The sequence below is a fragment of the Anoplopoma fimbria genome, chromosome 6, assembly GCF_027596085.1.
Source record: "Anoplopoma fimbria isolate UVic2021 breed Golden Eagle Sablefish chromosome 6, Afim_UVic_2022, whole genome shotgun sequence".
NCBI lineage: Eukaryota > Metazoa > Chordata > Actinopteri > Perciformes > Anoplopomatidae > Anoplopoma > Anoplopoma fimbria.
This window is the reverse complement of record NC_072454.1, coordinates 8,300,905-8,372,993: the sequence shown is the minus strand read 5'-3', so window position 1 is coordinate 8,372,993 and position 72,089 is coordinate 8,300,905. Positions and strand designations below refer to the sequence as shown.

The 72,089-nt window shown below is 41.2% G+C and overlaps 1 protein-coding gene across 1 annotated transcript; it reads left to right on the top strand.

Annotated features, from left to right (window-relative positions):
• Positions 1-24,732: 24,732 nt before the first annotated feature.
• On the top strand, positions 24,733-68,302 carry akt3a (v-akt murine thymoma viral oncogene homolog 3a). Its single transcript, XM_054599735.1, has 13 exons — positions 24,733-24,830; positions 47,131-47,256; positions 51,126-51,237; positions 54,602-54,746; positions 55,638-55,769; positions 56,001-56,066; positions 56,925-56,993; positions 59,197-59,319; positions 59,976-60,104; positions 65,540-65,754; positions 65,953-66,040; positions 67,247-67,349; positions 68,216-68,302. The coding sequence occupies exons 1-13, from the start codon at positions 24,785-24,787 to the stop codon at positions 68,299-68,301; spliced, it is 1,440 nt and encodes a 479-aa protein (XP_054455710.1). The 5' UTR covers positions 24,733-24,784; the 3' UTR covers position 68,302.
• Positions 68,303-72,089: the final 3,787 nt, after the last annotated feature.

Genomic DNA, 72,089 nt, shown 5'->3' with positions numbered 1-72,089 from the left:
TAATAGATGGCTGGATGAACTGCAGCCCTGTGTGGCAATGAATTCACACGATCCGGTGTCATAGCTGAAGGACTTGTTTCAAAATGCAAATGAATGATGACCCTGTTATGTGTCCGTCAATTTGGAGATCCATGTTACCAGAGCGTCACAATGAGCCCCTTGTTCTTGCAGGAAAAATACAATTAGGGCCCCCTCGGGCAGGAAAACGTATAACAGAAAAAATGTATTTAGAGGCAGACTTTCCTAAATATTAGCTAATTCAAGCAATACATGTAAAGTATTCCAACGTATCTTGAGGTAATTGCAGATTTCTTTAAACATCAGGCTCTGCTTTAGAGTAATGTTTTATAAGCTTGCAGGAAAGATTCATCTCGCTGTCAGATGGTCTCTTTTGTAGCTCCTATGTATAGACAATACTGTAAAGAGAAAGATGCTCCTCAGATAACCTTGAACGCATTAAAATCTGGCCCTGTGTGTGTGTGTGTGTGTGTGTGTGTGTGTGTGTGTGTGTGTGTGTGTGTGTGTGTGTGTGTGTGTGTGTGTGTGTGTGTGTGTGTGTGTGTGTGTGTGTGAATGAATGAATGCCTCAAGAGATTCCTCTGCAATTTTCTAAACTTCTTCTTCTACCACGTGTTCCCCTCTCTGATCCACATATTGTTTTGCCACTGACAGATGCCAGAATACAGCCGTGTGTGTGTGTGTGTGTGTGTGTGTGTGTGTGTGTGTGTGTGTGTGTGTGTGTGTGTGTGTGTGTGTGTGTGTGTGTGTGTGTGTGTGTGTGTGTGTGTGCCAAATAAGCACAGCCTGCCTGATGTTTGAAACTGCTATTCCCTCCCTATACTGAAAACTAAAGACAAAGCAGAAAGCAGAAATAAAAAAAAAAAAACATAAAAAGTCCAATATGCAAAGCAGAGCATGTATTCACACGTCCACTGCAAAGGAAGGTCTAGTTCTCTTTTTCTACTTAAAACTGAGACGGAATTAAATGCACAAATAGTCTAATTTATTTAAAGGTTATCAGTAAGACCTCCCTCACATCCTCAAACTGTTGAATCAATCTTTTGTTTCTTATAAATATAAATTATACAGCACACTTTTCAGAGAGCTACATAGAGTCTGTGTAGTTTGTGTTTTGTTTCATTCTAAATACAGCATTTTATTTAACTTTCCTTCTACTTCCCACCTCTGGAGGTCGCTGTAGATCCCATCTTTTACACTCTAATTCTCTCCATTCAGCTCAATGAAGCTTTGTTGGCATGACATTTTGATTAAAAGATATGCTGCCAAAGCACATGCATAGAGGAAAATGAATAATACATGCATGGAAGACATGAAACAGTAGTTATGTACGTTTATTTTAATCAAACAATGCTCTGAAACAGATACATTTAAATGATATGTAATCATACGAAAGTAAAGAAAAACGTATTTACAGTCGCTGCCTTTTGTGCCACAGTTTACCTGTTTGTTGTGTCTCTTGCTGTATTCCTGATGCCTTTTTCAAAGAGAAAGAAAAGTGCAAGACAGTAATATTCATCTTTTTCTTTCAGTCCCCCTGAAGCAGGGAAACCTGAGTGCAGGTTTATCTCTTTGTCTGAAGCAAAGAAAAAGCATTTTACAGATCTGGCAGGAGAAGCATTTCAGAGAAAACCCCTGGCCATCCTGAGACACTACGACTGTTTGCGCTTGACAGACTCTGCCTTGCTTTGCCAGCATTAATTATATTTCACTTGAAAACGGCTTTTTATATTTCAAAGGTGTTTAACACAGACAGATGTTTGAAAGCAATAGGGATTCTGATGAGGAGCCTTATTTTTCTCAGTAAAAAAATACAACGTAAATGGTGTCTCACTGTGCTTTATGGGGGATTTCTTTCTTGAAAATTAATTTAATGAAACATTTTGAATACACAACAGTCTCTTTTCATGTCATATTTCATCCTCCAGACATAGTAATATTGTTCCATCAGGCCTTGAATATACTGGTACATTCTGGGATGGAGTCCAAGCTCATTTGCACCACATTTAACTAGCTCTGAATGTATGTAAGCTAAATTTCCAGATTTGATTTGCAAGAAGAACATAAACCCAATTGGTTGTAAAATTGGAGTATCGCTTTTGAAACAAGACTCTGAAAAAAGAAGAAGTAAAATCTATAATCCAAAGTATTTCAGGAAGGAGTATCTCCAGTTTGTGTTTGGCTAAATTCTCCTGTTCTGTCCTGGTGGTTTGAGCGACACTGAGACCATCTATCCATCCATCCAAGAGCCTCTTGAATCCTCCACAGCACGTCCCACAGCTGCCCTCATCATGCCCGTAATAGAGGCCAGCAAGAGGGGAGACGATCTGGGAGACACTGGCTGGCGGACAGAGGGAGAGGGAGAGGGAGAGGGAGAGGGAGAGGGAGAGGGAGAGGGAGGGAGGGGGGGAGATGAGACAGATGTTTGACTCTCAGCTCTGGGGCGATGAGATCAATCCATCCTCCGAGGCAGACTCAGAGAGATGGAAAGATTGAAGCGACGTCTAATAGTACAGTTGGCTGCTCTCTTTCCTTTCTGAATCCCAGACGTCAAATTATAGATCCAAACAGCCTGACTACACCTGGAACGAGCAGCCACTGTGAGAAAGAGGAAGATGAAGAAGAAAGTCTGTCAGCTTGAAAGAGGTTAGATAACACAAATTGTGCATATTATATATGTATAGTGTGAGTACAGTTATAATGTGGGGATGTTTAGGTTGTAATAAGACAGAGAAACAAGCAGGCCTGCATCATTTTGGTTTCACCAATGGAACCGCAGATAATGATCATATGAAGGGCAGGGTTCTTCTGACTCTTTTGAAAGTAATTTTATGCTTCCCTAAAATTTGTAGCGTCACATTTTGATTGTATGAGTCAAATGTCAAATTGATGTGGTCAAACTGGAGTTTCTCTGCAGGATTTTCAAGATTCAAAATCAACCATAGTACACACCCGATCAATATACGGAAGAATCAAGAGACATTCAAAGAGAAGAACATGCTGTCTTTAAAACACAAAGGAACACACAACAATTCAACTCAAACCACAAACACAAAGTAGACTCTTAACAGACACTCAACACAAACTTTTTGCCTAAGTCAAAACCTCCAAGAAATAATTTAGCAATTTTTCTTTTTTTCCAGGCTGATGGTGGGAGGTAATCGGTCCATATAGTTTAATGATTTGATCATCTGGACCAGTGTGGCTGCAGTTGAAGGAGCCTGGAATTCAGCCATTTTGACTGAGTGTAAAATATTCATGAAGTACCAATGGTGGCCCATCTGACTGGCTGGGGAACAGCTGATGGGTCTCTGTGCCTCTAGAGGTGCAGCATCTGTCCATTTGGGGAAAGTGAATATGCGAAGTGCATGCTCCAGTTTACATGTGCGTTTTTGTGTGAATGCTCGTCTTTCTAGACATGCATGTGTGTATGAGAGCACACATCCTGATGCATGTGTGTGTGTGTGTGTGTGTGTGTCATGATGTCTCATTGGGGAGCTAGACATCAAGAGAAACTGTGTATTTAACTTGCTTATCTCCAGACGGTGGAGGATCATTTAAGAAATTATCAAAAAGCAAATCCCAGTTTTATCAGGATCTGTCCTTGTCAATCAAATATCACACTCAAACACACACACACACACACACACACACACACACACACACACACACACACACACACACACACACACACACACACACACACACACACACACGGTGAACATCACTAGTGCAGTCAGCTCTGCTGTGTGTGATGTGTTAAAGTGAGTGCGTCTTTTTGAATCTGAAGTCTCAGCTATTCTATATGTATCTGTTTGTGTCCCGGCATCAGCACATCACAGCTCAGCAGTGTGTGTACATGTGTGTGTGTGTGTGTGTGTGTGTGTGTGTGTGTGTGTGTGTGTGTGTGTGTGTGTGTGTGTGTGTGTGTGTGTGTGTGTGTGTGTGTGTGTGTGGTGTCTGTGTGTGTGTGTGGGCTGTTCGCACCCGTGCGTGTGAAGCTCGCAGAGAGCTCTGCAGCTTTGGCTGTGGCTGTATGATGGACATCTGGAAGCTAAATTGGTTAATGGCGCCTCCAAGCCAACAGCCAGCCGGCCATCCCCGTCACTGAGCTGAGAGAGGGTGTGTGTGTGTGTGTGTGTGTGTGTGTGTGTGTGTGTGGCGGGGGTGGACTGAAGTGGTGAGGGGACTCTACATCTGGCCAGCCGTCCTGTCACAGACAAACACCCCTGCTGGACATTTAGGGGCCTTTCCCTTCCAAATAATTTCGTTTTTGTATTATCTTCAATACGTTTCAAACAAAATCTCATTTGTTGTGTTCACACAAACAAACTGCTGCAGTTAAGACCATAAAGCAGCAGCACATTTGGCTTTGATCGCTACACCACAATGCATTGTTGCATGTGACTCAGTTAACCTTAATGCAGCTCGATATTTAAAGTACTTCTTATTTTGAGGGACCCACGTCAGGTTTCACTGTGACTCAGAATCCCACAACATTCTGACAACCTTTTTTAATTAATTCTATTAATATGTATAAACACCATAAAAACAAATAACAGAATAAAAAAAAAAAGAAAAACATAAATAAACATAAATAAATTAAATAAACACATATTTAAGCAGGTGTGTGGTGAATGCTAACATCAGCATGCGTACATGCTCACAATGATAATGCTAACATGCTGATGTTTAGTAGGATTAATGTTACCATGTTCACCATCTTTGTTTAGTGTGTAAGCATATTTGATAATTAAGCCAGACACAAAGCACAGCTCAGGAAGATAGAAGTGCCATTAATCCTGTATTTTTTTTTAAGTAAAATTTAATCCGATGATCCGGCTAGAGGAGAAGTCATATGATCATCAGAGTGTTTACATTTCATCTTGAATGCTTGCACCAAATTTAATGGTAATCCATCGGGTAGATGTCGAGATATTTCACTGGAATAGCGCAACCTTTGACCAGCTGGTAGTGCCAGAGGAAATGTTGAGGGTTCATCAAAGTCAGTGGGCTTCATCCTCTGTGGACCATGAATGTATATATGTAATTACATGACAATCCACTTGACAGTTGGTGAGATATTTCATTCTGGAACTAAATGATGGATCGCCAAACAGACACACCCTGTCACTAAAAATGAAACATTAACTGATAGATTGCAATTAAAAAACATGCATGCATATAAAAATCAAAAACGATATATATATGTAAATAAATACACCGATAGCAGTGTGTCTGTTGAGCGCTCCATCATTTAAGTCCATGCTTTTATATATATATATATATAAAAGGACTTAAATGGTATATATATATATATATATATACATATATACAGTACATCCACACATCCATATATATATATATATATATATATATATATATGGATGTGTGGATGGAGACTGATAATAACAGAAGGACAAGAGAGGAGCCAGTCATCACTGTAAAGAAAGAGATGAAGAGGCCCAGGGAAAATAAAAGGTATAACTAATGAGAGTCCAGGGTTGTGATGTGGACGACAAAGGACCCATGTCTTCCTTCATTCACTACAGCAATTAGTGAATGAAGAGTGCAGTTTATTTTGTTGTGACTGTGATGTAACAAGTTTAGCACCCATAATCACTTGTAAAGGGAGTATTGGGAGGTATTATGGTATTTTACCTCAGCTTGGGTATTATAAGAAACAATTATTTCTATATGTATCTGAATAACCCAAACGCTGCCATAGCAACCAGTGTAACATGGCTAGTTGTTCATGGGAGCAGAAACTGCCTCAGACTGAAATGTTTCACAGCTCTCTCATACGAGGAGCTCCTTGATGATTTCTTGTTCTGTTAGAACACATAACAATAACCAGACCTCCAGAAGCCAGATATACTGTTGGGTTTGCTGCAGCTGCTTGATCTGTCCAATCAGAATACACATGCAAACAAAGAGAGAGGGAGAGACGGGGAAACACCAACATGGGCAGAGCTTTAAATAAATACTGCAGATGCAGAATAGCCGAATCCAGGCCAAGAGGGCACAACCAGCGGAGTGATCTCCTCAAATCTTTACTCTGAGATCTCAGAGATCATGTTGAAAAAGAAAAGCGCCACTGTAGCCTCTGTTCTGCTCTGACTGTCTGCCTGCCTGTCTGTCTCTCTTCAGTCCAGATGTCAGAGGAACTAGCCAACAGCTGCAGCAGGAAATGAGCCCCCAGGCAGTGAAAAGGCTAATACACTTCCACACAGAGACCAAAACAAAACGTGCACACACACACTAATGTCACATAAAAAGTTTCTTGGGACTAAATCAAATTAATTGTATCTGTGTTTGTTTGTAACCCAGAACATAGGGCTGTACATGTGCACATTAGGATACTCTCTGTAAACATACCCATGCAATACAGTACTTTCAAACCTCTGTCAGTATCCATGTGTCTTTTTTTCTACTGGATTCATCCATTTTGCGGAAAAAGAGTGTGCCAGCCTGCCAGCCTGCCTGCCACATCGCCAGCCCCGAGCCAGCGGGAACATTTGCCTTGTGGCTCCAATTCCCAGGAATGCCTAACCTGCGCCAGCTGTTGAGAACATGTTACCTGTGCCAACAATGCGCCGGCTCTGCCCACCACATCAGCTGCCGCTCTGTCTCCATCTGGGCGTGAGATTGGATTTGTGTGTGTATTTGTTTGTTTGCAGCTTACTGTATCTTACTCTTCACACATCTGTATTTACGCTTGCATCTGTGTGCACGAATGCACAGCGTCTCTCATGTGAGTAGTGTGCACAAGTGTGTGTGTATATGCATGTATGGCAGTGCGCACTGTGCATTGTGTGTGTGTGTGTGTGTGTGTGTGTGTGTGTGTGTGTGTGTGTGTGTGTGTGTGTGTGTGTGTGTGTGTGTGTGTGTGTATGTGTCTCCATCTGTGTGTGTGCTGGGCCTCTCTTGCCTGCATCTGGAGCAGCATTGAAGAGGCTTTCCAACAAGGCCAATGGTGGCCAGCCTGCCAAACAGCCCAGATGTTAGTTCTGTAAGCCTCAGGCTAAATCGAGGGAGCCACACTCTCATTATTCAGGAATAGGAAATTGCAACCACTTTTTTTTATAGCAGAAAAGGGAGACACCATGAAAGAAAAAAAGGGGGGAAGTAAGAGAAAGAGGCAGAGGTGTGAAAAGAGAAACGGATAAGATGTAATTTGATGTGATGGCTACTAAAAGACCTCCTCACAAAGCATATAGAACAATTATAAATAAATCTGACCAAATGACAGGATCATGGTCATCAAGGTGTTATATTCTTTTTATTTTCTTCAACATCATTTCTATTTAACTGTCTGCATGTCGAAGTGCCCTTGAGCGACACAGTTAACTCAGACTGTGCTCCCAAGCGTTTTACGAGGTAAACTTTCATGTATGTACATGACAATTGTAAATAAGTTCAACTTGACCTGAAAAAGCATGCATACTTTATACCAAGCCTTTCAAAATACGATGAAGATTTAAGTCAAAAACTCAGAGTTGACCATTGTGTTAGGCATGATCCCAAACCTTGCAAAGACTTTGGTGAGTACAATTCCCAACTGATAGATATGATCGCCCAAATTAACAAATACAAGATCCAACTTGTATTATGCCGCACTCCTTCTTTATGTATATGCAATTTGTAAGTACTGAAAACAGCCGAAACACGCCACACCACAAGTATGCTTAGACCTGCATAATTCATTCTCTTCAACAATCTGTGATCACAACATTAACAGATCATCTCCTTATAAAGTTGATAATACAAACGGGCTCGCACACATTTGATTATTTAAACATCCATTCAAACATAATTTGTTTCTGGCCACCTGAAGTCCAATATTCACCCCAACAACTCATTAGGAAAATATCTGTCTCTTCAGCTGCTAGATTATCGAGCTATAGTTACTAACTTTGTTTGTCTCTTTGAGCAGGTAGTGATCAGTGGGGTTTTTGTGGCTCTTTTTACTGAAAACAGCTGCCTGATGCGGATGAGCATGTCGCTGATGAGAACGGTGAGAGTGAGCAAAAATAGAGTGTTAGTTGTGGCCACAAAAAACAAAGTGAAAGATGCTAAAAGGCTTCAATGAGCTGAGAGGAACTGTGGACACACACATACACTTAAGTATGCATTTGAAATTTCTGAATGTTTGCACGTTTACAGTACTAAAGTAACCAGACATTAAAATGAAAGAAAATGACATCACAATGTCCTCTCTGTCCTTCCTGTGAGCTTTTAAAGTCACTGTTTTCTAGACACACAGAAAGCCAACATCCCTCCAAAATATTCCTTTTTGTAAACAGGACAGCAGTTTTGAAGCAAAAACACAATATGTTCATTCACCATCAAACAGTCGGACTCAATTAGCTTGATCATCTGGACGTGTAGCTGTTATGTTGGGGCAGATTTGGCTGTGTGTGTGTGTGTGTGTGTGTGTGTGTGTGTGTGTGTGTGTGTGTGTGTGTGTGTGTGTGTGTGTGTGTGTGTGTGTGTGTGTGTGTGTGTGTGTGTGTGTGTGTGTCCTATGGTAACCACAGAGGTGGCATCTGCCAGGGCGCTTTAGCTCTGTTTGTGAGATCCATGTGTGTGGACTTCCACAGGGCTTAGAGAACGTCCGCTCCCCCCCCCCATATGGTGAGCTGCCACTGGGGCAACACAGTGCAGCACTCCCCTGTGTGGGACCTCCATCCAGCCATCAGACTGACCGAAATAAACAACAACAACTGGACATGAGGGCATGATGTCGTATTTGTTAGGATGTTTTTTTGGGATGGGATATTATCTCCTTAAACCTGTGACGAAAGACCACAGAGGACAGAATAATCTTTTTCTCACGTGAATTACCTCGGTCATATGTCAGTTTAGGGATCCAAAATCTGTTTTTTGGATAACTCTTTTTGTAAACAAACTTTTAATTTCCTATGCAGCAGATTGGACTTCTAAATCATATCACACGGGTTAAATGTTTATGGCTGATAGGTGTCACATGTAACTGATGCTGGCTTTGACTAAGCTTGTTTAAAAGGGCAAACCAATGAGGGATATGAGGACAAGAACACAAAAAGACATTTAACTAAATAGCTGTGAATTGGTCGTCGTTACTCCACGTCTAGTCTGCACTGACAGCTTTCTATCAAACACAGCATACGACACATTTGGGAAATGCAAATTGCTGAGAGATAAAAGCTAACTGAGAGACATATCCTCCCCTGACAGATATCTTTTCTCACATCTGCCTCCCTCTTCCTGCAACACAGATGTTACACTGCAGTTTGTTCTGAGAAGGAGAAGACGTCTCCTCCTGTGCCTCCCCAAGGAGCGTGTAGCCTGGGGAAAATCACATTTACACATAAAGTGTTAATGTGTCTCTGTGAGCAAGTGTGTGTGTGTGTGTGTGTGTGTGTGTGTGTGTGTGTGTGTGTGAAGACGAATAGAGATGGAGACAGAGAGAGAGTCTTACAAAGGAAGTAAAGGAGGCGCAGACCAGAAATAGGAGGTGGCAGGATTGGAAACTGGGGTCCCTCCGGGGCCATCAGAGGCTTTGGAAGTGTGTTTGTGTGTGTGTGTGTGTGTGTGTGTGTGTGTGTGTGTGTGTGTGTGTGTGTGTGTGTGTGTGTGTGTGTGTGGGAGGGGGGGTACCTCTGCTCTATCCTCTGGCTGTACTCAAACTGTGTGTGTTTTTGGTGTTGATCTCACCCAGTTGTTGGAAAGCCAAACACAGTCTGTGCACCCAGATGTTGACAGATGTGCTGTGAACAACCTAACCTCCTCTGAAACTCACACACACATACACACACACATGCAAGGAGAGATAGCAACATGTATCCTTCCTGCACCCCCTCTGGAGAGAATATTTTCTGGCCTGCTCGAGATATTCAACAAATACCACAATAATTCCTAAAACCAACTTCAGTCCTGCTGTGCTCTCGAGGGATCAATGTCCACTGCGCTGCTCCAGATGTTCTATAAATAACTAAGACACACAGAACTTGCCTCATCCAGATGTGTGTACTTCCTAAGCCACGGTCTCAAAGAGAAATGGAGAGAGGGTGCCTAGCAGACTAACAGCTGGAGCCGTCAGTAGAACTATAACTAATGCAGCTCTCCCTAGTGGCCCGGAGTTGTTCCTGCACACAGATGTGCACATGCAGGGAGGATGTGAGGGACATGGGGATGTTTTGAGTGGTGGGACGTTTAGCTGTGTCTGTCACAGGTCCATCTGATACGGATGTTTTAGGGATCCAGCTGTTGTTTTTCATTCTATCCCATCCTGACCTGTTCTGTCCAATCCCACCTTATTTGTGCAGTCCTATCCTGTCCTGTCTTTTCCTACCCTATTTGTCCTGTGTTCTGTCCAATCCTCTTTTCCCTGTCCTATCCTACACTATTTGTTATGTCCTGTCCTTTTATTTTGTCCCATCCGATCCTTTCCTGTCTTTACTTACCTTACTTGTCCTATCCTATCCTTTCCAATCTTGTTTTACTCTGTCCTATGCTACCCAATTTGTACTATCCTGACCTATCCGTCCTGTCCCTTCATGTCCTATCCTTTCCTTTTCTGTTCTGTCCCGTGTTATTTTGTCCTGTCCTTTCTTGTCCAATCTGTGGTATAGGATTGGACAAGACAGCACTGTTCTATTCTTTCCTGTCGTGTTCTGCATATCTCCATATCATTTAATACATTTTGACTTAATATTAAACAATCAAACTAAGTGTTTTGCAAAAAGTTTTTATTTAACTTTTTAAGAACTTTTAAATTTAAAAACTGAGATAATCTGGTCATCTGGACTGTGTGGGTGGGGTTTAATCAGATTTGATTGAAAGAAAAACAACTGCACAACTGTCATGAGATTTTGATTTCAGTATTGCTAAATACTAATTGGTGCATGAATTTTTGTTCAGCTTTTGCCTTTCAGTTTAAACAAGTTAGAAAAACTTAAAAAAAATCTAACTGGTTCAAGCTTTGGCAGAAAACAATGTGTTTATATATACATGCCTTTTGCTTATTGAAGAAAGTAAATATAGAAAATAGGATTTCAGGGCCTTTAAGCATTTGTGTACTGTAAGACTAAGATTTGAAAACAAGAAGGCAAGAAAACATGGAGAGGTATTATTTTGGAGACAAAAAGGCTGTCAGTAAAGAGTTAGGAAGAACAAAACTGGCGAAATAATGATTTTTTATATATATTAATAAATTATTATTTCTAATAAACTTTAAGTTTGAGTTTCTATAAAGATCATATATTGTGAACGTAGCTTGAGAGAACTTATTTCTGATACATTTTGTAATGTGTTCAGCCATATGTCAAGGTCACACCTCAGCAGTGGCATCAGCCCTCCTCTGGAACAAAAACAGATCAAAGTTCTCCCCGTCCTCTCGGTCTGCCATCCTCCCACTGCTTCATTGACTCAACCACTGAGCAGAATCTGCACTGATGGCACCCAGTGGAACTCCAGCATGCAGCTGGAAGAGCAGTGAGAGAGGAAGTGTGTGTGTGTGTGTGTGTGTGTGTGTGTGTGTGTGTGTGTGTGTGTGTGTGTGTGTGTGTGTGTGTGTGTGTGTGTGTGTGTGTGTGTGTGTGTGTGTGTGTGTGTGTGTGTGTGAGAGAGAGAGAGACAGAAACAGAGGATTCATATGCATGTTCATGTCACACAGTCCAGTGCCTGGAGATGTTTACTTCACTGATGGAAGGATGGGGTTTCTGGCTGCTCCGGGTGTCTCATGCAGGTAACATCTGTCTTCAACGGCTGAGACCTTCATTCGTAATATTCACTCATAGCTGAAAATTACACATAGACAATAATACAACACAACTCCTTCATTGTTTGTCCTGTAAACAAATGTAACCTCGGGCCTACAAACTCTCACTCTCATTCTTCCCGTCACTTCTTTATGACGTTAGGAAGCATCAGAACAAACCTGAGCAGTAAATGAAGAGCCTTTGCTTTGTGGCTCAGCTCTCTCTTTTTATCACCATGGTGCAAAATGACTCCTACATCACTGCAGCAGCTTCCGCTAAGCAGGGGTCAATCACATAATTGCTTTTACGCTCACTCGTAAATAATCCTGCCGTCGCAGTGGAAATACGACTTCCCGACTAAGACGTTGCACATGACCATGCTCAGGCCAGAGGGGGCTTTAGAAATACTTCTATATACTTGTTTTTAAGATGAGATGTTTTAATGAACTATGAACTCTTTATCAACAATGCGTTATCATAATGTTGCAGTCATTACTTACTTTAAACCTTAAGAATGAATGATGTTTTCAAAACAATATATCTGAATCTGATGCAATTTACTGAAGTGTTTTCATAATTAGGAAGTGAAAACTGTACAAGCTTTAAATCAGCCTAAATCGGCAGAGATACATGAACATAAAAGTCCTATTTACTGCTTCCACGTAACAGCTGGAAAATACCAAACAACAGTGGTTCAGTGGAAAATATTTTACAGTTGTTTTTATAGTTTTACAGCAAACAATCTTAGATAAAGAGAAGATTACATTTGCCTTTCAAAGGTGAAAAGTACTCAGAGAAAAGGGATTAACAGAGATGTAAATGTGACACTTTTATATGTATATTTATTAAATGCAGTCTTCATTTTATATTTGTATGTAATATTAAGCATGGGACAGAGCTTACAATGAAGTGCAAGTTTAAACAAGTATGCCAGTTATTTAAAGACAGTATTTGGGACACAAACACAATCAAACACAATTGATATTAATTGTGTATGTCTGTTTAAAGGTACTAGCATTGGTCTACGGCTATTTATCACTGCATTCTGGTAATATGAAAGTGCTTTGGGTTTTTGGTTGAGAACATTGATATATAGATTGCAAATGATCAGCTTAATGACAAGTTTATTATCCATACTTTTCTAAACGTAATCAAAATCTGTTTCCACTCCTCTGGCCTCCAGCCCTTAATTTTAGGGCAGAGCAGCTGCACGCTGTAGAGCAACCCGAGAAACCAGACCGCTCCAACCCGAGGGTAGAGGCATGTGTGCGAAGAGAGGACAATACGAGTGTGTGTTTTGTGTGATGGAGGGTAGGGGGGACAGGGTGTTTTTTTGGGGGGAGTGCAACCTGTCTGCTCTTGAGCAGAAGGTATCCACATACACACAGGTGCACACAAACACACACTCTCTTCACATTTGAATATGTGAACATATTTGTGGATACAAGCATATTAACAGGCTAGCAAACTAACACATGTATGCACAGACAAACGCTGCATGTTCACTTTAAAACCAATGTGTCAAGGTCTAATTTAGAAAACTGACCTCATCTTCTCTCTTCCTCACAGTGACATATATCAACATCTGAGCTTTTATCATATAATGGAGTAGAAAAGGGAAAACTTTATATTGTGGTGCATCAAATACAGTAACCCAGCAGTAAATCATACCTTTCCAACGCTATTATTGAAGTTTAGTGCAGCTGTAATGTCCAATTAAAATGACAGAAGTATAGATTAAATACAATTGAATTTTGGTTCCGTTTGTGGACTGGATTGCCCTAGATGTTCCTTTTATTTTGTCCACCTCTTGCACTTTACAGCATCTTAAATTGGGGTCACTCTAACCGAGATGATAGATTAGTAGATTATCTAAAAACTGTTGGCATAATAATGAAATATGAGCAAGATTTTTTTTTGTCATTATCAGGACAATGTTTTGCTGTAACGTTAATAAAAGTGGGGATGGTTTCAGTCAATCATTCATATTCAACATGATCTTGCTTCACTATCATGTTTTTGCATAACAGCCTATATATAGTGTTTCCACGGTAAAATTGATCAAAGACAGATTTATTCTACACTCTGAGACATCAATAACATAAAACAGCAACTTTTTAAAAATAGTTTATAGGTTGAAGGCTGCTTAAAATACATATACACATTTTATCTGGTCATCTGGTACTCCGCTGACTACATTTCACACTTGAGTGCAAAATAGGTGACCCAGAACAGAGCAGAGCCGTGCTGGACCATACTGGCTCCCAAGCTGTCCTGCTGTACAGCACACCTTCGACACCGTGGCTGCAGCTGCTCTGCCCTGTCTCGTGTGTGCATATGTGCATGTGTGCCTGTTCTTGAGCGTACGTATCCCCTGCACAGGGTCTGTCTGGCCGCAGCTGTCCTTACCTCCATGCGGGTCTCGGGGGCGAGGCTGACCTCTGTCTCCTGAAGCCGCTTCAAAGAGACCTGGGACGGGCTGAAGGGGTACGGGGGTGCCTGGCCGTCCAGCACGGCTGCTGCTTCCCTGGGCTTTGGGAGCTGGGTCTGGAGTGGAGGTAGAGGGGGTTGGAGGCATGGAGCGGGGGCATGGGTGTGTTGCAGGAGGTGAAGGGAGTCGCAAACATGGGGAGGGGGGGGATATGTGTGTGGCAGGAGGGCAGAGACAGGAGGCATGGGGGGAGGGATGTTTTCATAGTCAAAAGCTGGAAGTTTAGCTTTGCATGTGTGTGTGTGTGTGTGTGTGTGTGTGTGTGTGTGTGTGTGTGTGTGTGTGTGTGTGTGTGTGTGTGTGTGTGTGTGTGTATGTGTGCCGTTCAACCTGGACAGACCTTCTGTGCTCTGGTGTCACCTCGGAGTGTCAAGGGTGTGTGTGATTCACTCAGCAGCGCACCATCTCACCCACAGGGAGTAAGGGGTCCAGCTTGGTTAGAACTGATGGCACATGGGCCCCCGGGGGGGCCACCGTCACATTGGGGTCCCAGTGGAATAGACGGATTATCGACCACACACACCCATATAGGACGAAGGACAAAATAATTGAGGAACTCATGCAATCTAGTTTAACAACCCTGTAATAAATGCATTTATGAAGTCCCATAAAATGACAAATAATCCATGTTTTTAGGTGATGAAATTGTTGAAAAAATGGACACAGGGAGGAGGAAGTAAAGGAAGGTGACAGGAGAGATCAAGAAAGAAAAGGAAGGAAACAAAAAGAAAGAAAGGAATGGACACTGTGGTCAGAATTTCACATTTTTATTGAGGCTTTATTTTGTGATGTTTGTGTTGTTTCTTCCTGTTTTATTAGTCTTGGTAGCAGCGGGATGGTAATCTAGATCCAAACTAATCTCAACAACTATTTGATGGGTTGGCATGACATTTAGTACAACATTCATGGTGCCCAGAGGATGAATTCTATGGAGTTTTCTGAGTCTCTGACTTTTCCTCTAGCAACAAAGTTTTTATTTAGCCTTTATTTTTTTAGTTTTAAGTGAAATATCCCCCCTCAAGGTGAATTCCAGTAACTTTGGTGACCTGATTTATTCTATTCTTACATGCATTTTACTGCCACAATATGTACTGTTTATTGCTTGTTAACCTCCCTCTCTTACACACGCACACATACTGTATATACACACACATGGAAACCTAACATGCCAGAAGTTCACAAACATACACCATGTGGTGCACTTGAGAGTGAGATCACGCACTGATGAGCAAAACATACCTAGAGGATCACACCTCAAAATGTTGTTCTCCTACAGCTGATCTGACTGACTGGACAGACTCACAATTCCACTGCAAAAAATATTGTTCATAATGATGCCTCGGGGGAAACCCAGAAAATAGAGAAGTGCACTTATTATAGCGTCGCTGTTTAAGTATTTTTATATTGGTTCATGTAGAACACACCCTATGAAATATGCATTTGTATGCTATAATGATTGCCATCTCGATTTGGATCTTTACTGTCATGTGATATTTTTACAACATTACAGTCCATGCAGAGAAAAACAAGCTCTCCCATCTTCTTAAAAAACAATTGTTGTGTAAGATATTTATGCTCACACATTTTGCTTCTCCTTTTACATTTCCAACAGAACATTATAAAAATCTAAACATTCAAGCATGCCTTCTCAGGGTATCAGTAAAAACTTTTGTAAAAATGTTGTGCATACATTTACAATGGCCAGATGATCAATTCTGATAATTTTGGTCACCTTTTGACTTTTTCCTTGCGCCACCAGCAAGATTTTTTGTTATCTTGTGAAATATTTCAACATGTTTGTGATTGATTGGCCCAATATTTTGTGCAGGAATTCATGTTTCCCAGGCAATTTGATGATCATTTTCATCTAGGGCCACCAAGATCTTCACTTTGTCCTTGTGCTTATGCTTGAAACCTTAAAATCATAATTTAACAGTGCAGGACAAACATTTCACATGTGTGTCCAAGTTGATGACTGACTCTAAGTTGTTTGTTTGTGCATGTGTTTGTGTATGTGTGTGGGACACTTCTGGCCACAGCATTAGCAACAGAAGGGCTCCCCTGTGTTGTTCTTTTCTCCTTTTCAAGCTGTCTCTTTACCCCCACCTCCACTGCACACACACACACACACACACACACACACACACACACACACACACACACACACACACACACACACACACACACACACACACACACACACACACACACACACACACACACCACAACACAGACACACCCCAACACGCACACACACATATACACCTTCCCTGGCTGCTGGTTTTTGCCCTTACTCCCCCTCTGCACACTGGGCTGTGAGCAAAAGGCCAGCTGATGGCAATATGTGTATGTGTGTTAAAAAAAGAGAGTGAGAACAGTGCACACATATATCACCTGACACGCTAGGTCCACCTGTGTCTGCACTCTGTGCCCTGCCCCTGTCTCCCCACACCATGTGGAGAAAATAAGAGAGAGAGAGTAGGATGATGGAGGGCAAATTTAAAATGTACATCAATATATCATTCTTAAATGTCAAATGTTTGCATATCATGTCATTACTTAAGTGCTTTTATATGTGAAATGAGTTTGATAGAAAATAGATTTAGTGGGATGAAAGAAAAAGGAGAACACACTCTTAATTTCCGAAGGCTTTTCAACGACCAGACCTGTGCAGGGATGTCAAAACTCTCCATCACCTCCGTCACCTCTCACAATGTTTAAGCACTATAAAAGGACGGCTTGACAACAACCCACACGGGTATTTAAAAAATGTATTGTATCAACAAGCTGAGCCTTAAATGTGCCCTGAACATTTTGCTTTACACTAAACAGATCAGCTGTTCAGTAAAGATTTAGTCATGTGCTCTGCAGCTGTCTGTTCCTTCCGGCATTTAAGATGCTGCAATATACTAATGTCAAGAGGCCGCAGGGATTACTGACCCTACTGATTTACAGATAAATGTCTGCTCAGTTGCTTAGAATCTAGTATGTTTCTGTAAACAATAGACTAAAAAATATGTTTAAAAAAATCACCATGCACCTCACTAAATCCTTGTAGCTTATCACACATAATGCTTATCACATAAGCAATTTGTTCACTGCTTCAAATACAGATAAAATATAAAAAAAATGTCAGAGGGCATTATCACAACCCATTAACCAATTAAAACATTTGTCCTCAGCCAGTTATCCACTGAAATGATTTTTTTGGGGCTACCACTCAGATTAGGTAAGCGTTTTACTGTAGATGCATGCTTTCTTTAAAGGGGAATTCAAACCAATTTTACATCTGGATGCTGGTTTACTTGTCATGAGAAGTTAAGTGTGTGAAAACAGTTATACTGTATACTGTAGATTTCATTTTGAACAAAAAGCCTGACAAGCTGGACATGCTGGGTTTAAAAGACTTGGGTGTCTATAGACTACATCTGACCTTTAATTGTCTTCTTCTGTGGTGAATCAGAGATGCAAGGCTTTTCACCTGAGAGGGTGAAAATCAATATAAATATGGATTTTCATTATTTTCATGACATCATAGGCCTTGTTTCACAGAAGACATTCGGGCATGTCACAGTAGGAAATTACAGGTGAAAATAGTAAAATCAATAATGGTTTGATTCCAGTTAGTTGCTTGGTTTCAAGGTCCTGACTGTTTGCATGCTTGCTCACTGTCACACTGTCATAACTTACTGGGACACTGTGAATAGAAGCCAACTGGTTGCTATAGAGATATTAAGAACACCTGTGCTTGATCAAAATAGTTGGCGATTCATTTTTTGTCAATCGATTACTTGATTAATCGACTCATTGTTTCATCTGTACTTGTAGGCCTATGTACTCTTGGGTATTTAATTAATAACGAAACATCACCCGTTATCATAAGCTCTTCATCTGATTTGTATGCAGTCGGGAAAGTAACATTACTTAAGTGATTTACCTAAGTAAAATTTACAGGGACTTGTACTTAAGTTGAGTGTATCCCTTTTATGCCGCTTTATACTCCTGCTTCCAATCCACTACACTTCAGAGGCAAATATTCATCACTTTGTATACATTTATTTTATAGTTTTAATTAGTAGTTACTCTACACATTTAGATTATTTATACAAAATACATTTGTATAGATTAGCAACCCACCTTTACCAGCTGCAACATTAACATGATAAACACATTAATGCATCAATATTTTATAATACAGTATTAGACAATTATAATTGTGAAAAGGGCCATTCTACATAATGATTTCACTATATTTTTAGTAAGAACATTTATTCTACTACTTTTATTATTGCATCTCTAAACTGTGGTATTGATACTCTTACTTAAGATAAGATAAGATAAGATAAGATAAGATAAGATAAGATAATCCTTTATTAGTCCCGTGGCGGGGGAAATTTACAGGATTACAGCAGCATAGAGGATAGTGCAAACAAGAGACATAGTAAAACAAAAAAAACAAGATCAAAAACAAGTATTATAAATGAGCAATAAAAACACAGTAACTGAAAATATTATATATACAGACAGAAACTATTATAACTATTGTATTGCACAGTGCATTTGTATTGCACAGGTTTTCTTCCACCACAAACATTTGTATTCGTAAAGTAACTAGTGACTAAAGTTGTCAAATATTGAATAATGAAGTAAAAACTAGCCCCATACTGGGAGCAGAACCAGTACAGGCCTCTTTATATCTGTCTCTCAGGGATGAACAGCCTTAACACCGACTGATTCTCGCGATGGTTGGCTTATTAGCCTCCAGAGACACACGGGATGTTGGAATAGGATGATGAGAGAGGAGACACACACACACACACACACAGAGCTGAACGCGTTAACACCGAAAACGGGAGGACGAGGCGAGACGGTAGGACGTGTAAGTGTGTGTGTGTGTGTGTGTGCGTGCGTGTGTGTGTTTAGGTGTGTAAATGTGTGAGCGTGCATGGGAAAAAAAAAGGGGTTTGCCATTTTCACCGGGTGACGTCACTAGTTTTCCTGCTCGTAGCTTTATCGGAAATCCGTGTGATGCTCAGTGCTGGTGTTAATGTCACGGCTGAGGAGTCTGCGTTTCTGTCTTGACGAAAAAAAGGTATATATATGTGTGTCTTTTTTTTTTTTTTATTTCTTTATGAAAATGATTTGCATGTTTCAGAACATGCATGCAGTTTTTTTTTTCTGCCATGCTGCATGCAACACGCGTCATGTTTGACAGCCGTCTTGCAGCGTGACGTAGATGATGCGGTGCTGGAGCGTCTCATTCATGGTCGCAGGGTTTCACGTCCACATTCATCCAAACAGCTAAGTGCATTCATTCATATGACATTAGTATTATTGAGGCAACTCAATATAATGTTGATTGTTTTAAATAGTTATAGTATGAATTAAAAGTAAATGGACAGCAGTCTAGGTATGACTTGATTGGTGACTGCACAACTAATTAACAACTACTCAGTATCACTTAATATGTACATTATATTCTAAATTAGTTTATTCGTCTATGAAATGTCAGAAAATTGTGACAGGTTCACTGACCAACAGTCATAAACCCAAATATATTCACATTGCATTGATATAAAACAGAGAAAATACTCACATTTTAGAAGCTGGTACTAATATACTTGGTGTCTTTGCTTAAAAGTACTAATATACTTGGTGTCTTTTCAGAAATATAACTTTAACACGTCCACATTCATCCAAACAGCTGAGTGGATTCATTAATATGACATTACTATTATTGAGGCAACTCAATATAATGTTGATTTAAATAGCTGTAGCATAAATGGACAGCAGTCTAGGTATGACTTGATTGGTGACTGCACAACTAATTAACAACTACTTTCAGTATCACTTAATATGTACATTATGTTCTAAATTAGTTTATTCGTCTATGAAATGTCAGAAGATTGTGACAGGTTCACTGACCAACAGTCATAAACCCAAATATATTCACATTGCATTGATATAAAACAGAGAAAATACTCACATTTTAGAAGCTGGTACTAATATACTTGGTGTCTTTGCTTAAAAGGTGCAAAATAGTTGAATAGTTAACAAATTATTCAGCTCCACTTAGTGAAAGCAGCATGTCAGCAGCAGCTCACATTTTAGAAGCTGGTACTAATATACTTGGTGTCTTTTCAGAAATATAACTTTAACACGTCCACATTCATCCAAACAGCTGAGTGGATTCATTCATATGACATTACTATTATTGAGGCAACTCAATATAATGTTGATTTAAATAGCTGTAGCATAAATGGACAGCAGTCTAGGTATGACTTGATTGGTGACTGCACAAGTGGCCACAATTGTGATTAATAGGGTATGTCACACTCATGACAGATAATGATATGTATTTGTGGATAATGATGGGGGACAGGGTTTATTATGCTGCTGCATCAATGACGGACTCTTGCACCTAATGGTTACAAAGTGTTCTTAATATGTCATTGTGCAAGATGGTTCAACAACGAAGGATTGATTATAGACCCAATTTGCAACATCTTTATTATATGGAGGGTGGAGGATGAGTGAAGGTGTCTCACAGCCAGAAGAAATAAGCTGTTTTGAAATCTGCTGGAATGGCAGCTCATATTTCTGTGTCTCTTTCCAGACGTAGCAGGGTCACAAGGTTTTGGCCTGCGTGGGTATTGGGCCTTTGATCAGGGCTGGTTGATGCAACCCAGTAGCCTACTTTTTTAGTCTGACTGAAATGTGTCCAAACCACTGAGTACTTTAAACTGTTGCCTTCGCATGTTTGGTAAGTTTTGTAATCGTGTGTACTGGGTCTTTGATCAGATATTTCCTTTGCAATTTTTGAAAATGGAAGAGGACAGGTACTACCGTATGAAATACACTTTATCAGACATTTGGCTGTAATTAACAACTATTTACAGTATCACTTATTATGTACATTATATTCAAAATTAGTTTATTTGTCTATAAAATGTCAGAAAATTGTGGAAAATGCAAGATGACAGGTTCAACCAACCAATAGTCATAAACCCAAAGATATTCAAATTGCATTGGTATAAAACGGAGAAAAAACCTCACATTTTAGAAGCTGGTACTAATATACTTGGTGTCTTTGCTTAAAAAGTGCAAAATAGTTGAATAGTTAACAAATTATTTAGCTCCACTTAGTGAAAGCAGCATGTCAGCAGCAGCAGAAACTTCTGTCCTCCATCAGTGTATACAGGGGTCACGTTCAGAAACTGTGTGGTCACTTGCATTTTAACCGCGCTCACAGTCCAATACACAATTCCTGTAATTACGTGCACTAAATAAAATAAAATTTGACTTAAATCATGAGCATGTAAAGTGCTTGTGAAACACAAGCTCACACGCAGCCTGTGTGGTCAGCTATATTGATTAAAATATAATTGATTTTGTTCGTTAGATGTGCATTAGATGGACAAAACACATCCCATGTTAGCAGTGTAACACTTGAAGTCCTGCCAGAAACTGGCTTTCATTTTGGGAAAGAGATTTTGGCTCACTGCTGCTGATATGAGGCCACAGTTTGTGGTAAGAAGGGGTGAGGTGAGGTTTGCTGTCCTGACAGGAAGGTGGTAGAACTAAGAACGTGTCTACAAATACTTTTCTGTAAAGTTCTCCTCTTTGTAAACAATTTATGTGAAAGAGCCACACCAATTTATTTATTTATTTTTAAGCCCATTTCATATAGTGTTTTCAGCCACATTTACAATCATACCATAGGTTTAGAGCTACCACCATGGTTTCAGTTCACAAATACTAATTTGGCTCTATTTATTGTTTGTCAAAGTTATATTAACCAGTAATGCAGTTCCAAGAAGTGATTTGTTTTGAAAACAGTTAATGGTATTTTAATTGTTGGTTTACCAAGAGTTTGTGGGCACAGAGGAAATTAATACAAAATAGTTAGCAACCTCATTTTGGAGAATGTTTGAAAGTTGTTGAGGTCACAAGCATGCAAACGTCCATTTTTGTGTTTAAAAATGAGGAAAAGACCTTAAAGTATCAGCCATTACTCAAAGATTTGCTCTTTTTTTACACTATACACTTACACAATAGCTGTGTAGCGGTGTAACAGCAATTTGTAAATGTAAACAGCAAAGTTCTAGTCATGCTTAATATGTATCACAGCTGTGTGTAGGTTGTTTAGGTGTTTTCCACTGCCAGTGCCTTTGATACACGTAGAGCGACTAATGATGGGAGTTGACTGTCTGGTTTCTGACTCTATTTCCTGTGACTCTAAGTTGCTTCTCTTCACTAACTCCTTGTCCCCTGTCTCCTTTTCTTGTTGATGCCTCTGGAATGAAATATCATGAAATAAATGTTGTCTGGCAGGTGCTACCCCTGGCATGGCTGGTTCATCATGGCAGTGCATATCTCCATAGCAACAGCTGCCCTGGTGACAAGGGGTTGCCACTGTCTGGACATTTTGTTCCTCTCTTTTCCTCATGTCTCCCTTTCGTCTCCTCTAGCCTCTCAACATGCTTGTCCAGATTAAGGTTAAAGCTAACTACAACTTCATTGAATTACACTGTAGACTTAAAGCTTAATCCAGAGCAGTACAGTACAGTACCTATAAAAAGGATTCAATCCCCTTGAAAGTAATTACTAGGGCTGGGTATCATTTTGGATTTTCTTCTAAATCTGTGCTAATAAGTTGAAGCTTGGCGCAGAAATAATTTAACCTTAGTTTGACAATTATAAGCATGGTTTCTATAAACATGTTTTGTTTTTTTATTTAACAAAAAGTTTTCAAAAATCAACTTTTAACACAAGCAGCTGTATAACAAGAATTGTCTAAATATTTTTAATATAAACCAGGAATACTGAATAAGCAATATAAAGAGTCTGATCAGATATTTGAGGGCAGATTGGTATAGTTTTTGATATTGTCTAGACACTTTATGGTTGGTACCAAACAGCATTTAAAGAGTGATACCTAGCCCTTAAAATTACACACACTGTTATTCAGTGAAACAAAAAATTTTTTTTTTTACAAAAGTCCCGAGGGGGTGAAAATCTTGAATAGGTACTGGTAAGGGTGAAACTAACAATTATTTTCATTATAAAAACGTCTGTAAAAAACACCCTTCATTATTTCCCGCAGCACAAGATGTCCTAATATAAGAAACAGGAAACAATGATTTTAAGGTTATTTTTATATAACAATTAATAAATGATCAAAATAGTGATACTTGCTGTAAAAGGGAACACTAAGTGAAAGCATTGTAGACGCCCTTGTGACCAAAGAGTGTTGTACTAGTCTGCATTTGTTCGTCTGGTTTCAGATTCACTATACTGCTGCCTCCACATAAAAAAAAGCTCTGTGTCACCTACTAAGGTTATGACGCTGCAGTCCCTCAAAGTGTCTGCAGCAGTGCAGACACTAGCTTATCTGAATACTGATTTCCAGCTAGATGGCTACGACTGCTAGCCTAGCCGCCGTAGTGCTGATTTCCATTCAAGCAGAGCGGCGTAGTGTTGTTGTGCAATACAGTGTAGTAGGGTGCATTTGAGGTGAACACGGCAGCTATGCAGAGAGAGCGAGAGGGAGAGCGGGAGGGAGAGCGGGAGGGAGACGACAGAGAGGTGCAGAGATTTGGGCAGAGAGAAAGAGAGTGTGAGAGCATCCCTAACTGCCGTTGTTGCTATTTATAGCCGAGCCCTACTCCACAGTCCTGAGATGCTCTCCCACCTCCCACATGTCGACAAACCAGCCTACACACAAAATAATTTGACATGCCGAGATACAGCAAGCACAGAAAGGTAGACTGGCTTTTGCACACAGCACAACCTGCTCATAAAAAGATCTGTGAATGGATGAGAAGCAGAACTCAGGAGGTATTTGTTTGGCAATCAAGGTCAGTTATTGCTTCATCAAGAGCTCTGCAATTATTCATCCTGTTTATCAGAGAGAGTACAAGCGATAGAAAGAAGAACATGGGTGTATGATTGGGCGAGGGGGGAGAGCGGAGGGAGCATTTGTCCACACAATAACTAGTTGTTTGTCTTGTCAGATTGTGTGAAAGGGCTTTGGAAGGGTGAGAGAGGGAGTAGCAGAGGAGGAGATAAATAAATCCATGCCTTCTTTCTTTTTTTCTTTCTTTTTTTTGTCTCCTTTCACTTCCTTCCAGGCTGAGTCACTGCTGCTGAGGAGGAAGGTCTGGAGAGGGAACGAGCGAGGAGGAGGAGGAGGTGGAGGAGGAGGGGGAGAAGAAGAAGAAGAAGAAGGGAGGGAGACAGGGAGATAAGCCACAACAGGAAACGAAACGACACATACACACACGTCGCGCGTTTGTGTGTGTGTGTGTCTGAGAGGGAGACTGCGCGAACGAGAGGTTGAACGGGAAAGGAAGGGAGGGAGAGTGACGCGGAGGCTGGGAGAGCCGGCCCTCCCCCCCCTCCTCCTCCTCCTCCTCCTCTCCTCCTCTCCCTCTCTTTTCTCTCCTCTCCTCCTCTCCTCCCCCCTCCTCCCTCTCTCTCTCTCTGTGGAGCAGGCGTGTAGCGGCATCAGACTCGGCGTGAAGGAACCATGAGCGATGTCACCATCGTTAGAGAGGGATGGCTCCAGAAACGGGGTAAGTACATCCATTACCTCTCTCCTCCTCTACTCCCCTCCTCTCTACCTCTACCTCTGTTCTCTCCTCTTCTACTCTGCCTCTTGTCTAGACTGAGGGCCCGGCAGTGCCTGTCCACATGTGCCGGTGGGAGGATGGGAGTGTTTGCGATTGAGTGTGTGTGATGACATGGACGTCTGATTATCTGCTATACGAGTATATACGTGTGTGTGTGTATATGTGTGTGTGTGTGTGTGTGTGTGTGTGTGTGTGTGTGTGTGTGTGTGTGTGTGTGTGTGTGTGTGTGTGTGTGTGTGTGTGTGTTTTTTTTCCCCTCACAGGGATGTGTCTCTTTATTATAAGCTTGGCTGGCTCTTTATTTGCTAAGCCTCTATGTGCTTCAAGCAGGTTGTGCCTGAAAAAAGAGTGTGTGCATGTATTTTGTGTGTGAGTGTGTGTGTACGTGTGTGTGTGTTGTTAATAACATCTACCAGGCCCGTAATACACTGCTGAAGCAAAGTGTTCTGTCAGGCCAGCGTGTCTACTAGTGTGTGAAACCAGTTGGTTCTAGCTCTCTGAGGTATTATTGAACATTGTTATGTTTTAAGTCATATGACATCTGGTTGAGGGGGCACTTATGACACATCCTGTTTACCACCAAGTTAATGAGAAATTGTAAAAAAAAAAAAAACCAAAACAATAGTTGAAGAGCATGTAGCAAGGATGGAACTTCCCTGTTCTCAGACATCCATGACCTATGTTCAGTGAGCGGTTGCAGCAACAGGTGAAAAGTCATTTGTGGCGGGGTCAAACTCAACCAGACAGTCAGAAAGTGATAAACAGTAGCTCTGTGTTGATTTAAAGGCACCGTAGGACTGTGTGTTTTCCTTTTAACACACTGAACATTGCCCTCAAAACCATACTTTGATGGTGTTGTATGTCTGCTGGTGCTGATGCCTCCAGGCACAAATGTATGTGAATGTGTATGTGTGTTTCAGTAGAAGAGCCTCAGGGATAGAACATGGGGGGGTTTCCCAGACATTTAGGCCAATGAGCATCATCCCCCTGACTATGTGATGGCGTCTAGGAATGTGTAACACAAACTGTTGAACAGGAAGTGACATGGATACATAACAGACTGCAGGCTTCTGGGTAATGTAGGCTATCACTATGGCACAACAAGACAACATGTTGGTGCTCCTCACTACATGGATGCTCTCTCTCTCTCTCTCTCTCTCTCTCTCTCTCTCTCTCTCTCTCTCTCTCTCTCTCTCTCTCTCTCTCTCTCTCTCTCTCTCTCTCTCTCACTATGTCACACACGTACACAAATACAGTACACACTCTGTTGCTGCTGAAGTAGAGGGGAGCATCTTTGTCAACTGAATTTGTGCCAGCATGCCAGTGTGGTCCTCAGACAGTCGTCTATGCATATTAAGAGGAACACATCGCCCCCAGTCACGACGCAGCGCTACCAGTGTTCGTCAGTGTGAGAGAGAAGTAGAGATAGAGGTTGTAGGAAAGGAAAGGGGGGTGTGTGCTGTTTTGTGTCAGGAATATGAATGTCTGTCTGCATCATATGCTAAATCTTTGTCTGTGTTAGTGTGTGCGGAGGGGAGCGGGGTCGGGGTGTGCTGACTCACTGTCCAGGTCGTGATACAGCAAAGACTGCAGTCTTAGTCATTAGACAACTTTTTTTTTTACTGAAATGAAATGGCAAGAGAGGGATGCATTTACCGGTAGTTGTGTTTTGACTGTCTGGAAGTCTCTGTACTTTCTTTACTCTTTACTCCAAATAATACAAATGGTTTTGTTTTGAATGAGCAAGAGGCAGACGGTGACACTAAAACACTGCACATCAATTAGGAGAGACTTAATTTAGAGTGAACAAATAAATGTATTACATGGTGCACAATAAAGTGAAACTTGTGGAGAGTCATAGGCAATTTGACCCCAGCGTTACGTTGTCATACTTAGGGGGGGTAGTCGTGTCATAAGATCAGAAATAGTCCCCCCAGTGTAGTCTAGACACTGGTGGTGGTGGTGTTGGTGAAGAGATAAAGAGAGTAGCTGAAGATCTTGATGATTGGATGTGTAGTGGGGACTTGTAATGAACTCAGTGGAAGTAGCCTTGAGCACTGGATATGATGAAAACTGGAGGTGAATCGGGTGGAGGACGCCATCCGTTTTCATTTAAGCAACAACTGGCAGCAGAGTGGATACGATAGGCTTACTGGTTGTGGCAAAATCTGGTTTGGTTTGACTAGGAGTGAATGCCTGTAGCCAGCTGATGGAGAAGAAGCTGGAGAGCGAGAGACACAGAGATTTGTGAATGAATGAGAGCGTAAAAAGAGTCTGAACTTCCGCCAAGCTTCACCAGTGGAAGATCAGAAACAAAGACTGGTGATATAGATAGAAAGGAAACAGAACAGAACTCTGTATGAAAGAGAGATGTTCACGTGCTTCTCAGAAGCTTGTAATTCAATCAGTAATGAAAAACTGCTGAGTTCTTATGTATTGTTTGCCTATTTAACCATGCAAGTTAGATGAGTAGTTATGTATCTTAATTGTTTAAAGGGGTAAATCAGAGTAATATATAATCTCCATTCTTTTTGCTTGTTAAAACAGGTTGCGTGTTTGTTAATCTCATAATTGATCATTTTATCTTCGATTAAGTGGATATATTAACAGATTTAAGGATATGCTTCCAATATGGTAAAAGTAATATAAGGATTTTTAGTTGTAAAGGTGATTGTGTGTTCCCAGTTTTACTTACACATAGATTTTACCGCAAAGTAAGCAGTCAGGTCAAATATGTTAATCATCATTTTATAGACAACTCTAAGCAATACAGAGATTTATATCAACATTGTTGTAAACTTCATTCTCAGGGCATAAATTCCACGTGCTCTACTTGATGGTTTGCCTGTTCAGGTCTTAGTGTTAGCCTCTGTACAAGATACAGCTCATGCATGCTCTACGTGTAAAAGAGCTGTATGCGACTTAAGTTTCTCCACCATGATGCTTTAATGACACTATGTCTGCAAATAGATTGTTTAGTGATTGTTTTTGAGCAGAGATGTACCCACATGTCAGGAAGCGATTAAAAAAACAAATTTGTAAATGTATAAATATATTAATACTAGTTGTTGAGTTCTATAAATTGCTGCCAGGTTGTGGCGACTCAGTGTGGAAGTTTATTTTACCGTAATTTGACCAGAGTGGGTAATTGATAGTGATGATGGGTGGTTTTGAATGTTTGTTAATGTCTATGTTATAGGCTTTTAACTTTTTTACGACTCTGTCTTTTGTTGTCTGATTAATGGATCTGGTAATAAAGTGAAATGATTGATTAAAGGAGATTGTTTCCCGCTTCATCATAGCACAAAGTACTGGTGATGACTTCCTTCTCATGCACCCTCAAGATGATGCTCTCTTCCCTGCATGTTTTATGAAGGAACTGTCCGCAGTGTGTGGCTTTTGTTAGACAAGCTACTAACCATTTGAATAATTGGTCAAAAATGAGGATGTGCTTGATTATGGCGAAAAATCCTAGTCACTATTGACTTTGGAGACATCATGCATTTAGAAAGAACATTTTGTAGCCTACATTATAAAGTGCGCTGGATTTCTAACACAAGAGAAAAGGAGAGCATAATGCCGAATAGAATGTAGGATATGTCCATTATCTTGTTTTCATAATGGTTGCAAGCAAAAAATTGTAATTGACGTTCGATTAATTGCACAGCCCTACCAATGTAACGCACTGTGGGTTCACTGATCAACTTACATGTCAGAGGATGCTGATCACTTCAGCGGTATGCATGTGCATTGATTTCAGTAAGCATGTCCGCCACAAAGGCTTCAGGAGTATGTAATGCTGTCACTGGGAAACATTACCGAGAATGGAAAGAAAGAAGGAAAAAAGGGTTTTCCTCACAATCAATCAGTTCAATTTAAAATAGAGAGTGTTTCAAGTGTTTTGAGATAAAATACAAAATCATCACAGATGATACAAACAAATAAGCGTAAAGATGTGATAAAACAAAGCAGTAAAATATGAATTCAAAGATTGTTCATCATCACAAGCCAATCCTCATCTTGGAACACGGAGACACCTCAGGAACATCTTTGTAAAATACAGTACACCGTGTCCTCAGATGACCGAGCCTTTCAGTTCTCACATGCCCACTACCATGGCGATGGTTTCTTTCCTCCTTTCATTAAATCACAGTGCGGGGTGCATGCGGCTGCATCATTTCTTTATCTTTGGAAATAATGAACTGTGGATAGATTTACCAGAATCTGTAACCGGAATAAAGGCAACAGATTTGGAAGAAAATATCCAATGTTTGAACATAATGTTCTGTTTTTAAAAAGACATTTTGAATGACATCTGGTTCAAAATCTTACAGATATATTTGTTAGCTACATCCAGTTTTAGCCTTGGACGGACATTGTCTTATGTAAAATGTTGTTTTTGAGGGACCAAAATCAGACGCTGCGCTCAAAAGTTACAGGGCTGAATCTGAAGTGAGCTCCACTTCATTTCCGCCCAGGCCAGGTGTTTACCTTCTGTCAGTGCATGTGAGGCCACAGAGGTCACAGTCAGCCACTGTAGTCGAGGATACTGTTACCTCCACCGGCATCAACCCACACAGCAGTCAGCACAACAGATGGCCAGGAGATACAATAGAAGGAGAAACACTGAGGAAGAGAGACAGGGGAGAAGAAATTCAAATTTTTTGACATTACTGTCCTCCAGATGTGTTTCTCTACATAGCTACTAATTAGATGAGATACAGCTGTGTCAAAGTGGAGAAAGTCTCTTTGCTGACTTGGTTTTGAAATAATCCAAGATCAATGATTCTTTGTCTCCAAGGAGAGTTTAAGCCATCACATATATATATAGGATGGATTTAAGAGGATGTAAAACTCCTTTTAATAATTTAGAATTTTAAAAAATTTAAGAAAAGAATATTACCAACCCTACGTGGGTTAGTCACAAGGCTTTGATGATGGATTGACGATATACTTTGCAGTAACATTTAGTGAGATAGTAATTGCAAGTTTTTTTTCTTGAACTGCAGAGAAATTTAAAGTTCCATGATTCCACAATTTTTATTTAAAGTTTGCAGTTTAACATGAGTCCGAGCTACATATAACCTAGCATATTGTGTCAAACTCAGTCATCTAATAATATTGGACTCATCATCCTTTTCTTATTCTTCTTCTGGATGGAGGATTCAGTGGAAGTTATTATTATTGATTTCTGTGAGCAAATGTAAAAAATTCAGGGGGCTCATAGGGCTGTGGTCTCGTTCATTTTGACATGGTTTTTGTATCGGACATGATGCAGTAATAAATTACAATGCTGCGTCCCACCCATTGTAATGTTCTGCTTGTCCCGCTGTGGCTCTGTGTCTTTAGAACTGTTCTGCTGTTGCACCTTATATCCTAACATTGTTTGTTTGCAAATCCCATCCATAATATGTAGAACTGAATCACTAAGGAGACAGGTAGGATGTGACTCTGTTATATATTCAAAGTCTCCTTTTATAAAAAATCTATTTGTGTGTCCCAACCGGTCACTTAATGCATCATGGTATGATCGTATGATAGACAATTAGCTGAAATGCGAAGGAACACACCTGTCCTCTTTTACTCTCTTTTCTCTGCACTCTCATTCTCTACAACGTACAGTATGGACTATTCTGTGTACGTTGGGGTTCATTGGGTGCAGTGCAGTGAGACAGCCATCTTGGCTCAGTGAGTTCAGTGAGTTCAATGTTGCTGGAGGCTGGCTGGCTGGCTGGATCAGGTGGCAGTGCCAGATCCCTGATATCAATCACTAGCCGCTGCTGCTGCTGCTGCCTCCGCCACTGTCTACTGTGTCGCCCTTCCTCTCTCCTCTCTCCTCTCCTCCTCCTCTGTCCTGCCTCTGCTCTAGAGCCTGTCAACACAACTCACCCCTTTTTATTGCAAATCACACTCTATTTTCCCTCTCAGTCTATCTATATATCTACCTACCATCTCCCTGTACTTCTCTCTTTCCATACCCTCCGTTTCTGAAACTCACATGTACATACCGGGCAATAGCAGACAGGCAGACAGTACAGGCTTTGTTATGAATGGCATCCTCTTGCACATCCGGAGGAAGTGTACGCTCCAGTGTGGCTTTACAAACTGTCTCCATTGTCCTAAGAATGACTCACTCTACACTGCAGAGAATGGCAGTCAGCCAGACAGTCAGACCGTCAGACAGACAGACAGACAGACAGACAGACAGACAGACAGACAGACAGACAGACAGACAGCACAGTGCAAACAGACAGACTGGTCTGCAGAGCCTACAGACAAACAGCAGAGGAGAGACAGGCAGTGAGACGGATAGTTCGTGACAGATAGAGCCAGAACAGAGGCAGACAGAGCTTGCCCATATAGAAGAGACCTGCAACTTGCAGGTACAGATACAGAATGAAAGACAGATGGGTAACAAACACAGACAGGCATCAGAGAGTGGGTCACCTTTTGTATATAATCTAAATATGATATTTTTGATTCGCAAAATTAAAGGGTACAAATTGAGATAATAAACCTTTCATTTAATAGCTGCACCAGCACCTGTCTAACCTATTGCTCTTATCTTACCTGTCCCAATCCAAAAATCTGGTCCATGCACTGGAGGATGTGATGAATAGAAAAAGCACAGTACAAAACTAAACAGCAATGAACGACCTCTTACTTTGTATTATCTATTCCTTTTCCCTGCTGCTTTGACAACTACTCAGAGAAAAGATGTGAAAAGATGTAAATGTACATATTTTCCACCATACTGCATTATAACTATGCTGGCATAACTTTGACACTACATTACGTGGCATATGCTCAGTTCTCCATTGCAAATGCCGAAGCAGCTTGCTGTTTTGAATGTTGTTGCATTTAACTTTCCTTGAGTGTTCCTTAAACTTGCAGATAAATAGTGTGAAGTTGTATAACTCTGCAAACTCCAAATAAAATCAGTGGTAAGTGATACAGTAGCGAGCGATCCCTGAAAAGGCCATACAAACAGAGAGATGGATTAATGGACGAGTGAGTGAATGAACTAATGTAGAGTGAGGCAGTCTTGGGTAAATGAATGAATGGATCAATGAATGGAGTGCTGATCACTGCAGAGGGGAAACTTGGATAGAGGAAGAGAGAAGGGGTGAAGGGAGGGTAATGGGATTAGTTTGTAGCTCAGGAACATCAAAGTGCTGAGCTGAAACATTTGATCACGGTGTGGGTGGACACATGCACATGCATTCACACATACACTTTACTAAATTGACATTATTGCTACCGTTATTTAATTATATCAATTATTAACGTGCTGTTAAAAGCAATGTCAGATTCCAGAATTCAAAATATGTTCCTTCATTAAACTCATTAAATCACACCTGTTTGTTTGATTAATGATACTAATTTTTTACCACAAGCAGGGTCTGGACCATATATACTGTTTATCATCTGCTGGTAATAATTAATCAAAAAGCAGAGAATTATGTTGTTGCAGTTTGTAGTCTAACAAATGTATGCGTCATCCTGTGTTTTAGTAAAATACTAATATAATAGATCACCAACTGAGTTTATTAAACCTTATAGTCAAAATGTTAAAAGGAGGTTGTTTAAGGCCAGAGCCTCTGTGGATAAAGAGTTTCTTGCGTCCTTGATTTCCTCATTTAGTTTTTTCTGTCTGTAAATATAATATTTCAGTTATTGTTGATTTTCTACTGTTTTTGTTGCTTATTTATAATACTTGTTTTTTTTTATTTCATTTTTATTTTTATCTTGTCTTCTTTTGCTATGTCTCTTGTGTGCACTTTACCCTATGCTGCTGTAAGCCTGCAAATTTCCCCGCTGCGGGACTAATAAAGGATTATCTTATCTTATCTTATCTTATCTTATCTTATCTTATCTTATCTTATCTTATCTTATCTTATCTTATCTTATCTTACTGGTTTCTATCCATCACTATTCAACAGGTGACTATTATGTGTTTTCTATGTCGTTATAAATGGCAATCCATTGGCTGCAGCAGCTCTGAAACCAGATTCTATGTTGAAGTGTACTAAGAACGAGATTAGACCAAAGGGGCACTGTGTGTGTAGTGTAACATCTTGAGGTGTTGTGGGCTGGTTGGAGTAGGCTTTGGGCTGATTAGAGGAGGCAGGTAAAATGGGGTTTGGTTTGGCTGATTTAGGCCGACAGATTAGTGCCTGGTGGCTAACAGATAGTGTAAGTGTTTGCTGGCAGCAGAAGGACCCCAGAGTGTGACCATTTGGTCTCATATTGCCACTTAATTTATTTATTTGGTCCCCCAAGTCTATAAGATATTGATCCCTAACTTGTCCAATAGAGATATTAAATTGTTGTTATTATACTGTACTAAAACAGTGTTTTACGTCTTACAAAAGAATACAGTGTTTCTCTAGGAAATTCTATTGAGGACCTGTATTGCTCACTTCCAAACTGCTGTTTCTCAAATATCGGGGAACAATAGATAATCAAATATACACTCACTCCTTATTAAGATAATGTAACCACACAGTTTGATGGTATTTTTAAATGCCTTTTAGGCTAAAAATTGAGCGTCAGTTATCAACCTTTTGCTTACCAAAGTTGACAGAATGATCGCCATTCTGGTTATAGCTTATAATTGAAGTGATAATGAATTGCTATATACAAGTATGTTAGTGCAGAAAATGTGATTTCCCTAAAAACAAGTTGTTCAGTTCTGCTCAGGTATATTCTGCACTGCTGTTACTCTGTGGGGTTTTCTCTGATGCTAATTGTATGATTTTTAATTACACACTATATTAAATTTGTTGAACTTTTATTTACCTGAGCAGATGAGTTAACAACGAGAGTGAGAGCGGGTAAAGTGTTGTTTTTTTATCTTTCTTTTCCTTTTTTTATTTTACACAGGAAAAGTGGATTCAAACAAGGGCAATAACGCCGGCCACATTTGTGGACAGTGGTCTACATCTGGTTGCCAAGGGAAACTGGACAACCATTGTTGGTCTGAAACATCAGTTACATCCTTGATGTATTTTCTCGGATTCACTCAGCTACTGTGGCACAAAGCTCTGTGTTGCTTTATTTCTTAAACGGAGCATCTGTTCCAGAGAGCAACCTCTCTTGCAGAAGCTTATGGGCAGACCATGAAGGCAGCAGCTGTTTGAGGCTACAGCAGGCACTTGCCATTTTTATTTAGTGTTTCTGAATCAATTACCTGGTCTGATTGTTGTCAGATAAGGTGCAGGGATCACTAATGTAAAGCAGAGCCACTTACTCAAGTTTATCGTTGCCCATTCTTACTTTGCTTAACTGTTGAGCAAAGGTGAGTAGAGATTTGGGAAACCCATCAGCACTGTTAGTCGGTTTGTGAAACAAATACTTACTATACCAACGCTGCTGTGGTTTTCCTCATTTTAATGATAAATATATTTTAATTAACAGTATTTATTTTGTACACCATACCTTGAGTGAAATATTATACACGTATTATACGTTTTAGGCAGCAGTGTCAAGAGTTGATGAGTCTAGTTAAGAACAGCAAAGCTACGCACTACATATGGCCCTGCTCTGTCAGCCAGATGTGAAGTAAAGATACAGTGAAGGTTTTTATTTTCTAAGACAGCCTGTTGAAACATCTGGTCATTTTGATTACCTGGGTAAATATATGGACGCCTTTGGTGGGTTTGGTTTGAGTTTGCTCCCGTTTTGCCTGACTTATAAGTTGAGCTGCATGCTGATGTCACAGTGGCCAGGATAAAGGGACAGTCAGTCTATTTATAACTTCCCACCTGTAATCTGTCGCTGACAGGATTAACTAAGCCACTAGCTTCAGCCTGCTGTGCCACAGACACACTGAAAATGTGAGTCATGAATTAATCCATGCCTTTAACAAAAATTGTACAGTTACAACAGTGTGTACAGAACATTCAAGGAACACACGTGTGTTAAAATGTGATCATTATTAGGATTATTCTAGGAAAAGTTTAAACAGACAAATATGTGTCTGTTTAAACTAACCAGGAAATGTGACACTGTAATCACGTTACAAGCTTTTTGTTCTCTTTGTGTGCATGTGTGCTTGCATGCAAGTCTCTTGAGTTGTATGCATCTTTCACAGAGTCTCATTTAGTTAGCCTGATTAAAAATAGAGAAGAAGAAGAGACCAAACATTGACAGAATTTTTTCATCCTCCCTCAGCCTCCGCCGTCTCTGGTTGCCAATCTCCAGTCATTAATTAGCCGTCCATGACAAAATTCCCAGTTCCCAATCTGATACTAGTGTAGAGCAGCGGACAGCAGTGGTAATCATGTCAGCCAGACTTGGCTCGATGTTCTGAGGGGGCTAAATCTCCCCCATATGGTCCACTGGCTGGGGCCCGCACCTCACCAAGCTCTCATTAAACTAGTGCTTAATATACCAAGGTAAAGAGGGACACAAACACACACACACACACACACACACACACACACACACACACACACACACACACACACACACACACACACACACACACTTACTAATGCATACACTCAGCTGTAAGAATCAAATCAAGACATCTGACAGGGGATTGGGCACAAAGGGACTTGAGGACAAGAAGGTGGTGTTTGTTTCTGTGTTTTTTGTGTGCATGTGGTGTGTGTGTGTGTCTGTGTTTTGAGAGGCTGATGCTATACAATTGTTGACTTGCCATCTGTCATCAAGAAAAGAGTTCTATCTTTGTTTGTGTGTGTGTGTGTGTGTGTGTGTGTGTGTGTGTGTGTGTGTGTGTGTGTGTGTGTGTGTGTGTGTGTGTGTGTGTGTAACGGTGTATACAGAGGAAAGATGAGATGAGAAATAAAGAAGGAAACAGTCAGCGAGCTGCAGATGTCTCACAGCATAGCGGCTGGAACATGAGGTTCAATGGCAGACTGCTGTATGAGAGGAGTTGGAGGGGGAGAACAGAGAAGAAAAGAGGCGAACATCTGCCATATTCAGATATTGCTCCGTGGTTTGAGTGTTTCTACACAATATCTTGAGGTTGAATAGACCTGGGAAACGGCCTGCTCATTAAATATCTTTCAGGGCTATAGGCAGGCAGGTTGAAAAAAGCAGAAATTACTTTGGGTTTCACATATATTCTTCAGTACATTTTATCAATATGTATGTATAACTACTTATCACAAAGAAAGTACCATGTTTTTGGTGCAGTGCCAAAAGTTGTTTCAAGTACATCTTTTGTTAAAATGCCCAGAAAATGCCCTTGATAAAATCATTACTGAGAAACACCAAAAACCACACAATTCTTTGAGATTGTTCAGCTCCCAATGGAGATCTTAGTGATATAAAATTCTTTATGAGCTTTGGTTGTGATTTGTTTTTCTCGAAAATGCAAGCAGATTTAAATAATGATACAGAATACAAGAACACTATTATTCAATTTAAGAATATAAGGATTTATACATTTTTTTCTATAAATGTGTTTTTTCTTTCTTTTACACATTACAACATTGTGAACACATGTTGTCATCTTTGTCTGCTTTTAATTGTCTGAGAGCCTCAAGTGCCTGATGCCGGCCAGCTGAGGTGGACACGTTGTCAAAAGCAGCCTCTTAGACAAACAGACGTTACAACATGACAAACACCAGCTCTTTAGAAAAGGAGAGAGAGAAGTGTTTGTCTCAGATGGACTGACATATAGAGCTGTCTGTCACCTCATTGTGTGACAGACAGACAGACGGGTCAGTCACTAATTGTAATCACACTTTGATTTTGTTTGTCCAACCTCTACAGTAGTTCATTAAGTTGAGCTGCCTAATCACAAGCAAACGGCATCTTGTAAACAAAAGTCACATGGGCTTACAAGTAGCATTTCTGTTGTACATGATTGAGCGTGACTGATTGTTGATTGGTGTACTGCTCCGTTTTGTAATGTTGTGCTTTACGAGCATGATTAACTGCAGCCTATCACATTCTTTTCTAGAACTGTGATCCATCCAGATATAACCACGTTGTTCACTCTGTTGAAACGCCTAAAAGTAAGAACATATAGTGGTTTTACTCTCACCTGTCCACACAAACAAAATGTTATGTAGTAAATAACCCAGAGTTGCCCAGTATGAATGCAGCCTGATAGACAGATGGGCACTTGGACAGGTGGACAGACAGACAGAGAGACGGACAGAGACAGACAGGTAGCGAGGACAGAGGGGATAGCAGAGAGCAGCAGTTAGTGAGGTGGAGTGCACTTACTGTCGGCCCTTCAGTGCAACACATGAATGAAACCTTTAGAATGGGGCACGGCTGGGCTGCTGTGTGCGTGCATGTGTGTGTGTGTGTGTGTGTGTGTGTGTGTGTGTGTGTGTGTGTGTGTGTGTGTGTGTGTGTGTGTGTGTGGGGGTATATGGGGTCGGGAAGGGGGCAGGGGGATGCACTTGACAGTAGTTGGGGGTGTAGTACTTGATTGTTTACTCTAGCCTGCTGCGCTGAGCTATTGTGCTCCAGTGTGTGTGTATGTGTGTGTGTGTATTTGTGTTGATTGAGTATACTGTGTGTGTGTGTCTGTGTGTGTGTGTGTGTGTGTGTGTGTGTGTGTGTGTGTGTGTGTGTGTGTGTGTGAGTGTGCGCATGTGAATAAGTTTACAGACAGACAGGGAGACGTACAGCACAATGCCTCTCTGCTGCTCTAGGAAGGGAGGGGGGGCTTCACAAAAGACCAAAGGGGTCTTATGTTGTCCATACACACACACACACACACACACACACACACACACACACACACACACACACACACACACACACACACACACACACGTAACGCCAGCTGCCGCCCACAGGCCCAGCCCAGCATTTCTGAATTAATAATACAGAGCCAACCACTCTGGAATAATAGTGATGCACACATACACACACATACACACACATATACGCACAAAGCTTTGCACCTGTTCACCACTGCTCAACTGGTCAGGGTTGGGCTGGTTAAGGTCCCCTATGCACACACACACACACACACACACACACACACACACACACACACACACACACACACACACACACACACACACACACACACACACACACACACACACACACACACACTCCTTGTTGCCTGTCTGATGTAGGCAACAGTTAGACAGCTGTGTCTGTCTCCTGACCCTCTCCATCTCTTTCTGATCGACATCTTTTCTTATTGAATGATTGGTCCAGCTGTCTCACTCTATTCCTCTGATTGGTTGGTTTTACGGCCAATGAGGAAAAAGAACAGTATAAGAATTTGAATATGAATGTCAGATTTAAATGGGGAGCCTTAAAGACACTCACTTATGAATGCGCAATATGAATATAAGGATTACTGAAAAAAGAGGTTAATTACTAGTCAGGTTATTATTATGCTGGTCATGTCAGTATGTAAACATTCTCACAAACTGAAAATTTCAAATAATTTGAATAGTTTATATTCAAACTAAATTACATAAATTGTTCTGCTTAAAAGGTAAAAGAAAAAAATACATGTTCTACTGATGTGTTGTGGATTCTAATGTTATTTCAATTAAGAGTTGTATTTAGAAAAAGGACGTGGACAAAAAGTCTATTTAATGTGAACTTCAAGGATGTAAACTAAATGAGGGAATCAATGATGCCAACACACAATGCCATCCAAAGGAGAGAACAGAGAGACGCAATATACCAGCAATCAGTGCAATTTGATTAGCCTGCTCATTGCCTGTGTGTGCCTCTCCTAATCACATTGGATCCACTGAATTTTGAACACAAGCAGCGTGGCATCCCTGATGTTATTGGGTGTTTGAATGGCAAGGGTTTTTTGTAACGGTTAGCTCGGATTGTATTTTTACCGTCTCGACACACCAGAACACATCCTAAAAAAATCTGTCTTTGTGTTTATAATGGCATGTTATGCTTTGGTAGTTGTGTGTGTCTTTTTTATGTGTGCGTGGGAGGATGGATGTGTGTGGATGCAGCGGGAATAAACCTTCCATGCTGTGTTTAATATTCTTTAAGGGTTTGATGATCTCGACATAAACCTTAGTTTGCCCCGACTGGTTAGTATTAATAACGTTATATATGCCTCCTACTGTATGGCTACACTATGTGCTTAACTATTGAACTGTAGCATATGAGGTAAATAAGTACTTTTGCTAGTAAGAGATTTAAACTTATTCTTTTCTCACTTTCTTAGCATTTGTTTCACATGTTACATTTCACATGTTTTTAGCTTCATCGTCTTGCGGTTCAAGCCGTCACAGCTCTGTTCTTTAAGACTGTGACGAACAGACTATGAATTAGGACCGACTGTACAGGAGGTCATACTGGGCCCAGCTGTGTCTCATGCCACTAATGGTCCTGCTTCACAGGACGGGCCTCTGCAAACAGAAGAGTAAGAGCAGGAGACCAGCAAGCAGGGCAGAGGGGCCAACACAAAATCGGTTTAATTACACCATTAGGGAGGAAACCTTCACTTTGACATTGCACAATTTCAACAGCCTCCTTGGGTACAAAGAAAATATGTTTGGTCTTGAACCTCAATCTACATTAATCTGATAGTTGTGAAAGGTGACAATGCATCTGTAGAGATGTATAGCTGTCACACAATGACTTCACAATGACTCTTAATTTCAAATCAAGTCTTCCATGTATCATTATTAAACAACAAATACTGTATTTCTGGAAAACAATTTTAAAGTCAGTAGAGCAGCCATACAGTGTAATAGTACAAGATCATATTGAAATTCCCAAATTAACTGGTATAATCCTAATCCTATCTGGGCAATGGCCAACTTTGTCTCTCAGGCATAATAGTAAAAGCTGATCCAAGATTAGTATTTCCTGGTGGTTTTATTAATTCTTCAACAATAGCTGTGTACCGGTGTTGTTGTAATGACATATTGTGCAGTCAAAGCCTTCCTCATGTAATCCGTCATCTCTCCCTTAGCAATGTCACAGAAATCGGCAACTTGCTGGACTTCGACCCTGAATTGAACAAGTTGTAAATGAGGTGAAGTAAAGAATGTTTAAATGACGATAACGAAATAATTATTTATTCATGTATTAATGTACAGAATGTAAAGAGAGCTAAAGTAGTCACAGTAATGAATTAAGACATAAGCTTGGAGTTGCTGTGGCTTAGTGACCTTCACCCACCCACTTTGTGTATGTGTTGCTCTGCATATGTGTGTGGGGGTAGAGAAGTTTATGTCTGGCACAGGTGGTGTTCAGCAGCAGCCCTCCAGCTAAGATGCTAATATGCTAACACTGCACTAATCCTAGGGTGCTTTAGGAAGCAACGGACTCTGCCCCCCCCCCCCCATCCCCCACCACCACATACATTAGAACGTAAAACACACACGTACACAAACTCCTCATACATACCACATTTTATATATATATATATATATATACAGTACCAGTCAAAAGTTTGGACACACCTTCTCATTCAACTACTTTGAAGAATCTAAAATATAAAACATATTCTGGTTTGTTGAGCATTTGTTTGTTTGCCACATAATTCCATATGTGTTCCTTCATAGTTTGGATGTCTTCAATATTAATCTACAATGTAGAAAAAAATAAAAATAAAGAAAAACCATTGAATGAGAAGGTGTGTCCAAACTGTTAACTGGTACTGTATATATATGCAAACACTGTACACACACACACACACACACACACACACACACACACACACACACACACACACACACACACACACACACACACACACACACACACACACACACACACACACACACACACACACACACACACACACACACACACACACACACACACACACACACACACTCCAGTGGATTAGGATGAGAGGGGTCTTGGCTGCTGTGTGTCCGTCATTCCCTCTCCAGCTCTGTGTCAGCATCACAGCGGTGGCCACCATGCTCCAGGGAGCCACCACCATCTACTGGACAGTAGTGGTACTACAGGAGAGGAGTGGGATAAAAGGAAGATAAGAAGGGAAATTTAAAAAAAAAAGAGAGGTTTAGTTCTAATTTAGTAATTCTATAGTTAAGTCATTTTTTTTCACAGACACTCTGTCAAGTAATTGCAAAACTGTGAACCTGCAATATGCTGCCAGTGTGTGTATCAGTGTTTGTATGTGCGTGTGCCTCCTCCTTTACCAGCTGGGGGAGCAGAGGGGCACCAGGGCAGCCTGTGTTTGAGTGTGTGTGTGTGTGTGTGTGTGTGTGTGTGTGTGTGTGTGTGTGTGTGTGTGTGTGTGTGTGTGTGTGTGTGTGTGTGTGTGTGTGTGTGTGTGTGTGTGTGTGAATGTGCATCCAGCACAGCCTACCAGGAGGCGCTGGCTGTGTGCAGCTGGCTGTGTGAAATCTCCTAGTGGCCCCCAAGGGATGGCCACACTCCCATGGGTTTCCACTCAATCTGGCCGCCCTGTGGCTGCCCTGCCCTGTCTCCGACTCTCTGTCACTGTCATAGCATTAACCGCGTACACTGAGGGCCTCCTCTCTTACTCTCTCATTCTCTCTCTCTCTCTCTCGTTCAGACTCTTGCTGTCTCTTGCTCAGCCCTCCTCGTTTCCCTCATCCTTTACTTTAGCATCGTCTTCATCTTTAGGCTGCGGTTGCCTCCATGTAGTCTCATTCAACAGACAGAGCCACAGGCTTGCACAATAACTCTAACACTGAACCTTTGAACCCAGCTGCAGCCCCAGCTTCATACTGAAATATATTTGACCCCTCATACTTGTCTTGTATGGCCATTACGCAAGAGGCAAACATTTCTTCTGAGCTTTTACAGGTAGCACACAGCACCGCTTTTGTTTCGTCAGTGATGGCTGTGTTTAAAGCACTCATGGAAACCCTCAGACACTCCAACACCAGTCCAGCACTGATGTGCTTATGAGACTAATGCACTGTAATTGGATTGGCTTTAAAGAGCCTGGATTCGCCTTAAGATGTCTGAGCAGACTGAAGTTAGAACTACATGGGTCGAGGTCACGCACAAAATAGACCGTAGAGACTGTGCATTATTAGTCTTTATTCATTCATTTCTATCAGAGCAGTACGAGAGATTGCAAGTGTCATGTGCAGCTCTGCAACTGGAGATGCAGATGTTTTCATCAGGTGTCTTACTGCACAGTTCCCTGCGTTCATAACCCCCAGTGAGTGTCCTCTCAGCTCCTCACCATTTCCTCCCCCTTTCCCCCACTTCCTTTACCCATTATATAATTGCCTGATGTTTAGCTAACCTCTCTTCCTCCTCCTCCCTGTGTATTAACTGCATTTACTCTCGTATCAGCCATTAATGCTCACATACACACACACACACATGAAACCCCTCCCCACGCTGTTGTGCCTGGAAGTGTTTTGACCTTTTGTCTATAAGGAGATCAGCTTAGGCGGCCGGCCAATCATTTCAGGGCAAAACCACCCATCAGTATGACTTCAAACTGCTGTTTGTTCGACGGTGAAACCTCCATCCTGCTACGCTGTGCAGTTGTGATTTGCTTTGGATTACTCTTTGATACTTTTCATAGCCGACAAACTTCAATTGAATTGTACAGTACATATGACAAGTTAAGATACTGTTGAAACATGATGGATTTTTTTAAATCTTCGATTAATATGTCAACATACTGGTCTATAAAATGTCAAGAAGAGTAAAGAATGCCTATTACAGGTTCCCAGCGCTCAAGGTGACTTCTTCAGAGCTTTTATCTGACTAACATTCCCAAATCGAAAAATATTCAATTTACAAGGATATTAAAAAAAACCGTCAAGTGTTGCATTTAAGATTTGACCACCAGCCAACCAAGTTTTGGCTTTTTAGTCTTCTGGATAACTTAAATGGTTAATCTAGCATCGAAGTTGTTGTTGTTTTATCATCTTTCAATTATCTGATCAGTTTATTGAATTGTTTCAACACCGAACATAATGTAGTTTTGTCTGTTATCAGCACACAAACAACCTGACCCTTCAAGTTTGAAAGAAGTCAACCTCTAGGTGAGCTAGCTTATCTTCTCCTTTGAGCAGTCAGCTTATCAGTCGAGCGACCAACCAGCTGTCTACTCACTCACTCACTCCGTTAGTAAACTTATTTCCTGTCCCATTACATCCAAAAACTCTGTTTTACTGCTCTGAACACAGAATGTGTGTGTGTGTGTGTGTGTGTGTGTGTGTGTTGTTATGTGGCCAGACGACACATTCCTCTCCCTGTTGGTGAGCTGCTGTGTATGTGCTGGAACGTGGCAGAACCTTCCCCCTCCATCCGCCTCCCCCCTACCTCTACACACCACCCCTCGCCCCCACCCCCACTCCAGCTCCCAGAGCGCCAGTCACACAGCCCCGTCTCTGCGCCATCTGCATATCAGCTCCAGCCTTGGCCAAAGCATTAAATTAAATCCCTGTTTGAGTTGATTAACAAATGGCTGGTGAGCTCACATAGTTATTTATTTAATTGTCATCAAGGTTTTTTTTCGTGTTTTTTGGTCTGTTTCGTTCTCTGCTGAAGTGTGGCATCCGGCGGAGCAGGAGAGCAGAGGTGTGCTGGTGTCCTGAAGGAGTTAGTGCGAGACAGAGAGGCTGCAGAGTTTGTCTCATTTCTGTTTTGCTGGCTGACGTTCAGCCTAACCATTTGTACCTGTTTCCTATTTCGCTCTCTGCATTTTCTCTCTCATTCGCTCCCTTTCCCCCCTCTGTCCTGAAATGAATAGTTAATCATGGCGCTAATTGAGTGACAGTTATTCTGTGCGTTGTTGTAATTGTCCAATCAGAAAGCTTGGAAGCGGCATAGTCACAGCTGATTCATCTCTGCCTCTTACTGCTAAATCCACAAGCTGCAACTGGAAGAGGTGCCAGCAAGATTCATTTCTCCTAGAAATTCCAAAATAACTTTTAAAAAGTCTAGTTCAGTTTTTAATCCAAAAAAGCAGAAAACAAATGGTTTAGGGGCAGAGACTTGGAGAAACTTAGCCAACTCTACTCATTCTGTTTTTGTCCCTTCTTCATTCAAACACTTGACTAAGGCAAAGTACATTGTTTGTATCTAATTGATATATTGTTTTGAATGTTTGTTTGTTGAATCTTTGTCAATGTCATATAATACTTTTCATATGGCTAAAAAACAAAACAGTAAGAGTTAATAAAAGTATGCATCCAATTAAAACAACAAGTTAGGTGGAAGACAGTACTTTGTGTACAAGACATTCTCCTCTGTTCCTTAGATCTGTTAGATCACCCACGTTGTCCTCTATAACTAATATTCTGACGTTCTAAAAAGAAACAGGAGAGTTCTGTTGTCTTAAGCACTGCAGAGTGTATTATTTACTAATTGGCCTTAAGGGAAAAGTAAAGTTTGCGTAGAAAACTAAATGAAACTGAAATAAGGAGTCCGAGAGAGATGGTGTGGGAAGGAGACCGGCTGTTCTGTTTTCTCCAGCAGTCCAAACTAGAGACATGTGGCTCCCCAGACAAGCTGTCCAGAGTGGGAGAGCTCGCTGGACTCATTACAGGCAGGGCCAAGACGGGATAGCTTGACAGAACACCATTGGATCATTTGGAGGGATTGGAACAGTCGAAACAGAATTGTGTTAGTTTTGTGTGTGCATGCGTGTGCCTGTGTTTGTTTGGAACGGCATGTGTGGACAACTGTCCATCTCCTCTCTCCGTCTGTGCCACCCCTGGCTGCCCCCCCCAGTGGACATGTACACACTCACACAAACACACACTCACTCACTCACTCACACACACACACACACACACACACACACACACACACACACACACACACACACACACACACACACACACACACACACACATACGCACTGTCTAGGCTCGGCCAGAAGGATTGCTTAAATGTTTTCAGTTGTACTGGACAGCTGAGCGATGAAGTGGCCAGCCACCAGCTTCCATTGGTTGGACACTTCATCAGGAAACTGAGTCAGAGAAATGACTGGACTTGGACCAGCAGGCCGGTTGTCTCTGCCAGTTTATAATAGTTTTATCAGTTTAACTTTCACTTTATCCTCATCTATTTTGTAAGTAAGCACACATCTCTTTTTCCTGTCCACTGTGAAGGTTACCAGAGTTTCTCTTTTACAGGTGATCATTTTTCCATCATTAGTTGAATGATTAATCTGATACACAATTAACCACTTTATTACTCAGCTCGTATGGCTGTTGTATTGCCTGTATTGTATGGCTTTTAATATTATGTCCAACCCCTGTAGTTTAAATTTGTAAAGAAACTGCGTCTTTGAAGGCTTAAAATACATTACAGTTATTTTAAGCTCACTTGCATTAATTTACAAAATACTAATGATTTTCCTGGTAGAATTTAAGCTCATTCATTCTCTCTCCAGGGACGCAAATACCCATAATGCATATCAAAATGCAACCCTGATCCCTAGTTTTATATTGGCTATTGGTTTGCTCTGAATTTAGGAGATATTCTCTTTCTACTCACTACCAACCTCCTTACATTCCATCCCATTCTTTTAAAAAAAATTTTTATTTTTCTTTCTTTGATGCCTTTTTAAATTTTGCCTCCCTCTATCCATGTTCCCATTCAGCTCCTCTCACAGCACTCTCTCTATCAGTAGCAAGCGATCCAAAGAAGATACTTTGTTTCTGAAAGAACAGGAGAAGGAAATAGGAGAGGGAATAGAGACTGAGAGAGGAGAGCAGAGCGAGAGGTGTGATTGGTAATCCTGATGACGCAACGGCACCCAACAGCATTTTCTTATTCTTCTCTGCCGCTATTCCCCCTCCACACACACACACACACACACACACACACACAAACACACACACACACACACACACACACACACACACACACACACACACACACACACACACACACATACATACACCTCCACCACTAGCAGCACCCAGAGGTACCGGCAGGCCCGCAGTCGCATGGTCCCTTTGACGGAGCAGGTGGTTTTCTGCGACGTGTTAACGAGCACGGCCTGCTGTCATTTCCGCTTTAAATGGATGTCACAAATAGAACACACACACACATGTACACACACACACACACACACACACACACACACACACACACACACACACACACACACACACACACACACACACACACACACACACACACACACTGCCTATTCTCCTCTCCCAGTGAATTAGCCTAAAGAAGGTGATCAGAGCTGTGCATGTCTAGAAATCGCTGGTTAATTAAAAGGAGTCGAGAGGTAGGGAACATTTGTGTCCTTCTGTGGTTTTTATTTCTGTTGTTGATGAAATGAGAAAGTGAAATGTTTACACAGCTCCCGGCTTTGCAAAGTGTTGAGATTGTCGGTTTTCCTTCATCAGAGCTGTGTGTCTCAGTACTACTTCAGCCGTGTCCTCTGCATGTGTGCGCAGTTTCATCCCTGTACATGTACTCATTGTACACTCATCCAGCTATGTGTGAATCCCCACACGTGTGCACTTTAATCCACGTGTGTTATCCGCCTCTGTGGTGTGGAAATGTTTGACACTCGTGTAATCCTGCAGTGGGTCATCCCATAAAGCTGTGGTGCCACCTTAGTGCCAGTCTGTGCCAGCCAGTTGGGTAATACTCTGCCACCAGCTGCTCAACAGATGTTGTTATTTGTTGCTGCAGTGTAAGTAAGAAGGGTCATTCTCTAAGTGTAATCTTATCTCATCTCATGTCATCGTGTCTCATCTCCTCTTATCTCATCCTTCTTCCCCCTTTGCTGGCGACCAGTGGTTTGTGTGTCTGTGTGTGAGAGCGTGTGTGAGTGTTGTTTTTGTGAGTTTATACGTGTGTATGTGTGTGTCTGTTTGGTAGAGGGGTCATCACCTCGACACCTGCCCATGTATCAGCCAGATGATGTTCCTGGCATGGATAGTTTGCTTGTTGTGCTGGTAAACATGTTTTTGTCATTTTTTACATGATAATCCGATCTGAATCTGGCAAGCACTGTGAGAGACATAGAGATACCGTGTGTGTGTGTGTGTGTGTGTGTGTGTGTGTGTGTGTGTGTGTGTGTGTGCGTGTGTGTGTGTGTGATATCCTTTGGACAGATGAGAGTTGGGCTGACAGGCTCTTATCCGTCAAGGGAATAAAATCTGTATTTAAAATCATCATCATTATTGCTATTAATACTTTCAATACACCATCATGATCGCCATAATCATCTTTACCCCTGGGTGCATTGCCTTCAGCAGCATCATCGCTGTTGCCCTTATAATCTGAATTTATGTGTGTCTGATTGAACATATTTGGCTAAACTCTTCCTATCTCTCTTTTTATCCATCTTTTTCTTTAGGTGAATACATAAAGAACTGGCGGCCGCGTTACTTTCTGTTGAAGACAGACGGCTCCTTCATCGGCTACAAAGAGAAACCTCAGGATGCAGACCTGCCCTACCCCCTAAATAACTTCTCTGTAGCAAGTACGTTACCTACCACACTTGTATCAAAATAGCCTGTGGGCACTGTGCTCTAACTGTATTGTACCTGTGTATTGACATTGTATACACACAGAACAGCAACACTGAGTGGGAAAAACACTGTTCACCCATCCCATGTTTACAGATTCCCAGCTTTTAGATTCCCAAAGCACTAATTTGGATCTTCCTTTTTGTTTATCGCATTTGTTGTAGAAATACAGTAAAATTCAGTAAACTGTAAGCAGGTATACAAAGAGTCAGAGGCTAGTAGCAATGTATCCAAGTACCTGCATCTTTTCCATATATGCTGCACCCATGTTCACTGCACATTTTTCTGCTCATAATTAAGAAGGCTGATTATACTGTGAAACGCTTTAATGAACCCCTGCAGGGAACATTTCAGTTTAGAGCAGAACCTCTATAGGTGTTGGGGAATCAGTGTCTTGCTCTAGGAAACTTAGACATGAACCAATGTCTGTTAAAGGACATAATAGACTATATTCTCTAATTGGTTATATTTTTACATTCCTAAATGCCAAAGCAAATCACCTCTGTCTCGTGAACTGCCATGAGATGTTGCTGAAATGGTCTTGTGGTTTCATCACACAGAACCACGGTGAAATGGTACAACAGTTATTGCGTCACTTTCACTTATGGTGTGACAAAACATCTCGCCCGCCATCAGTCTTCACAGCGCTGATATGCTTTACATAATTCACTGAGGGCTTTAATTAACCATTTATCAGTATATCATCTGTCTGCACCTGGTTAACAAGCTCCTCAGTGTCTTTGACATATGTAATTAACCAGCTAATGAGTTAACAAGATTAATTTTAATGTCGCTCATTCTCATTATCGCCACCATCAACTCTCATTGTTCAAACAATACATGCAGATTGGCAGTTAAACTTTGTGTCTGCTTTCCAGCTTCACATGGAATAAAAAAGGTGTTCACTCTAACAATTCAAGAACTGACCTGTTACTAACATACAGTACTCACAAGATGTTTTAAACTTAAAAAAAATATGTAATTTTTAGGACAAAACACATTTTCAATTTGGCATTAAAGACAATAAGGCTGGTCAAGGCTTGCTATTAGCGATTGGCTGTTAAGAACTCAATCCTTAATCATATTTGTTTATGTTTGAAGAATATCAGGTTTTGTTTGTATTCCCTCCAGAATCAGACAACTTTCTTTAACAAATGCCGTGTGGGATAAAACATACACTATATCATACAGCATATATCTCTTAGTAAATAAATGGATGCACATTGTGTAGTTATTTACGCCTTAACATGCATGAACATAATCTGATAGCTGCCAAGCTGGTGTTTCACCTGACATGACACTTTATTTACTTACAAATATTCATAGTTACCATTGTAATAATGCAGAGATAACATTGCAGTGAGGATTGGTGATGGAGGGAGGAAAGGGGAGGCAGATGAGGGTACAGGAGAATACTGTATGTGAAGGATGAGGGCGAAAACAGAAAAGAAAATGATGACGAATGGTAGAATACAAGCTGATACCTTCAGAGAAAACGATAAAGAATGGTACATCAAAGGACGGAGGAGGAGAACGAAGGATAGGAGTCCGGAAGGGAGGACAAGTATGGGGAATGAGCGATGGGAGTCATTCGGAGGGGGTAGGGGGGTAAAAATTGGAGACATGGGGAGGAGAGGATGAAGAGAGAGGACAGAAATGGAAAGAGAATGATGGGGAAGAGCAAAGGATGGGAGACAGAGAGAGGGATGGAGGGATTGGAGAGTGGGGCTTTTTTGGATGGAATATGGGGGAGAGGAAGGGAGGATGAGGGAGGAGAGGAGGACCATCAGCACTGAACAGACAGGGAGGAGGAGACGTAGGCAGGATTGGAGAACGAGGAAAAAGGGGGGAGAGGAAAAGAGTTTGTGAGAAGGACAAGCCAGGCCATACATCCGGCCCCGGCTGCTTGGCACAGCACTGGCACTGCCACATCTGTTGCCCAAAGCTGGGAGGCCAGGTGGCGTGTGTGTGTGTGTGTGTGTGTGTGTGTGTGTGTGTGTGTGTGTGTGTGTGTGTGTGTGTGTGTGTGTGTGTGTGTGTGTGTGTGTGTGTGTATACGTGTGTGTGTGTGTACGTGTATGTGTGTGTTTGTTTATTTGTGTGTGTGTGTGTGTGTGTGTGTGTGTGTGTGTGTGTGTGTGTGTGAACAACAGAAGTGGTCAGATGGAACAGAGATGGTACAGGCCTGTTTCCTGCAGAGGGACTCATACATACAAGCCTGTCTCTCACACACACACACACACACACACACACACACACACACACACACACACACACACACACACACACACACACACACACACACACTAAACTGCTACGAATTTTCACAATGGCCTGCTGTGGCAAACAACCCAATTTCATCTCACATTCAAACTTCAAAATCAGTTTTGTGTGTGTGTTTGGGTGTGTTTGTCCATGCGTGTGAGTTAGTGTTTTTTGGCATCAACCATAGCATGACCTTGTTTTCTGGCAGCGCAGCAGGCCACGCTCACGAGTCAGGTAGTAACTTGTGTGTGTGTGTGTGTGTGTGTGTGTGTGTGTCTGTGTGTGTGTGAGTTTACATTGAAAGTCTGCCGTGTGTACGACCTAAATGGTGTTGTCATTAACCTTCCTGTCTATATTTAGGCTGAGCCATGACGTGCTGTGCTGTGCCACACTTAAAAAGAAAGTAATTGGAAGAAGGGATAGCCGAGTACAGAGAAGGGGGAAAGTGGAGAGGAAAGGAGTGGAGGAGAGAGGGTGAGAAGGGAATGACAGAAGACAAGAGGAGAAGAGAGGGGAGAGGGACATGGGTGTGTGTGGAACAAAGCAGAAGAAGGGGGAGATGAGAGTACAGAAGATGGATCATTATGCTCTTTTACATCAGCTCTTGTCCCCAATAACCAGAGAGACTGCTGAGGGACAATGAAGATGCATTCCTTCCCACAGCGAGCTCACAGCCCCATCTGGCTTTGTGTGCCTACGTTTCTGTGTTTGTGTACTGTATAATGCATTTGTGTAATAATGGCCTACTGTATTGCCCATTTCCACAGATATGTGTCTCTTCGGATATTTGCCAGATGCGGATGTGCTGCAACACATTATATCCCCTGGCACAGGAAAAGCACCTTTATTTGAATCATTGGTGGTTATTGAAGTTATTGAATATTTTTCAAACTAACAAATTTAAACCAAAGCTGCATCTTTTCTCAGTAAATAGCAACATGAATGTCTCTGGGCTGTTTAAGTTCAGGAAGTAGTCCTGCGTTCTATCACTACAGGCCTTTCACAGCAGAAAAATATATAGAAATCAAAAATTGTTATTGTAGGAAAAGAACAGGTCCTACTAATAATATAAAAAATGTCTTTGTTCTATTCAAGTGTACTTTTACACCTGAGCTTTTCACATAAAGCATGTCAAAAAGCATTCTATTAAAAAAGGGCAGTTTCCAGATTTTGCTCTGTTAATTGTTGTTTAAGACAATGCGATTTTATTGATATAGCACATTGTATTGCGAATAAATTCCTACAGGATGGAGTGAAGAATATGATGAATTAAATATAAAAAAAATCAATCATTGAAACAGAAAAGACATCAACTACTCATAAGTCTGGGTAAACCGAAACATGACCACAGTTGTGATTGATATCAGCTCTTTAGGGCAGGACCAAACTATATGTCACTAAAAGCACCTTCACCAGATCTCACGCTAATTCTAGGTACAGTTAGAAACTTTTAGCTCCTTCTAGCCCTGTTTTCTTTCTCGCTCTTTGAACTCTTCGGAGCAGAAATGTTGTAATCATACTGAAAAGAACAAACTGTCCCTTTGGCTGCCTGCTTCAGAATGTCAGCTGATGAAGACGGAGAGGCCGAAGCCAAACACCTTCATCATACGCTGCCTCCAGTGGACCACAGTCATAGAGAGGACCTTCCATGTGGACTCACCTGATGAGAGGTCAGTGACTTCAAACTCCCGGTTCTTGGTCAGTAAACAACGAGGATGTTTTCCTTTATGGAAATGGTGTTACCTAAATCTGTCTAAAGAGAGCTCCAATCTTATATATCAGGCTGTATTCAAGTTTAGATGCTATTTGTATTATTTAGCCAAAAATAAGACTTTTATGTACAATTAGAGCTCAGATTTTTTGGGGGACCAATTGTTTATTAAATGCATACTGCCCTTATTGCCGTTGACTTATTGTATTTATCACACAGCAGCAGTTTGGATGAAAAAAAAGTTAAAAACTGCCAGTTGAAACACTCAAGTTTTTCAAAAGTCATATTCTTTATTCAAATATTTGGCGAGGTATTTCTGAAATTACACTTTGGCAGAGGATGTTAAACTTAATACCCTTTCAGTTTAACTACAATTTCTGTTCAAGTATCCATATCTAGAATGTATTTATTGTAAAAGTACTAAATCATCAAGGGCAGAGGGTTGGTGTGAGGAGGTTTGTACTGTACAGAGAGATTTTTTTTTTTTTTTGGTATGTGTGTGTGTGTGTGAGGGAAAAAGAGAGGCTAAGAGAGACAGAGTGGAAAGGAGACCTTTCAAGTAGCGTTGGCATAAATTCTCCAGCTGCTCAGTTCCTTTCTGAGGAGCTGAGGTGTTTATCTCCAGAAAATGAACAGCTTTGCCCAGAAGACCACAGATGCTTCTGTGCATCCTTTGAGTTTGTGCGTGTTTTAATGTGTGTGTGTTTTGCAACTGTCTGTCCAACTTTGTCTGTTATTTGTTGCTTTATAATAGTTTTTCCTCCAGATGATCAAATACACATAGCAGAGTTAACACAAAGCTAATAACTTTCTGTATTTAATAAGTTAAATTGTATACAGGATGCAAGGGAGAAAATGCAAGCTCCAGATGTGTGTATGTGTTGTTGAAGAAGTGTGTGTGCCCAAGACGTGTGCATCATTGAAAGTGGATTGGAAAGAAGTGTGTGTGTGTGTGTGCCACAACTGGGTGTTGTTGCTTCTGTGTGTGTGTGTGTGTGTGTGTGTGTGTGTGTGTGTGTGTGTGTGTGTGTGTGTGTGTGTGTGTGTGTGTGTGTGTGTGTGTCACTGTATTTGTTGTACTGTACCACTACTGGCAGGACTCCAACTACCACAGCACCAGCCGTGAGCAGAGGGTGGCACATGTTGGCATGGTGCCCAACTGTAGGCAGGCCCATTATCTCTCATTAGCAAAAAAAAAACTCATTATACAAAAACCACTCTAACCAAGAGAGAGAGCATTTATCTGCTGCCTGACCTTGAGAGAGTTCCCGTTGCTTTTCATGTAGCTGCACACACACACCTCATGGGTGCCACAAATAGTGTGTGCTCCATTGTTGAAGATGGAGTGTAACTTGAGTTTGCCCTTGTTTTGGAGTGTGTAGGGTACACTCAGAAGTCTTTGCAGTAGAAAGGGGTTTCAGATCTTAAAAAAACACACTGCTCTGTTTAGGTTCAGATGGATGTTCTGCCAGATCCCTCAAGGAAACATATGGGCATCTAACTCAAAACAAAACAAAAAGACACAGGGGTGATCGTTTGGGAGTCAAACAGGTTTCATTATTATGATCTCCTCACGGCTTACTCTGGGTAACTATATTTAAAAAGTGCTAACTCGTAAATCCCTACTTGCTGCTCCGGAGTGCTGAGGACTTCTGAATATTTGAATATCATCTTTGGTTCACCTCAGTTACGGCTCTTTAGTATTTTCATGTAAACCCTGCATATACAGTTCCACAGGATTAACACTGTTTTAGTGAAGATCAGTGGGGAATATCTGTCCTGAGGAACCGACATTTTCAGTATTTTCATTTTAGGTTTAAAATAAAACAGAAATATTACCTTTAAACTATATGCAATTAACCAGATTTACAATTTTTGGGGTTAAAACCGTAGAAATCTGAAAACAGAACTTGAGTTCAGTGTTATTCTTCTCTTCTCTTCTCTTCTCTTCTCTTCTCTTCTCTTCTCTTCTCTTCTCTTCTCTTCTCTTCTCTTCTCTTCTCTTCGCAGAGGGAAGCTTGGCTCTGTTTATAAACCATTTTATTCATCATCATTAAATACAGTTAACGTGTCTACAAATCCTGATGCATGGCTGGCCTTCTGCTACAGATGATGGTCACACACACACACACACACACACACACACACACACACACACACACACACACACACACACACACACACACACACACACACACAGAAATCGAGCCCACTCACTTTCTTTCAACAGATGTTGAACAGCACCGTTAATGGAAAGTCAATGGGGAGGAACAATGTTAGCAAACAACAATGCATTGTTCCCGCTAATGCATGGATGTGCATTCACATTGAGATACACGCAGACATGCACACACACACACACACACACACACACACACACACACACACACACACACACACACACACACACACACACACACACACACACACACACACACACACACACACACACACACACACACACACACACACACACACACAGACTGTTCGGCATTAGTTCTGCACCATGATCATCGCTCATTTGGTTGATTCTCTAGTTGACAGTGTTTCCTCTCTGTTGAACAAATGGGCATTCATGTTAATTGAAAACACCTTAGCGCCTTTTAAAACCTGGTTAAATTAGTGCACTAGCCATCCAATAGGAGAATCTGTGACCAATATTATATTTTACACCGGTGTAATTAATTGTTTCCTGGGTCGGTTTCAATTATGCGTTACTATATGTATGTATGTCTGTATGAAGGTATAACAGTTGGCTGTTAGTAAAGCATTTTAAGTTGGGCCAACACTAGACAGAGCATAGTAACCATAGTAATATGACTGATACAAATGATACCTTTGCTTCTGACCTGACTAGGGCTGCAAATAATGATGACTTTCTTCATTGATTAATCGGATAATTGTCTTCATAACAGGCATTAATCAAGAAAATCTGATCTTTTTTCTTTGATTGATGCATGTTAAAAGTACCCTGAGCTCAAATGCGACATTTTCAGATTGATTGTTTTATTTGGCCACAGCTTCCACCCCCATGATATTCAGCTTATTATCAAATATGACAAAAATAAATGAGTACATAATAAAATCCTCACATTTGAGAAGCTGGAGTGCAAAGTGTTTAATAATAAAATGATTAATGGATTATCAAAATGGTTTCTGATTAGTTTTCTGTCAAAAGACTTATTCTAGCAGTTCTGAATTTGACCTTCCAAACATGTGAGCAACTTTCATCCAAATAAACAGTAATGTGTGTCAGAAGCAGTGGATGAGATAGAGTAATGGTGCTTCCCTGAAATGTGTCTTGTTGTGTGTTGTAAACTCAGAGATGAGTGGACAGAGGCCATCCAGATGGTGGCTGACAAGCTCCAGAGACAAGAAGAGGAGAGATTTCAGTGCAGCCCCACCTCCAACATCGACAACATGGTCGAGGAGGAGATGGACATCTCCACCACACACCACAAACGCAAGGTAACACAAAACAACAGGAACGCACACATACATGCCAACACATACTCACACCCACACACTAAACACTCAAAATACAGATACGATTCCAGCTGTGATATCGCTGTTCCTAATCATTGTTCAAAGATGATCCCCAGGCTCACAGGTTTGTGTCAACTGATAATCAAGCTCCTGTAACAACAAGGGTGTGAATAGTTTTTTTATTTTCTAAATTAAATCACTCATGCAAATGTAAATGTAGTTTTAATCAAAGGCAAAGGCTATACTCAGGTAACATTTCTACTAGACATATCAAGTACACCACTGTTCACTACACCTCACAATATAATGGTTTTGTGGAGTTTAATGTTGCACAAGTTCATTAATGTCAGTAAAAATCTTTTCAATGTATAACCTGCCAAAATACAAAGGGTTGTTTAAGGGGAAGTAGCACTAGATGAAATATCAGAGGGTCACTAAGATCATTAGATATCATCCAAGAGGGACCATTAACATCACTACTGAAAGTCATGGCGTTCTGACCAACAGAGCAAAGGAGTAACACAAAGACTAAGCACTAAGTATTGATGTCTATGAAGTACAAAATCAGCTTTATTTGTGTTTAGTTCTTGGCTGCTTGTGTTTAGATAACATTTGGCATTTGAGAAGTTTGGTTTCTTTTTATAAATAAAAAAGTATTTTGTAGAAAACCATGTTTACAGTCCTCAAAGCAAGGTTTCGATAACAGTATTGGTACTTAAACACATTGTATTGGCAGTAGTATTGAAACATTTCAAACAATACACTGCTCTATACTACTAGTTGGACATCAAAACTTCCAAACCCATAACACATCAACTATTCAACACGAAGCGTAGATGAATTGCTGATAAATTTTGCCTTTCTTTCCCCAAGACAATGAGCGACTTCGACTACCTGAAGCTGCTGGGAAAGGGAACCTTCGGAAAGGTGATTCTAGTCCGAGAAAAGGCCAGTGGGAAATACTACGCCATGAAAATCCTTAAAAAAGAAGTCATCATCGCCAAGGTTAGTCCGTATGAATATTCGTCTGTTAATCGGTCTTTACATTTATTTTTTCTGTGTTTTAAATAGGACTGAAGTTTGAGGGCACTAAAGCCTTTTATTCTGACTACCTTTAATTTCGAGGACAGTGTCAGATGTTAGTATGTGATGTTTTTATTGCATTACATGAAGTGCTCTTCAACTGGTTTCCTATTCATTTGGTTGATTGAAAATGTTCTAACCGTATCTGTGCAGGATGAAGTGGCTCACACGCTCACAGAAAGCAGAGTACTGAAAAACACCCGACACCCGTTTCTCACTGTAAGTACCTCATATATATATATATATATATATATATATATATATATACACACATAACACAAATGGTTTAGATTCAGACATCTGTGCATATGCAAATCTGCCGACATCTGTAAGAGCGCATGTCGCGTACGCAGAAAGCATATTGATCCTATACATACCTGAGTCTCTGGAGGCTAATTATGAGTTAGACACCAAATTGTTGTACATTAACAACCGCATCTGTTAGCTTTACACTCTCCCTTTGATGTACACAAACACACAGAAGCCGTTGCTCATTTCTATCGCACTCCCTGTAAACGCACACACATAGAAATGAACGTACACACACGCACCGTTGTGAGAGCAATTACAGTTCACATCTGAGTTTACCCCCGTCACATCTGCAGCCACAAAGAGACTCCGACCAACTGTTCTTTTGTTAAGCAGCTTTCTCACTTAAAAACAAAACACACACCTATTTGCCTTGAATAGATGAATACAGGCATACACTGTTTGAAGCTTTAAAAGATCACGTTTTGCTGCTCCTGCTGTTTTACCTCGAATGGGATCAGACGTCTTGCTGCGTCAAAAAACAATATTTGATGCTATTTAAGTTATCCCTCTGCAGTTATTGTGTCAGTAAATGCATTATGATAATTAACCCTTGGTTAGTAACGATCACTTGTATCCCATTACACTGTGGGATAATTTATTTTACTACTATAAATAGTTAGATTTAATAATCTGGCTACATATGTGTGGAAAAAAAGACTATACAGTCTAGGAAACTATTCCCTATATTGTGTTATGTTTGTGACACACACATAAATCAATTTGGTGTGTGTGTGTGTGCGTGTCTGTGTGTGGTTCTCGTTTCAGTCATTGAAGTATTCATTCCAGACTAAAGACCGCCTCTGTTTCGTCATGGAGTATGTGAATGGAGGAGAGGTAAGACACATACACTAACGTCACACACACACACACACACACACACACACACACACACACACACACACACACACACACACACACACACACACACACACACACACACACACACAAACACACACTCTTTTATGATGGTTGTGCTGTATGTGGTTACCCATCTTTGTGTTACTGCTTTAAACAGACAGTTAAACCACAACACCAACTGACATCGATTAAGCACCTATTCTACTGTTAACTCAAAGCTGTGAAAAAACAAATGACAAAAAATTGGCTTTGGCTACATGTTGACAGTATTTAAAAGATACATTTCTTAGCTCTTTTGTTTGCATTTTTATCACTATATATTTTTTTTATGTAAAATAGAAATATATATCACTGTTATTAAAAGCGTTTTTAATAATAATCTATCACTTTCATTACCAAAATACTGTATTCCATATGAGTATTTTTAAATATTATTCAAAGATGTTTTTTTAAACAAGCGTCTGGGTTTTTTAAATATCTCAGAGATAAATACAAACATTTTACATGGTGAAATATAGTGTAAGTGGTGATGTGTGAAGTTTGACTGTTCGATTGCTTTCTAACAGTTAATTTGCCAACCAACTGGCCTCTCGCTTTCCTTCTCGTCTCTCTTATCTGTTCCATCCCTCTCCTGCTCGTGTCTATTTATGAACACACCTATGGGGCAGTTATAGCCAGAATGACAGTCGGAGACGAAATGAGTTTGGATTCCCCCACTTTTCCATTTCTCACATTTTTAATCGGGCCATTTTTGCAATCTTGGTTCATTCCCTCAGTGCAACTGTCACCTGCTCCCCTCCCAGATAGTTAGGCAGTTCAGCCAGTGCCAGGCCTGAGCAAACACACGCACACACACACACACACACACACACACACACACACACACACACACACACACACACACACACACACACACACACACACACACACACACACACACAAAAACACCAGCAAACACTCACATACTTAGACAAACACACACAGCTAATTTTTACCTCAACGGACAAATTGTGACCACACATTCCTCACAACCAACCACCACACACACACACACACACACACACACACACACACACACACACACACACACACACAACCCATTACAAACCTGCCACAGTCACAGCTGCCAGTACACTGATGAAGGCCCACCTGTCGTGTTACCCCCTCTCACTGCACCCCTCCACACACACAGACACACACACACACACAAATACAGAAACACACACACATTACACACGGACACCATTTGAGCAAGGTGGTCTGTGAGCATCACTCCAGCGGCCATATGCAAACCTCCCTCAACAATTAATGGGTAGATGTGCGCCCCTTGGCCTCATGGGTAATTTGTACGACTTGACTGGTGCGCCGCAGCCGGCTGGTGTCATTTCGGTGCCACATGTGTAGCTGTGTGACAGTGACAACTTGACAACTGACGGCTAGGGAGAGAGAGTGAGAGTGAGGGAGATGAAGGGAGTGTGAGCGATCAAAAGGCTCAAGATGGTGGAGAAATGGGAGGTCACTCCACCTGCGGAAGAAAACGTGCTGCGTACTCTTTTAAGTACGAAAGTGAGCTTCTTGCCAAAAACAGGGAGATGGATATGAGAATTGAGCAAATGAAGACAGAGGCTCAGGGGGCAAGGCCAGTTAGGCCACTAATGAGTGCTGCACTGGAGGCAGTTGAAATGGGTGGGTGGGGTGGGGGTGTTGGCGGCGGGCGGAGGCAGCGGCGGTCGGCCTGTCTTTAACTAGACTGGTGTATTGATTAAACCCTTGATTTGGCCCCCGTCGCCGAACTCCACGCCAGCACCGTGCCAACCTCGCCCAGAGGGTAACGTGGAAGAGGTATGTGAGTGTGTGTGTGCGTGGTGAGGGGGGGGCTGCTAGATGAGGCGCCAGCTGCCGAGCGCCTCCACCCGCCCTCCTCCGAGGCCCCCCCGCCCCCAGAACCAGCCTCTCACCATGCGCACCCCTTACACACTACCCCCCTTGCTCACCCTCCCCTCCGCTATCTATCATCTCAATATGGTGCGGGCAGCCAGTTTGTGTTGTGCTAATTTCCTCCAATAAATCAGTAATTATTGCTGTGCCGTCCCTGCTGTCTCTCCCCTCTCTCTCTCTCTCCCCCCCGCCCTCTCTCCCTCTCTCTCATCCTCCCTTTTCCTCCCTCCTTCTCCCGCAGCTGTTTTTCCATTTGTCAAGAGAGCGGGTGTTCTCAGAGGAGCGCACGCGCTTCTACGGCGCCGAGATCGTCTCGGCTCTCGACTACCTGCATTCAGCCAAGATTGTGTACCGGGACCTCAAGGTAAACAGAAACAGAGAGGGGAGGCTGGCTGGCTGGGGGGCATGGATGAGAGAGATTAGATATTTGAGGGAAAACTTTTTTTTTTTTTTTTTTTTTAGCCCCCCACCTTGTGTTCCACAGTTTGTTGTTTTTTACATCCAGGAGGAAAGGAGTGGCTTCAGATGTTTGGTAATTAAAGAGAGGGACAGGGACAAGCTCACACAGACATGAAGCAGTAAAGAAGTGGAGAAAGGCAGGGAGGGAGGGAGGGATGGGGTGCTGATGCCACAGAGGTAGAGAGGTAGATGGCTCTGTCTGAGCATCTGCCTGGCAGCCTTGGCCCCAGCCCTGCTTCCAGCAGCCAAGAAAACAGAAAAGGAGAAAAAGCAGACAGAGTGAGAAAAACACTTCAGCCATTAAAATTAAAAGGTTGAGTGGCTCCACTACACGCCTGAAGTTTATTTCCCTCCTCTGCTTTTTTGTGTGTGTCTGTCTGAGTGTGTGTTCACTGCCACTATGTGGGGTAATGCGATATGGTTTTCTTTACCCATAAAACTTTGACCTTACCATACAGAAAAAAGTATTAAAGCAAATAGAAGACGTTCATTTTTGATTCTCAGTCACGAATGATGAAAATGAAATATTAGATTGATGTGTTTTTTCTTTTTACCTTCCAGTTGGAAAACCTGATGCTGGATAAAGATGGTCATATCAAGATCACTGATTTCGGCCTGTGCAAGGAGGGCATCACAGACGCTGCTACCATGAAGACATTCTGTGGAACGCCCGAGTATCTCGCACCTGAGGTAACTTTTTTGTTTTCCTATCTGTTTTCTTTTTTCTCTGGTTTGCTATTTCTCTCGCTAATTCATTTCGTCACTTTACCTTTATCTTCTTAGATGTTTCTTTCATAATTCTTAAACTATTTTACCTCTTTCACCACATTCCACATCTTCAATCTTCCTCTCCACTCTTGCTTTGATCTTCACCACCACTTACCCATCTTTTAAATATGTAGCCCTATAGTGCAGTTAGTTAAGAGTGCAATAATAGAATAACCTTCAATTCCTGGGTCTCTAACAACCTAAAGGAAGGTGTGAAGTATGAGGTTAAATATATTGTCAAAGCATCTACAACTACTGACAATCCTAGGAAAAGTAATTTAGGATTAAATATGAGCATGAAATCAAAAGGCACCTCTCACAGAATCAATACACATTACTGTCACTGACTGCTACAATATACACGTTGTACATTATGGTAGCGCCATGCAATATGTACAGGGGCAACCATTTACTGTCAGGTCACCAAACAAAATAGTACAATACAAAATAAACATCAAATTTGAATAGATGTGTTCGATGATATTCTGCTCTACTCTTACACACATTTGGAAATCTAATTACACACAGTATGGGTAGTTTGGTTAAATTCTGAACATGTGAAGTGTGTATTGTGGCCTTAAGGGGATGAATTTTGATGACCACATCCACAGCACAACGTAGAGGCTATAAGATAATATAATCAGCTGATAAATCACATAAATCTCAGGGACTGTGAGTTAAATTCTGCAAACTGAGCAGTTTGACAGAGACTTTGTAGTACACAAAAGCATCTGTGACATCAACACATGCATCGAACCCTTAAGTCATGAAGTGATGTGTTTCCTCACCACCCCGTACCCCATAATACCTCGAGTTCGGTAAGGACTGTGATGTTTGAAACCTTCTTACAGTGGAATTTATGCATATACATTTCATTTGCAGATTTCACAGGCAAACACTTTCCATAATATCAGGATGAACAGTAAATATGCAGCTTATGCGTGTGAATGGAGGTGTTGGTTGAATTGGAAAAGGGCGCAGTGCTTACACACGCACACACACACACATACACACACAACCACATAACTACATTCTTGTAATAGTTTTTTGTAGCAATCCGCTGTCCAGCCATCAGCGCTGCTTCACTCGAAGGCCAGCAGATCTGGCGAGAGCTTTGCAGGACTGTGGGTGGTGGAGACAGAACGATGTAGATGTGGAGATGAAGGCAGGAGGAGAGAGGCATAGTGTATATCCCACTTGAAAAAGTATGGAGGACAATTTGGCGCAGCATTTTGTGCTTTTTTATAGAGTCCCTTCCTTTGCGTGCCAAAAGCTGATTGGAGGCTGTTGGTTATTTTTCACAGGATGTGCGTCTGTGTGCATTTATGTGTGTGCGCGCGTGTGCGCTGTGTGTGTGATTGCAGTAGAAAGTGCAGGCTAAAGCGAGGCAGATGGCGGCAGATGGGCGAGGTTGGAGGAAGGTGCTCGGAAAAAACCTGGAAATCTACACCACCGCCGCCGCCACTCACCCGCCCGCACGCTCTGCTCGCCCGCCCGCGTGTAAAAATAACACAGTTTGCTCGGAGCCAAGTTACAGAGATGCAAAGTAGCCGGGATTAAAAAGAGAGCGGGGTAGGTGGGGGTTGAAGACAGAGGAAGATGAGAAGGGAGAGAAAATATTTCAGGGTTATAGGAGTGAAATTCAGATAGTTCTCATGTTTGCCGTCACTGAAAAGGGCAGATGAGAAGTGAGAAAGGAGGGTTTGTGTCTGCTGCGTGACCGAAGAAAGTCATACACAGATACTTCAGCAACACAACGCTGTAAAGTGAATAACCGCAAACAAAGAAAGATTAATCAACAATAAGCAGTGTGAAGGTCCTTGTTAAGGGATAGAAAAACTGAATCAGAGAAAACACGTGTGGATTGTTTGTCTCTATTTTCTCATATTTTTTGTGTTTGACTATTTAGTTTATTACGTTTGGAAGGGGATGGAGTTTGACTTTTCCCTTTTATTCGTTTAATTTTTTGGGGGGGATGATATATATGTCGGGCATTGTGATTTCTTTTTTCTTTACTGTATCTTCTTTTTTCATACACATAGCAGCACAGTCAGCCGTTAGTAAAGCATTAGGAAAACGTCAGGAACATGAACCCTATCTCCAAACGATGACACTTTGGAGATAGAAGGTCTCTGTGTGACACCAACATATGTGAGTGTGTGTTAACTGTGCCCAGTATATGAGGTGTGTGTTTGTGTTCCCAATAGCCTGCTGGGTATCTGGGCTGGTACAGCCACAGGCTGTGTGTGCCCGTCCCGGCCCATCTAGTCCTGTCCAGGCTGCCAAAGCCCCTGCCCCGCAAGCAGCATCTAGTTGCCACATGGCTGCCCCATAGGGACCAGGACAGGACAAGACCTTCTTCCTAACGGCTGCTTTTAATCAGAGCTTTTTGCTTCTCTTCTTTCTTCTCCCTTACTTTTTTCTTCTCTTCTCTCTTGCTGATTTATCTAATCAGTACTTTTACTGCCTAGTCCTATTTATTTGTCCTGTCTGGTTCTAAAATATACACATAATCACACATACTGTACACTTACACACACACACACACACACACACACACACACACACACACACACACACACACACACACACACACACACACACTCCTATGCCTCCGTGCCTCCATGCCTGAGGCTGTGGGGCAGCATTCTGGCTCTGTGTGGATTAATCTGCTCCCTGCCTGCAACCGAGCTGCCACCACTTTCTTTAGTCCCAGGACACACACACACAAACACACACACAAACACACACACAAACACACACACCTTCTTACACTGACACACATATACATATATACATGCCCAACTGGACTGTTTACTTTTGTATAGATTTCTGAACCTTTTTGTACAAAGACTCTACACACATTCCCGTAGATCTGCATCGAAAAAACGCCTTGAAAGATGCTCTGAATTTCATAAACCGCACGCTGTTTGTGCGGTTGTGTGTGTGTGTGTGTGTGTGTGTGTGTGTGTGTGTGTGTGTGTGTGTGTGTGTGTGTGTGTGTGTGTGTGTGTGTGTGTGTGTGTCCCTCCTCAAGCTGCAGAGAATGAAACACCAAGTATCTCCTAGTTTGCCTCACTCTAAAAACTTTATGAATTTGATGAGAACGGATAAATATTCCATCTGCTGTGTGTGTGTGTGTGTGTGCTTGACAGTCTCCCAGCAGTCTAAGCCAGTGTTATCCCTTCAGCCGTACCAATCAATAGAATATCTGGAGCTGGCGGCGCTTCGTTCCCCCAGCTTTTCTCTGCAGCTGCCAACATGGTGACCAGCGTAATGCACACACAAACACACACACACGCACACACAAAGTATAGCACTCATACCTCTTTTATTCACTTCCACGCACATGTTGACTTGCACACACTGAAGCAGCCGCCTGCATCATTAGCAGTTTAGTGTTGAGTGTGTGAGCTCAGTTAATGACCAGCTTTCCGTAGCATTGAGCTGCTGTGGAGACTCTCAGGCAGCTGTTTGGTGTTTTCTCTTACCTAGACTCATTGCACAATGTGATTTAACATAATCTACAGTTGGGGTTGTACAACAGAACCTCACCTGAACCCTCATCTGACATTTATTTGGTGAAACTGCCTCATAAATTGTTTGATGAGTAAGACCATTTTCATTATACCGTTCTCTCAGAGAATTGTGGGCTTTAACGTGCAGGATTCTTAATCTGCAATATCAATTTAACATTGAATAATTGTCCGATTGCTGATCGAATCACTTTGAGTAGTATATGAAATGTATTTATAATAAGCAGTCTCATTTAGATTAATTCAAATATATCACACTCATGGGTGTTCAGCGTCATAATACTGGCAGTTTTAGTCCAAAGTTTAAGATTATATAAACTAAAACCACCTTCTCATCCGTCGATTCAACGACTTGAATGTTCATGATCCCTAAAATCTGACGTTCTAAGCTTCCATATCAGCATGAAACAGAAGTACTTAAATATTAGGATACATTTCAGTATGCGTTTGTGGTTTTCTTAGTTTGTATCATCAACTTTGCAATTGGAAATGGCAGATATTAGTTCAGTCAAGGTAAGGCATTTAAAAAAAAAAAAAATCCTTTTGATATTATGACATTTACTGTATAGTTTAAATATGTAATTTATAATAGTCAAAACATGTTTCTGTGTGAGTAGAGTATGTTTTTGCGTTCATGTATTTAGGCCTGTTAGCGTCCACCCTGCCTGGTCCATTATTAACAGTGAATGAGATGTTATTATTATTGGCGAGATATACAACATATGCTGTTCTGGCTGCTCTCCAGCTCTGTCTGTCTGCCTGTCCGTCTCTCACACACACACACACACACACACACACACACACACACACACACACACACACACACACACACACACAAACACTCTCATGCAACACAAGCATACACACACGCTCATCATGTTAATATGTTGATTATGTTAATGAAGGCCTAAAAAGCGCCCTGAAATACCTCTCTTCCTGCGTCTGCCTCCCTTTTCGTCTTCCTCGCTCTTCCAGAGGTGAGCGAAGAGGCCCATGAGTGGATAAAAGAGAAGGAACAAGCAAGTGAAGACATGATTAGAGGACTGAGGAGGCAGGATAAGACGCGATGGAGAGGACAGGCAGGAAAATAAGAGCAGGAAGGCAGCCCAGACACAAGACTTTGATACGGGAGTGACTTCTTTCACAGAAGCGCACCCACACACACACACACACACACACACACACACACACACACACACACACACACACACACACACACACACACACACACACACACACACTCACACTCACTCACAGACAACGCAGCAGCTTACAGTACAGTACCTGTGCTAGCCAGCTTGGAGGTCGGGGCTGGCCCTGACCCACGTTGCGGGCTGTTCCTGCCTTTTCCATCCAGGGACGTTCCTCTCTGTCCCTGCCAGGAGAAGGATCAGTGTGCCAGGGAGAGCTGGCGGGGACCAGAGGGGGCATCTGGTGGGACTGACTCCCTTACTGTAACAGGGGCCTCTGAAGACCTGCCATCCCGTGATGTTTTCCTCTGTATGTGTGTGTCTGTGTACCATCTACACCTCAGCACGTGTGTTCTGTGCCACCACTTCTGTTCTTCTCAGACAACTTTTACTGTTTTATTTTTATTTATCCCCCTAAAGCAACACGGCATATTGACTCTCCTTTGCTGTCGTTCCTCGCTCATCTGCCTCTTCATTGGATACCTTGGGCAGTCGTTCTTGTCCAATAAAAGAAATGCAGAAATGCAGAATAAAAGCAGATGTCCAATAAAACATATGGTCCTGTGTAAAAAAAAAAACAACAACTAGCAAACATTGTGTTTCTCTCTCTCTCTCTCTCGACACTCCTCAGGTCCTGGAGGACAACGACTACGGTCGGGCGGTGGACTGGTGGGGTTTGGGCGTGGTGACGTATGAGATGATGTGTGGCCGACTGCCGTTCTACAACCAGGACCACGAGAAGCTGTTTGAGCTCATCCTCATGGAGGACATCAAGTTCCCGCGCACTCTGTCGTCGGACGCAAAGTCCCTGCTGTCGGGCCTGCTCATCAAAGACCCAAACAAACGGTTTGCATGTGGTTTAGTGAATGTAACCGTGTATACAAATGTAGAGATGTCAACAGATGAACTAGGAGTAACTACATACTACACTTTTATTGTTATTTCGCTAAAGAAAGTAATACATATACTTTTGATGACTTTTATAAGTGAGCTTGAACTGTTTCTCAGTTTGTTTTATGTTAACATTCCTCTCCTGTCCACTAGGCTCGGTGGAGGACCAGATGATGCTAAAGAAATAATGAGACACAGTTTCTTCTCTGGTGTCGACTGGCAGGATGTGTATGATAAAAAGGTACGAAGCAACATTATGGTACAAATAAGTCTGCACTGTGTGCTGTGCCATTGTTTCATTCGGTCTAATAAAGAATGATAAGATGGCAGAATATAACTCATGATGAAGCTATGTACTTCAGTTATTTTACTCCCTACTTATACATTTTTGTTTGTATATGGCGGGTCAGGGTTAACTCATGTAACACAAACAGCCGTATAAAGCCCTGAGCCTCCTGGAGATGTGTGACCTTGTATCCTGGATGTCTATCATTTACAAAAAACTATACAATGTCATTTTTATAACTTGTCAGAACATACTATACTATGAGATTTTCATGACTTTTTTTGACATACAATACTATGACGTTTTTCTGACTTTTTCTGACATACTGTGCCATTATTAAGACATTTTATTACATACTATACAATTACATTGTTTATACATTTTTTGACATGCTACACTAGGAGATTTTCATGACTTTTTTGACATATGATACTATGACATTCTTAAGACTTTATGATATAGTATAAAATTACATTTTTCGGACATGATAAATTATGACATTCTTAAAACCTTGTATACTATTACCTGTTTATTATTGTTCATGAAATACTATACTATGCATTTTTATGGAATTTTTTTGAAAGACTATATAATGACATTTCTATAACTTTTTATGACGTACTATATCATGACATTCTCAAGGCTTTTTCTGACATACTGTTCTGTGACATTATTAAGACATTTTATTACATACTACACTATGAGATTTTCATGACTTTTTATGAATTTTTATGACATACTAAACTATGAACTTTCAATGCCTTTTTAAGACACACTTTATAATGACATTGTCATCTCTTTTTATGACACACTATAGCATGACCTTTTGATTACATACTATACAATGAGTTTCTTCTGACTTTTGATGACATACAATACTATGACATTTCATGACTTTTATTACCGAATATACTCTGAATTCTGTAAGACTATTTTATGAGAGATAATGCTAAGACTTTTAATTACTGTTTTTTGAGATACACTTTGACTTGTATGCTGCATTTATGTGGTATGCTACATTACCATTGGATAAGTTGGGTGCCCCAATTCCAGAAAGTCTTATGACATCCAGAGTTTGTTGTCTTTCTGATCTATACTTCGGAAGTGTTATTGTACGATATAAACTGTCCTCTTTGTGTCGTCCTCACGTCTCTGCCTCAGATGGTTCCTCCCTTCAAGCCCCAGGTGACGTCGGAGACAGACACCAGGTACTTTGACGAGGAGTTTACAGCCCAGACCATCACAATTACTCCACCAGAGAAATGTGAGTATTTACTGTCTCTGATTCTTTCTCACTCGTCTACGTACAAACATATGCCCACATTAAAACCCAACGAAATCTCACCAACGAAATCTCACAGAAGTAAATGCTTTAGTTTGGAGCGTGTTTGTGTTTAGTGTTAATATGACATGGTACTGTGAAAATAGAACACATCCCACCAAACAATGTATGTGCTTTACTGTATGTTTGAGTTTATATACTTGGAATAACTTCTGCAGAGGATCATGAATGTTAATAAACTGTTTTATTTTTTACATTGTGAGAATCAGTTGTATAGCCACAGTCAGTAGAATTGTTTGTTAAGCATCTAATTATGATCAAATTCAGCTTTTTTTTTTTGACTGAAAACTTTAATAATTGCAGTTTTAAGCCATTTATCAGTGCTCCAGCTTTTCTTTAGGTGAGATATTCAACTAGAAATAACTCAAAAAGTGCTGTTGTCTGTTTACTCGAGTGTCACTGTAATCGTCCTCGGGCCACATGCAGCGTTTCACGGGCTTTTGAAATAACGATACCAGCTTCTAAATGTTCAGCACTGAATTATGCATGAGTGGAACTGATGTGTTTCTCTGTGCTAATGTGAGGTTCCATTTGTTCTGGAGGTCGCACATCAGTTAGTAAGCAGGAGATCAGAGACTCACTTGTTAATTGAATCTTGTTACGTTTAAATCAACAGCACAACAACTTCCCAAACACAATGCTTTGTAAGGTTTGATTATGTTTTGAGATAAAATCAACCTGGAAATTTGTTTCCAATTGATTTGTTTGTATTCATATCAATTTAATAATTCATTTCAAGTGCAATTAATAACGTCATTAATGACTTCTGAATCCACATGTTTCTTTAGTCGACGAGGACGGGATGGACTGTCTGGATAACGAGAGACGACCGCACTTCCCACAGTTCTCCTACTCTGCCAGTGGCCGGGAATGACCTGCCCATGACTATGACATCATCACAGCTGGTCTCTGAGGTCATCAGTGTGGGACTAAAAAAGACCCACAGCTTTGGCCCTCCACAGAAAGACTTGAAGGATATTGCCCTTCTCCTCCTCCTCCTCCTCCTCCTCCTCCTCCTCTCTTTTTCACCTCCGCAGTCTCCTTCTCTATTTATTTAAACATTTTGTGAATCCCCTTTTTAGAGAGAACTTCCAGGCAAAATTACTTTCTAATCCTGCGCTGCAGCCCTAGGTGATCCGAAACTGTGATGTGATCAGTTACTATGTAATGTCCCTTTAATGACAGGAGCATCACCGGTGGCCTGCTGTGCTTTGACATGTGTCGGTCCTGCTAAACTCTCAGAAACAAACACTTCTGATCACGTTAGACAGATGATTCATCGACTAGGAGATGTATTTTGTGGCTTTTTATCTGTGACATGGAGATATAGCATTTTAAGTCATTCAAACCTTAACTGCCGTTACCGGTTGTATCTCAGGCTTTTGCAAACAGACTAACAGATACTCTCAGACTCAGAGATGCACTCGGGTCTGATTTCAAATCCTCACTAAATGATTCTGGGATTGATTGAGGCTGCCTGGCGTTGAGGGAGCAGTTTGTCACCAGTGAGCAGAATCCTACACAGCTCACGTTGTCGAGTAGGATTTGACTCAGGTTTTGCTCAGTACAATTCATTATTGTTGTTGCTGCTATTTCAACTACGACCACATCTACTACAGGTACTACTACTCCTACTACTGCTATACTTCTACTATACTTAAACCCGGTGCTACACTACTGGCTTAATGCTGCAGATCATTATACAGGCGCCAGCAACACATCAGCCACCTGTATTAACGTCTATGCTTGTACAGCTGCAGAACAGATCTTGCTTTTATTCCTAATGTATCGCTAGTAGACATCAAGGATGACGTGTTTGTGTGTGAGTGTCAGAGTGTGAGTGTGCCAGGACCTATCATGGGTTTGTGTTTAAGAGCGCACCTCAAAGCACAGCAGTTCAGAAGGATGAAGCTCCAGAAACCATGAGCTTTACTACGTTACCCACAATGCAGTGCAAGTTGGTTGATATAACCATCGCAAGGAGGTGAAAAGGAGAGGAAAGCAGTTGGTTTGAATCCCCCCCCATCCCCCCTTTCCACATCCCTCTGAGTTTAATTCTCTTCTGTCCCAAAAGAGAACACAAAAGTGAAAATGGTACTTTGTGTTGATGATTAAGCTTTACTGTGACATGTTGTTGTCATGGTTTCGGGAACCACACAGCTGTACCTCTCTGTCTTTTTGCAGAAAAAGTGAAACTGCAACAAGGAACAGATCCACCACAGAGTGAAAAAGAAAAAGTCAAAGATGACAGGTCGGGGCATTGTTGATGAGAATAGAGAGAGTACAGGTTTAAAGCTCCAAGAATGATGAAAGATTTATAATGTTATAATTTATGACTGCGGTAACAGCTGACTTCCTGTTTCCTGTGAGATTCCTATCAGAATTTTTATTAAAGAGACATTATTGTCTACCAGGAGGTACGCATTAAACAGTTATGGGTTTACACCAATCACAGCAAATGCTATAATATATATATGTTCTATTTATTGTTCTTCTCATCAGTTTTATATTTAACTTTTTCTATTGTTATTACATTATTCTAGAAAAAAACAAAACTATTTCTTAGGGCTGAGAGAAGAAAAAAAAAAGGCACCTAAAGAAACAAAAATGGCTGAAGAATGTAGGAGGGAAAGCAGATAGCATTCCTGCTCCAATGTTTATTTGAATGATGTTTTTGTGTTTGTTTTGTGACCAAAATGTGACAGTGGAGAGGGGACGGGACGCAGTAAAGACAGAGGGGAGTGTAATGTGAGCTATAAGAAGGTAAAATAACGAAACAGAAATGTATTTAAATAATCCCTGTGTCCAAATCATCCAACAGGAGTTTATGAGGGATCATCTCACTTGATTGGTTAGTGACACAGATGTTCCTCATATTTAATGTGATCACAGATGTGTGTTGGTGAAGTGGAAGTTGAGCAGAAAGAAACCGAGTGCAGCACAGAAGTGTAAATGTGAAGTTGTGAGAAAGGAAAAGAGTCAGTACTGAACCGTAAGAGATACTTTTTACTGTAAGTGTGTCGAGTCAGAGAAGAGAAAGAGGAATAATAGTGTTTGATTATAATATGAGAGTTTTTAAGGTCGGACACTCCTCTGTCTTTAACCATCGCTGTCATCTCTCCGGTCCGGACTTTCCCTGTTTTTCGTCGTCACGTCTTCCAGTCTGACCAACAAGATTTAAAATCCCCATCAATTTCTCTGTCTTCAAACGCCAGTAAGCCTTATGGTTTAAATCAGAATACATCCAGCACTTCAGAGTAAGACAAAAAAATCACCAGATGTGAGGAAATATATTTTAAAAAATGTGAAATTTCAACTGCATCCTGTCAATTATCATGTGGAGGACGTCTCCTTTAATATTTGGATGACACAGACTTAAAGAGTGCATCCGGGGATATGCTCTGATTAGACGTAGGAAATGATATTCCAATATTTATTTGAATGTTTTTACTATCATGATTGATGGATAACTTGAATTTCTTTTTCTATATAATTTATTTGATGTCATTTTGTTTTGGAGTTTAGCAGTAAAGGGAGTGTAGTCGTGTTTCACTCTGCAGTTTTAAGTCTTCAGATATTTTGTTCTAAAAATAAATCCTTTTGTTTTTTCTTTACAGATATTTCTTATACGACAAATTACCTGTTTTTTCCGCTGCTTTTAAGTCCACATGCTTTACACTTGCACATCCATTAAAAATTCTATTAGCTGGCAAAGGCGCTTTATGGCAGGAAGTAGAAAAAGGATGGCGTTGGCCTGTACGATGTCGTCCTCTGTCCGCACTAACCAGTCCTGAGTCAAAGTGGCACTCAGAACTCTTATGAAAAATACTTCTCTGTGAGCGATTGAGCCTGTCTGGCAGAGCCCAAGCAGCCGAATAGTTCAAAACAAGTACAATTCCCACCCAGCTGGCACCCTTGACAGGCTCAAGCAAACGCTCACAAGTATTTGGAAGGAATTCAGCTTTGATTTGACCCAGGTCTGCGAGCAACTGAGGAGTTCTAGCTGTACGCGCGTGCTTACCGCCAAAACCATTAGAAACCAGAGTTCATATAAAAAAAACACTTTATAGCTTTGGCCACAGCACTTTCACATGCGTCATTTTTAATATGTTTCAGATGAATCTGATTAAACCCTGCTTTAAAAGGATGAGTTTTAGCTTCCTTCTTTTTTTTTACTTTTTAAGAAATGATTTTTAAAGCACATCTTCTCTCCTCATACAACCGATAGCTTTGATGTCTTCAGTTGGACCTGGGCTATCGTGTCCCACATGCCAGAGATGAGTCAGTGCTGGTCAGTCTTCATGAACTAAAATGTTTAAAATACTCACTGGTGTCTCTGACTCCTTCTGTTTTAAAAAGTTTTCCTTCCTGTGAAGCTCCAGCTCTCCTTGTTTAATCCTCTACACACTCATTTACTGTCAGCTGCCAGAAGCTGATTCTAAGGTCAGAAATCATATAAATAATTGTTTTCCTTCAACTACTGTAAGTGGAGAAGCTGGATCTTTAGTAATCCTCTTCATCATTGTGGGTTTTCCCTGAAAGACTATGAATGAACATGTCAGTGATTTCTTTAACTGGACGCTTAAGCCTCCACACAGCTTTACTGGTGCCCTCGACTGGTGTGAATCGACAGTATGTGAGGTATCTGACGCTTCACTGACA

Coding starts and splice junctions, on each gene's coding strand:
- akt3a (XM_054599735.1), top strand. CDS start 24,785: ATGAGCGATGTCACCATCGTTAGAGAGGGATGGCTCCAGAAACGGG. Junction 65,755..65,952: donor ATCAAAGACCCAAACAAACG/GTTTGCATGTGG, acceptor CCTGTCCACTAG/GCTCGGTGGAGGACCAGATG. Junction 67,350..68,215: donor AATTACTCCACCAGAGAAAT/GTGAGTATTTAC, acceptor ATGTTTCTTTAG/TCGACGAGGACGGGATGGAC.